The sequence below is a fragment of the Oncorhynchus masou genome, unplaced genomic scaffold, assembly GCF_036934945.1.
Source record: "Oncorhynchus masou masou isolate Uvic2021 unplaced genomic scaffold, UVic_Omas_1.1 unplaced_scaffold_893, whole genome shotgun sequence".
Taxonomy (NCBI): domain Eukaryota; kingdom Metazoa; phylum Chordata; class Actinopteri; order Salmoniformes; family Salmonidae; genus Oncorhynchus; species Oncorhynchus masou.
The window spans coordinates 53520-115704 of NW_027016860.1; the positions used below are offsets into that span (position 1 = coordinate 53520).

Genomic DNA, 62185 nt, shown 5'->3' on the forward strand with positions numbered 1-62185 from the left:
TCCTTTAGTCAGCGACCGGCTGAGCCTGGACGGCAGCTGGCTGTTGGTGATCAGGATCAGAGTGTGTCCGTCTCCAGTAAGCTGTTTAAAATCAAATCAAATCAAATTTTATTTGTCACATACACATGGTTAGCAGATGTTAATGCACGTGTAGCGAAATGCTTGTGCTGCCAGTTCCGACAATGCAGTAAAAACCAACAAGTATTCCAACTAACAATTCAAAAACGAATTTCTTATACACAGTGTAAGGGGATAAAGAATATGTACATAAAGATATGAATGAGTGATGGTGCAGAGCAGCATAGGCAAGATACAGTAGATGGTATCGAGTACAGTATATACATATGAGATGAGTATGTAAACAAAGAGCATAGTTAAAGTGGCTAGTGATACATGTATTACATAAGGATGCAGTAGATGATAGAGTACAGTATATACGTATACATATGAGATGAATAATGTAGGGTATGTAAACATTATATTAGGTAGCATTGTTTAAAGTGGCTAGTGATATATTTTACATCCTTTCCCATCAATTCCCATTATTAAAGTGGCTGGAGTTGAGTCAGTGTGTTGGCAGCAGCCACTCAATGTTAGTGGTTACTGTTTAACAGTCTGATGGCCTTGAGATAGAAGCTGTTTTTCAGTCTCTCGGTCCCAGCTTTGATGCACCTGTACTGACCTCGCCTTCTGGATGATAGCGGGGTGAACAGGCAGTGGCTCGGTGGGTGTTGTCCTTGATGATCTTTATGGCCTTCCTGTAACATCGGGTGGTGTAGGTGTCCTGGATGTCAGGTAGTTTGCCCCGGTGATACGTTGTGCAGACCTCACTACCCTCTGGAGAGCCTTACGGTTGTGGGCGGAGCAGTTACCGTACCAGGCGGTGATACAGCCCACCAGGATGCTCTCGATTGTGCATCTGTAAAAGTTTGTGTTTTTGGTGACAGGCCAAATTTCTTCAGCCTCCTGAGGTTGAAGAGGCGCTGCTGCGCCTTCTTCACGATGCTGTACGGTGCTGTACGATGGTGTACGGTGTTTCCTCCGACACATTGAAACCAAATTGATGAAACCAAAATATAACTTTTTGGTAAAACTCAACTCGTCGTGTTTGGAGGACAAAGAATGCTGAGTTGCATCCAAAGAACACCATACCTACTGTGAAGCATGGGGGTGGAAACATGCTTTGGGGCTGTTTTTTTGCAAAGGGACCAGGACGACTGATCCATGTAAAGGAAAGAATGAATGGGGCCATGTATCGTGAGATTTTGAGTGAAAACCTCCTTCCATCAGCAAGAGCATTGAAGATGAAGCGTGGTTGGGTCTTTCAGCATGACAATGATCCCAAACACACCACCCGGGCAACAAAGGAGTGGCTTCGTAAGAAGCATTTCAAGGTCAGTCTCCAGATCTCAACCCCATAGAAAATCTTTGGAGGAGTTGAAAGTCCATGTTGCCCAGCAACAGCCCCAAAACATCACTGCTCTGGAGGAGATCTGCATGGAGGAATGGGCCAAAATACCAGCAACAGTGTGTGAAAACCTTGTGAAGACTTACAGAAAACATTTGACCTCTGTCATTGCCAACAAAGGGTATATAAAAAAGTATTGAGATAAACTTTTGTTATTGACCAAATACTTATTGTCCACCATAATTTTCAAATAAATTCATTAAAAATCCTACATTTTGTCTGTCATAGTTGAAGTGTACCTATGATGAAAATGACAGGCCTCTCTCATCTTTTTAAGTGGGAGAACTTGCACAATTGGTGGCTGACTAAATACTTTTTTGCCCCACTATATCTATAATTCCATGTGTTAGCCAGTCAGTGAGATAGCCAGTCAGTGTTTGCCAAATAGTGTGATAGCCAGTCAGTGTTTGCTAAATAGTGAGATAGCCAGTCAGTGTTTGCCAAATAGTGTGATAGCCAGTCAGTGTTTACCAAATAGTGAGATAGCCAGTCAGTGTTTGCCAAATAGTGAGATAAATAGTGAGATAGCCAGTCAGTGTTTGCCAAATAGTGAGATAGCAAGTCAGTGTTTGCCAAATAGTGAGATAAATAGTGAGATAGCCAGACAGTGTTTGCCAAATAGTGAGATAAATAGTGAGATAGCCGGACAGTGTTTGCCAAATAGTGAGATAAATAGTGAGATAGCCAGTCAGTGTTTGCCAAATAGTGTGATAGCCAGACAGTGTTTGCCAAATAGTGAGATAAATAGTGAGATAGCCAGTCAGTGTTTGCCAAATAGTGAGATAGCCAGACAGTGTTTGCCAAATAGTGAGATAAATAGTGAGATAGCCAGTCAGTGTTTGCCAAATAGTTTGATAGCCAGTCAGTGTTTGCCAAATAGTGAGATAGCCAGTCAGTGTTTGCCAAATAGTGAGATAGCCAGACAGTGTTTGCCAAATAGTGAGATAAATAGTGAGAGAGCCAGTCAGTGTTTGCCAAATAGTTTGATAGCCAGTCAGTGCTTGCCAAAGAGTGTGATAGCCAGTCAGTGCTTGCCAAATAGTGGGCCACTATTTCCCTCCAGCTATTAACCACTTATAAATGCACTTACAAGTGCGTATAATATTGAACCCTTTTGTATCATCATGCAACCTTATTTTAAATGTTTGACAGTTAAACAATTATTATTTTCTCACTTTTTGATGCATTATTGCTCCGTCCCAGGAACAGAAATGGTTTTCAGACCAGTTGTTGTTACGTTTGAAGCCCTGATGATGCATTAATGCGATATAACAGTTTCTTAATGGTTAATAATATATTTATAAATAATTAAATAGTCGTTAATATTGTAATTATACACTTTTTGCAAATGGAACCTTTTTGTAAAGTGTTCCCCTTTAAGTTTGGAGGATTATGAGTGGTGCACATCTCATGTCTGTTTATGTGGAGGAGAGAGAGAGACAGAGAGATATAGAGAGCGATTTAACAAGCCTTTATTGTGCAATTCCGGAATCCACAGTTTAAATTCAATGTGACAGCCACAGAATCAAGAGAAAGACCACATGTCATCTGATTGCATGTCAGCATTTTCTCACCTAGGGAAGAGCAGAAAGACAGTGAAGATACTGTGTTTATCGTGATCATCATAGAGCCTAAAGACAGAATCCAGTTCCATGTAGATCACATCCCTTTCCTCCAGCTCTAGAATCACTGCAGTGGAAACATGCTGATGATCTGCTACATTCCTCTGACCTGCCCACATTATGTGGTACTTGCCATTCTTTTTCATGGAGACACCCACCCTTGTTGAGATGCGGTTGTCCATACCAGTGAATCTGATGTAGTAGACACCTCTCACTGGTGCTGTGAAGGCCCCTGTAACTGGGCTGGAGGCATTACCAATGTTCGTGATGACATTGTTGGACACTAGTGTGACAGCAGTAGTGAAGGGTCCCACTGGACGACCTAAAGCAGCAGAGAAGGCTACCTTCGGTCTGTCTGTGTTCTCTCTCTTCAGCTCCTCCACCTCCTGCTCACTAGAACTCAGTCTGGCCTCCAGTTCGAACCACTCTGCATCTTGGTCTTGGTTCTTCGCCTCAACGCGTGCCAGTCTAATCCGCAACTCTCCATTCTCTCTCTTCAGCTCCTCCACCTTCCCCTCCCTGGCATCCAGTCTCTCCCGCATGGTGGACAGCTCTGCTGCATGTGACACGTTCTCTCTCTTCAGTTCTTCCACGGTGTTCTTGTGGAACTCCACTCTCGGTTCCACCATCATGTCTCTCAGTTCAGCCCAGTCATCAGGTTGGGTGGTCTCTGTAGTGTCATTCTCTCTGACCTCTCCACTCTCTTGCTGAGCCCATGTTCCAGACAGATGGAACAGCAACACCAGCACCAGCACAGCTACAGCCCCCCTCATTCTGAAACAGCAGGCCTTTTCAGAGTATTTAGTCTATGAAACTCAGTCCCCCACTTTCTATACACATCAGAGGTGGCTGGTGGGGAGGAGAGATATTGGAGGACAGGCTCATTATAATGGCTGGACTCAAACACATGGAAACCATTTGTTTGATGTGTTTGGTTCCTGTCCATTTATTCCACTTCGGGCATTTCAATGAGCCTGTCCTATGATATCTCCTCCCACCAGTCAAAACTGATAAACATTGGTCTTGGTGGACTAATACATAGAAACTTTAACAGGTGTCCTCAACACATATAGAGAACATAACCAAGTCACTGTGTTTGATGTAACAGAGCCCAGGTAAAGATGAATGAAATCTGGGGTTGTTTAAGGCCAGAGTACATCTTCCTCCTCCTCCTTTTCTTCTCCTCCTCCTCCTCTTTCTTCTCCTCCTCCTCCTTCTCCTCCTCTTCTTCCTTCTTCTTCCTCCTCCTCCTGCTCCTCCTTCTCCTCCTCTTCTTCCTTCTTCTTCCTCCTCCTCCTGCTCCTCCTCCTCCTTTTCTTCTCCTCCTCCTCCTCTTTCTTCTCCTCCTTCTCCTCCTCTTCTTCCTTCTTCTTCTTCCTCCTCCTGCTCCTCCTCCTCCTCCTTTTCTTCTCCTCCTCCTCCTCCTCCTCTTTCTTCTCCTGCTCCTCCACCTCCTCCTCCTCCTCCTCCTCCTGCTCCTCCTTCTCCTCCTCTTCTTCCTTCTTCTTCCTCCTCCTGCTCCTCCTCCTTTTCTTCTCCTCCTCCTCCCTTTTCTTCTCCTGCTCCTCCTCCTCCTTCTCCTCCTCTTCCTCCTTCTTCTCCTGCTACTCTCTCCTTTTTCTTCTTCTCCTGCTCCTCCTCCTCCTTCTCCTCCTCCTCCTCCTCCTCCTGCTCCTCCTCCTCTTCCTCCTTCTTCTCCTGCTACTCTCTCCTTTTTCTTCTTTACCTGCTCCACCCCCTCCTCCTCCTCCTCCTCCTTGTGTGTTTGTCTGGCTCCTGTGCATGCCTGCATGCTTTCGTACATACACGTGTGTGTGTGTGCTTGTCAATGTGTGTGTACTGGCTGGCCCTGCTTGTGTGAGATACTTCTTGCTCCAGTAAGCGGGTGGCAGCTCTTGACTAAAAACGCCTCTTGCCAGTCTAACCAACCAGGAATCCAATCTTCACACACCTCCTCAGCTGTGTCTTTGAGAGCCCACGCCAATCCTCTGAACATCCACAACTTCCTTTTTCCATCAGAGTGTAGGAGAAAACCCTTTTTTGAGGCTTATCTGAGTCCCATTACCTCCAAACAGAGACACATAGACACTCCTGGCCGCTCCGCTATCCCAATAGCTTCTCTACTTGCACCTGATTGAATTTTCGAATTTTCTAATTTTGATTGTGATGGTAAAGATGGAAATGACAAATTGAACCACATATCTCAGATTTTTTTTGTGGTGAAAGTAGTGACCTCATTTTGACAACATAATGCATAATCTTTTGACCATTTTCTGAGCCTTAGGGTCAGTTTATACCTGGGCCTTAGGGTCAGTTTATACCTGGGCCTTAGGGTCAGTTTATACCTGGGCCTTAGGGTCAGTTTATACCTGGGCCTTAGGGTCAGTTTATACCTGGGCCTCAGGGTCAGTTTATACCTGGGCCTTAGGGTCAGTTTATACCTGGGCGACTCGGAAGAGTTAAGTACTGTCACATTTTGCAGACGGAAACACAAACGCTTCCTTAGCTGTGTCTTTTGAGACTGATGGAACACATCAAAACATTTAGCCAAACTATTATTTCTACCTGCAATACGTGCAAATGTTATTTATAATTTTGTTTCATGAAAAGAGAGATCCATGAGTTGCTAATATGACATAGGATAGTGCATTTTGGCTGCCGAAATAAAGTTTACTTGAAAACCAAGAGAACAGAAGAGAAATGCTAGTTATGAGTGAGTGAGAGCCCACTGAGTGGAGTGAGAGCCCACTGAATGGAGTGAGAGCCCACTGAGTGGAGTGAGAGCCCACTGAGTGGAGTGAGAGCCCACTGAGTGGAGTGAGAGCCCACTGAGTGGAGTGAGAGCCCACTGAATGGAGTGAGAGCCCACCTACCTACCTACCTACCTACCTACAGGTCATGGGAAATTGCTCTTTGCGTATTTTGTCCAGTAGGTTTCCTCAAGGAGACCAGCCCCCACTGGTATGTCAAAGATAATACATCAAATCACTACAGTAATTACTATAGTACAACAATCAGCAAAATCACTACAGTAATTACTATAGTACATACTACAATCAGCTAACTCATTACTATAGTACATACTACAATCAGCTAAATCATTACTATAGTACATACTACAATCAGCTAAATCACTACAGTAATTACTATAGTACATACTACAATCAGCAAAATCACTACAGTAATTACTATAGTACATACTACAATCAGCAAAATCACTACAGTAATTACTATAGTACATACTACAATCAGCTAAATCACTACAGTAATTACTATAGTACATACTACAACCAGCTAAATCACTACAGTAATTACTATAGTACATACTACAATGTTTTTCCTACAGTATTTAACTGTAAATGCTACAGTATACTACAGTCATGTCGGCAAAAAACAGTACAATGAAAACTACAGTAAAGTCTGCAAGGAATACTATTATATTTATACCATATTATAAACTCTGTGGTTCGAGCCCTGAATGCTGATTGGCTGACAGCCGTGGTATATCAGACCGTATGACAAAACATGTATTTTTACAGCTCCAACTACGTTGGTAACCAGTTCATAATAGCAACAATGAGGCACCTCGGGGGGTTGTGATATATGGTTAATATACCACGGCTACGGACTGTGTCCAGGCACTCTGCGTTGCGTCGTACCTAAGAACAGCCCTTAACCGTGGTATATTGGCCATATACCACACCCACATGTGCCTTATTGGTTAAGTATACTATAGTATTTGTTCATGTGGGACACACCCAATGCACCCACCTCCTACCAACACACACATTCTCTGATCCCTCCCCATTACTTCAGTCTATTATCATACCCCTGGTAGTTCATCCCTGAACCATGCCTCAGTATCCCTCTCTCTCACACACACACACACACACACACACACACACACACACACACACACACACACACACACACACACACACACACACACACACACACACACACACACACACACACACACCCCACTACATAAGCCAGGTTCTGCCCGGAATACCAAGAGAGACAACAGAGAGGGATAGAAGACCTGTCTTTGTGATGCTGTATGACTGTAGCCAGGCTGAAGACACAGTGCCATGCTGACCCCTGGTGGCAGCTACGGAGAACTGCAACACTAACAGGTTCCAGTCAACAGCAAGAGAGGAGTGTTTCACAAAGAATAGATGTTAGGAAGTGCTTCATTTGTAAATCGGGAGGTGCCGGAAGAAAAAGTGAGCGTGGGGGGGGGGGGGGGGGGTGACCTGGGGGCTCTGAGGCTTGAAAAAACTAACTTTATAGTAAAGCATTGGATGCATATCATAGCATTTGCGTAGTGGCATAGAGCAGTATAGTAGAGGCACATGCAGAACCCAGCTAGTGGATCTGGGCTGATTCCAGATGAGAGTCAGACTCGACCAACGTGATGATTCGAATGTATTGCCAGGGGCCCGGGCCGATTCCGGTGTGAGTTATCTGGCCCAAATATATTGCTAGGGGCTCGGTCCGATTCCGGTGTGAGTTATCTGGCTAAATGTATTGCTAGGGGCTCGGGCCGATTCCGGTGTGAGTAATCTGGCCAAATGTATTGCTAGGGGCTCGGGCCGATTCCGTTGTGAGTTATCTGGCCAAATGTATTGCTAGGGGCTCGGGCCGATTCCGGTGTGAGTTATCTGGCTAAATGTATTGCTAGGGGCTCGGGCCGATTCCGGTGTGAGTTATCTGGCCCAAATGTATTACTTGGGGCTCGGGCCGATTCCGGTGTGAGTTATCTGGCCAAATGTATTACTTGGGGCTCGGGCCGATTCCGGTGTGAGTTATCTGGCCCAAATGTATTACTTGGGGCTCGGGCCGATTCCGGTGTGAGTTATCTGGCCCAAATGTATTACTTGGGGCTCGGGCCGATTCAGGTGTGAGTTATCTGGCCCAAATGTATTACTTGGGGCTCGGGCCGATTCCGGTGTGAGTTATCTGGCCCAAATGTATTACTTGGGGCTCGGGCCGATTCCGGTGTGAGTTATCTGGCCCAAATGTATTACTTGGGGCTCGGGCCGATTCCGGTGTGAGTTATCTGGCCCAAATGTATTACTTGGGGCTCGGGCCGATTCCGGTGTGAGTTATCTGGCCCAAATGTATTACTTGGGGCTCGGGCAGATTCCGGTGTGAGTTATCTGGCCCAAATGTATTACTTGGGGCTCGGGCCGATTCCGGTGTGAGTTATCTGGCCCAAATGTATTACTTGGGGCTCGGGCCGATTCCGGTGTGAGTTATCTGGCCCAAATGTATTACTTGGGGCTCGGGCCGATTCCGGTGTGAGTTATCTGGCCCAAATGTATTACTTGGGGCTCGGGCCGATTCCGGTGTGAGTTATCTGGCCAAATGTATTGCTAGGGGCTCGGGCTGATACCGGTGTGAGTTATCTGGCCAAATGTATCACTTGGGGCTCGGGCCGATTCCGGTGTGAGTTATCTGGCCCAAATGTATTACTTGGGGCTCGGGCCGATTCCGGTGTGAGTTATCTGGCCCAAATGTATTGCTAGGGGCTCGGGCTGATTCCAGTGTGAGTTATCTGGCCCAAATGTATTACTAGGGGCTCGGGCTGATTCCGGTGTGTGTTATCTGGCCCAAATGTATTACTTGGGGCTCGGGCTGATTCCGGTGTGAGATATCTGGCCCAAATGTATTACTTGGGGCTCGGGCCGATTCCGGTGTGTGTTATCTGGCCAAATGTATTACTTCGGGCTCGGGCCAAATGTGGCTATTTATTTTTACATATTTTATCATTGTTTCTGGGATCAAAAAATAAATTTAACATTGAAATTAAATTATTTAAGAGTCTTCCCTGTTTAAGTAGTATTTTTGTATTTTGATATTTAAAAAACTTTGTGGATGGGGCCTCCCAAGTGGCGGTCTATGACGCTGCCTGTCTAAAAATGTCTTGCATAATCACCAAACATGAGCCCTTTTGGGGGATGCTCTGGATTGACGTGTACGACAGCGTGTTCCAGTTCCTGCCAACTTCACACAGCCGTTGAAGAGTAGTGGGACAACATTCCACAGGCCACAATCAACAGCCTGATCAACTCTATGTGAAGGAGATGTGTCACGCTGCATGAGGCAAATGGTCACACCAGATACTGACTGGTTTTCTGATCACACCAGATACTGACTGGTTTTCTGATCCACTACCTTTTTAAAGGTGTCTGTGACCAACAGATGCATATCTGTATTCCCAATCCTGTGAAATCCATAGATTAGGGCCTCATTTCTTTATTTCAATCCAAGATGGCGCAGCAGCAAGACGTGGTTGTTTTTGGCACGTTTTTGTCCCATGTAAATATTTATTTTTGTATTTCTACTTGCACATCCTCATCTATCACTCCAGTGTTAATTGCTAATTGTGATTACTTCACCACTATGGCCTATTTATTGCCTTACCTCCTTACTTCATTTGCACACACTGTATACAGATCTTCTATTGTGTTATTGACTATATGTTTGTTTATTCCATGTGTAACTCTGTGTGGTTGTTTGTGTCACACTGATTTGCTTTGTCTTGGCCAGGTCTCAGTTGTAAATGAGATCTTGTTCTCAACTGGCCTACCTGGTTAAATAAAGGTGTTCTCAACTGGCCTACCTGGTTAAATAAAGGTGTTCTCAACTGGCCTACCTGGTTAAATAAAGGTGTTCTCAACTGGCCTACCTGGTTAAATAAAGGTGTTCTCAACCGACCTACCTGGTTAAATAAAGGTGTTCTCAACCGACCTACCTGGTTAAATAAAGGTGTTCTCAAGACCTACCTGGTTAAATAAAGGTGTTCTCAACTGGCCTACCTGGTTTAAAGGTGCAACTGGCCTACCTGGTTAAATAAAGGTGTTCTCAACTGGCCTACCTGGTTAAATAAAGGTGTTCTCAACTGGCCTACCTGGTTAAATAAAGGTGTTCTCAACTGGCCTACCTGGTTAAATAAAGGTGTTCTCAACTAGCCTACCTGGTTAAATAAAGGTGTTCTCAACTGGCCTACCTGGTTAAATAAAGGTGTTCTCAACTGGCCTACCTGGTTAAAAAAAGGTGTTCTCAACTGGCCTACCTGGTTAAATAAAGGTGTTCTCAACTAACCTGGTTAAATAAAGGTGTTCTCAACTGGTATCTGGTTAAATAAAGGTGTTCTCAACAAGCCTACCTGGTTAAATAAAGGTGTAATTTTTATTCTTGAGTCAAGACATAGCCTTGGTGCAATGGAGACGTAACAAGAAGGTGGTTCTACCCACGGGTAATGTAAACTAGACATAACAAGAAGGTGGTTCTACCCACGGGTAATGTAAACTAGACATAACAAGAATGTGGTTCTACCCACGGGTAATGTAAACTAGACATAACAAGAAGGTGGTTCTACCCACGGGTAATGTAAACTAGACCTAACAAGGTGGTTCTACCCACGGGTAATGTAAACTAGATGTAACAAGAAGGTGGTTCTACCCACGGGTAATGTAAACTAGACCTAACAAGGTGGTTCTACCCACGGGTAATGTAAACTAGATGTAACAAGAAGGTGGTTCTACCCACGGGTAATGTAAACTAGATGTAACAAGGTGGTTCTACCCACGGGTAATGTAAACTAGACATAACAAGAAGGTGGTTCTACCCATATACTGGATATACTGAACAATTAACACCATATGTATTGAGGATATACTGAACACTCAACACCATATGTATTGAGGATATACTGAACACTCAACACCATATGTATTGAGGATATACTGAACACTCAACACCATATGTATTGAGGATATACTGAACACTCAACACCATATGTATTGAGGATATACTGAACACTCAACACCATATGTATTGAGGATATACTGAACACTCAACACCATATGTATTGAGGATATACTGAACACTCAACACCATATGTATTTGGACAGTGATGCTAAAATGTACAATTTGACTCTAAACTAGAATTTGGGATTTGGGATCAAATGTTTCATATGAGGCGATAGTACAGGTCACCTTTCCACAATTTAGAAAGGAAATCACTTTATATATATAGTCTCCCCAATTTGAAGAAGCCATAATGATTTGGACAAATTCACTTAAAGTGTATTAAAGTTATAGTAAATGAAACCTTTTATTTAAATACTAAATTATAAATTATATTATAATATATTATAATTATAAATTATATAGATAAAAATTTCACATTTTAGCTTCCCTCTCCAAATACACGTGGTTTTGGCTGTACCTTGGTATTGGTCGTTACAGTGCCTTGCAAAAGTAGTCAGACCCCTTGGAAACGCCTTTGACAGTGATTACAGCTGTGAGTCTTCTTGGGTGAGTCTTTTAGAGTCATTACAGCTGTGAGTCTTCTTGGGTGAGTCTTTTAGAGTCATTACAGCTGTGAGTCTTCTTGGGTGAGTCTTTTAGAGTCATTACAGCTGTGAGTCTTCTTGGGTAAGTATTTTAGAGTCATTACAGCTGTGAGTCTTTTAGAGTCATTACAGCTGTGAGTATTTTAGAGTCATTACAGCTGTGAGTCTTCTTGGGTAAGTATTTTAGAGTCATTACAGCTGTGAGTCTTCTTGGGTGAGTCTTTTAGAGTCATTACAGCTGTGAGTCTTCTTGGGTGAGTCTTTTAGAGTCATTACAGCTGTGAGTCTTCTTGGGTGAGTCTTTTAGAGTCATTACAGCTGTGAGTCTTCTTGGGTGAGTCTTTTAGAGTCATTACAGCTGTGAGTCTTCTTGGGTGAGTCTTTTAGAGTCATTACAGCTGTGAGTCTTCTTCTTTTAGAGTCATTACAGCTGTGAGTATTTTAGAGTCATTACAGCTGTGAGTCTTCTTGGGTAAGTATTTTAGAGTCATTACAGCTGTGAGTCTTTTAGAGTCATTACAGCTGTGAGTCTTTGAGAGCTTAACACATCAGGATTGTGAAAAATTAGCCCATTATTCTTTATATAATTCTTCAAGCTCTGTCAATATGTTGGGGATCATGTCTAGACAATAATTTAAAAGTCTTGCAATAGATTTCCAATCAGATGTAAGTCCTTGAACTTGTCAACTCAGGAACATCCACGGTCTTCTTGGTGAGCAGCTCCAGTGTAGACGTGTCATTGTGTTGTAGGTTGTTGTCCTGCTGAAAGGAGGATTCCTCTCCCAGTGTCTGGTGGGAAACAGGCTTTGCATTTAGGCCAGAAAGTATTTTCCTTTGCAGTGTTTTCAGTACTAACTCCAGTGCCTTGTTGCATTCAAGATGCACGATGGTTTCTCTTCTGTATATTTCTATTCTTCTTTTCACTGTAGTTTCAGTCATTATTGTGGCGTTACTACAATGATGTTTGAGTTTGAGTTTATTTTTATTTTTACAGGGACAGTGCACATTAATCAACGTTGCAGTAAAAGTGCCGGTTTTAGCCAGCCGGCTAATTTTCAACCGCAGTCCCTGGGCAGGTTATTAAAAACAATTACAATATAGACAATAGCAACATAGAACAAGCAAGACATAGCAACATAGGACAAGCAAGACATAGTATACAGACAGAGCAACATAGAACAAAAAGCAGCAAGACAAAATTCATAAAAGCGACAATACAAAATTCATAAAAGCAACAAAGTGTTTCCGCACCTCACAAGCTACAGACAACAGACAACATGGCGGCAACACAAAGCGGCAACACACAGCTAGGGACCATGTTCACAAATCTGATTGACCTTTAGCCATGTCTTCAAGCATTTTGTGAAAGTGTGATATGTGGTGCAGTTATGTGTGTCTGATGGCAGTGTATTCCAGACATGGGAAGCTCTCACAGAGAATGCAGATTTACTAAAGGTGCTTTTCCTTAGGGGAACTATACAGTCACCTCTCATGGCAGACCTTGTGGATCTGCTGCCGTATGTCTGGGTTTTCTGTTTAACAAAAATATTGAGTGGAGGGGGAGCCAGGCCATTAAGGATCTTGAATACAAGACATGCGTCGGTGTATTGCACAAGATTTTCCCAACTCAAGAGCTCATGCTTTCTAAGGATGTGACAATGATGATGGCTATTGGGCTTCCTATCAAGCACTTTGAGAGCCTGTTTGTAGACAGACTGAATAGGTTTTAATGTTGTACAGCAAGCTTGGGCCCAACTAGTCAAGCAGTATGTTAAGTGGGGAGTATCATAGAGTTGAAGTACAGTTTTGCTACCTCTGTAGTCAAACAATTTCGTATAAATCGGAAATGAGCTAGGTTGAATTTAGTTATTTGAATTACCTTTTTCACATGCTTTTTAAAAGAGAGGTTGGAATCAAGTATGATGCCAAGGTACTTAAAATCGGATACCACCTGGAGCTACTCCCCTGACACATAGACATCTGGCTCAGTAGCATCTGTTGCCCTCTTTGTGAAGAACATGCAAACAGTTTTTTTCACATTGAGATGCAAACACGAGTCACTGAGCCACTTTGTAACCTGGACCATTACAGTAGTGAGTTCTTGTGCAGCTTGTTGTTTGCTCTTTGCATGCACATACATCACTGTATCATCTGCATACATTTGAACTTCAGACCCAGTACAGACAGAAGGCAGATCATTAATGTACAGGCTGAACAGGAGGGGCCCCAGTATTGACCCTTGGGGCACGCCCACATCATAGCTACGAGTGGGCGACAGCTCATTGCTCACTCTGACACACTGAGTTCTGCCTTCAAGGTATGATTTCATCCATCTCAAGGCATCAGGGGAAAAGTTGAACTTGGACAATTTTGTGATGAGAATCTCATGGTTAACAGTATCAAAAGCCTTCCTTAGGTCCAGAAACACAGCCCCAACAGCACCCCCTTTGTCCATCTTGGACTTCACATTTTCCAGAAGAAAGCAGTTGGCCGTTTCTGTGGAGTGTTTCGCTCTGAAGCCAAACTGCATGGAGTGTAATGTGAAGGGGCTGTTGTTGAGGTGGGCAATCAGTTGTTCTGCTACACACTTTTCAACAACCTTTGACACCACAGGTAGTATACTAATGGCCCTGTAGTTACTCACGTCAGCAGGGTCGCCTGATTTAAAGATGGCCGTTATTATGGCCGACTTCCATACCCTTGGAAACACACCGAGACCAATAGATGTGTTGGTGACCTTAGTAATGGGGCCAATGAGTGACTCTTTGTAGTTTTTAAGAAAGGTAGAGTCCATCCCAAACACATCTTTGGCTTTAGAGTTCTTTAGTGAGCTAATCACCTTGTTCACCTTTGACTCAGAAACCTCCCTTATGATGAAGACAGGTTGAGTGTCATTCACTAGCACTGAGCCCAAGAAACCGGTGGAGGGGTTCTGTGTCAGTACCCTGACAGAGTCAATAAAGTAGGAATTGAAGTCTATTGCTATTTTGACTGCATCCTGTGTTAGATTGTTATTCACCATGATTTCTAGTCTTTTGCAGTGTTACTATGGTCTTTCCCTGTTAACGTTTTTAGATTCTCCCATATCAATTTAGAATTTCCCTTTGCTTCACCAATTATGTTAATAAAAAGTTTGCCTTGGCCTGTCTGATTTCTTTCATCACCTTATTTCTCAACATGGTAAACCTACGTCTGTCATGCTCTAATTTAGATTTTAGGGCTATTTTTAGAGCATAATCTCGTTCTTTCATCAATTTTCAGATTTCTCCATTTAGCCAAGGAAGAGTGCTCTTTTGGCCAGGTTTGGATTTGATTTTCTTTAGGAAGCCATTTATTGTAGTCTGGATTGTGGATAGAAAAACCTGACTATCAGCTTCCACATCTGTATAGGACAAGAGATCATTCCAGTTTATTCCTTAATTGCTTTTTCAAAATAGTTTAATTCACTCTTAGGGATTCTGAGTTGATCCGGCTTTCTAACAGTAGAGAGGTTAAACCTGCTCTTAGACTGCTTTCTGGCTATAAGTGTCAGATTATGATCATGATCAGATTATGTTGATCCATCCTCAGTGTTTCTACCATGACAGCCTGTAACTGTAAAATCACCAATGGCCTCATGGTAACACCCCTGAGCAGTTGCATTCATGTCCTGCAGTTCAGAAGGACGACTGTCTTTGATGTGTCTGGGTGGTTTAATACATATTCCACACCATGATTATTAACTTGACAATGATGCTAAAAGAGATATGCAATGTCTGATTGGTTATTGTGACCCATCTACCAATCACTGCCCTTCAATGTCTGATTGGTTATTGTGACCCATCTACCAATCACTGCCCTTCAATGTCTGATTGGTTATTGTGACCCATCTACCAATCACTGCCCTTCTTTATGAGGCTTTCCAAAAGCTCCCTGGTCTTTGAAGCTTGAAATTCAATACCTGACTGAGGGACCTTCCAGATGTTCTACGTATAGCCTACAGAGGTATGGGTAGTTATTCAACAATAATGTTAACCCCTATTGAGTCATATAACATATTATGTGATTTGTTAAGCCACATTTTACTTGTGAACTAATTTAGACATGCCTTTATAAAAAATCTACATTTACTTCCACTTTGACATTAGAGTACACCATTTTGAGTTGCTTGTTGACAGAAAAATATAAATTAAATCAATTTCAATCCAACTTTGTAACACAATAAAATGTGGCTAAATCCAAGGGGTATGAATACTTTTGCAAGGTACTTTATGTAGTTGAAATATTATATTTGAGAGGAGAAGAAGGTGCTTGACCAACGTGAGATTAGGTTTAACCAAATATCATAAAACCCTCTGAAAGGAATAGGTGCAACCCTTTCTCACGATTACATATTGAATGATTTATTTTCTATTTCTGCTTAAAAACATGACATTCCTTTTTATGTTTTCTTTCTTTTCTTACAGTGGCAAGAAATGGGACGATGACTGGATCAAGGCCGAGGACCGTGTTTCTCCAGTTTAACCTACTTTATTCACTAATGTCCTCTCCCTTCACATGTATCCCTGTCAATCATAAATGGTTGGTCAAATTCACCCTGATTTACCACTGAAACATTCATGGAGCGTCACCATGCCAAACATTTGATCTCAAGCAGGTTCAGGAGAATATGCATTTGTAACAGATGTATATGTGCTCTCCATGCGTTGTGTTTTCTCAAAATAAATCACTTCGGCCAGTGGTCCCAGTAGAGCATAATTTATTTCTGCTGTTGTTAAATGGGAAACAGCACGTTAGTTGTGCAGGGCTTAAAGGTATTGATGGCTGTCGATGGCAACATCTGTAGCATGAAGACAACTGTGTTAGCAGTGGCTTATGTGACCATTATGTCGGTGTATGCTAGCTAACACACTTATTTACAGCAATCATATGCCAAAGCACATCCCAGAAAGCCCCTCAATCCCTAACAGGTACCATATACCCACACATGTATGAATCAGTAACGTACAGCAAACTTGTACACATTGTAAAATAGAAAATAGAAGACAGTATTCAGAACTTGACCTACCCCTTGCATCACATTTTCATACTGGGGAGACCTGATGTTCGCGATCTCCCCCTATCTGCAAGCGGGGCCAATCACAACACACCTTATTGTCATCAGAGTTGAACTAACCAATAAGAATGCTTGAACATTAACTACACATTTCCTTAGAGGCAAGGGGAAACATAACCAACCCTGTTACACATTCAGATGTTCTTCATATAAAGTGAGCGACAAAAGTATTGCAACAGTGACACATTTTGTTGTTGTTTTGTATCTGTACTCCAGAACTTTGTATTTGAAATAATACAATGACTATGAGGTTAAAGGTCAGACTGTCAGCTTTAAATGATTCAATGACTATGAGGTTAAAGGTCAGACTATCAGCTTTAAATGAACCAATGACTATGAGGTTAAAGGTCAGACTATCAGCTTCAAATGAGCCAATGACTATGAGGTTAAAGGTCAGACTATCAGCTTCAAATGAGCCAATGACTATGAGGTTAAAGGTCAGAATATCAGCTTTAAATGATACGATGACTATGAGGTTAAAGGTCAGACGATCAGCTTTAATTTGAGGGTATTTTCATCCATATCTGGTGAACTGGTTATAAATTACAGTACGTTTTGTACAGAGCCCCACATTTTAGGGGACCAACAGTATTGTGATAAAGTCTCTTATGTGTATTAAAGTAGTCAGAAGTTGAGTATTGTTTTCTATTCTATTTCTCATTTTTACCTTCAGTCTATTTCTATAAAGGTACTGGATCATTTCTCTCCAAATGCCACCCTGTTCCCTTGAAAGTGCACTACTTTTGACCAGATGCCGAGGCACATAGTACCATGTTGATATATTAGATATGAGCAGTGGATTGGGCTGATCAACTTTAGTACTTAGTGAATGTCTCAGGTATGAGAGAAGAATCATCAGTGATGAGAATGTTGCATTTTGGCCGACTGACCTTGAACTTCACCATTCATATCCAAGTTTATTATAGGACTATAGGCTAGACTATATATTATAATAGATAGGACTATTGGCTTGACTATATATTATAATACATAGGACTACAGGCTAGGCTATATATTATAATACATAGGACTATAGGCTATATATTATAATACATAGGACTATAGACTAGACTATATATTATAATACATAGGACTATAGACTAGACTATATATTATAATACATAGGACTATAGGCTAGGCTATATATTATAATACATAGGACTATAGGCTAGGCTATATATTATAATACATAGGACTATAGGCTAGGCTATATATTATAATACATAGTCCTATAGACTATATATTATAATACATAGGACTATAGGCTAGACTATATATTATAATACATAGGACTATAGGCTAGACTATATATTATAATACATAGGACTATAGACTAGACTATATATTATAATGCATAGGACTATAGACTAGACTATATATTATAATACATAGGACTATAGGCTAGGCTATATATTATAATACATAGGACTATAGGCTAGACTATATATTATAATACATAGGACTATAGACTATAGACTATAATACATAGGACTATAGATTAGACTATATATTATAATACATAGGACTATAGGCTAGTCTATATATTATAATACATAGGACTATAGACTATATATTAGAATACATAGGACTATAGACTATATATTATAATACATAGGACTATAGGCTAGGCTATATATTATAATACATAGGACTATAGGCTAGGCTATATATTATAATACATAGTCCTATAGACTATATATTATAATACATAGGACTATAGGCTGGACTATACATTATAATACATATGACTATAGACTAGACTATATATTATAATACATAGGACTATAGGCTATATATTATAATACATAGGACTATAGACTATATATTATAATACATAGGACTATAGGCTAGACTATATATTATAATACATAGGACTATAGGCTAGGCTATATATTAGAATACATAGGACTATAGGCTAGTCTATATATTATAATACATAGGACTATAGGCTATATATTATAATACATAGGACTATAGGCTATATATTATAATACATAGGACTAAAGACTATATATTATAATACATAGGACTATAGGCTATATATTATAATACATAGGACTATAGACTATATATTATAATACATAGGACTATAGGCTAGACTATATATTATAATACATAGGACTATAGGCTAGACTATATATTATAATACATAGGACTATAGACTAGACTATATATTATAATGCATAGGACTATAGACTAGACTATATATTATAATACATAGGACTACAGGCTAGGCTATATATTATAATACATAGGACTATAGGCTATATATTATAATACATAGGACTATAGGCTAGACTATTTATTATAATACATAGGACTATAGACTAGACTATATATTATAATACATAGGACTATAGACTAGACTATATATTATAATACATAGGACTATAGGCTAGGCTATATATTATAATACATAGGACTATAGGCTAGGCTATATATTATAATACATAGGACTATAGGCTAGGCTATATATTATAATACATAGTCCTATAGACTATATATTATAATACATAGGACTATAGGCTAGACTATATATTATAATACATAGGACTATAGGCTAGACTATATATTATAATACATAGGACTATAGACTAGACTATATATTATAATACATAGGACTATAGGCTATATATTATAATACATAGGACTATAGGCTAGGCTATATATTATAATACATAGGACTATAGGCTAGACTATATATTATAATACATAGGACTATAGACTATAGACTATAATACATAGGACTATAGATTAGACTATATATTATAATACATAGGACTATAGGCTAGTCTATATATTATAATACATAGGACTATAGACTATATATTAGAATACATAGGACTATAGACTATATATTATAATACATAGGACTATAGGCTAGGCTATATATTATAATACATAGGACTATAGGCTAGGCTATATATTATAATACATAGTCCTATAGACTATATATTATAATACATAGGACTATAGGCTGGACTATACATTATAATACATATGACTATAGACTAGACTATATATTATAATACATAGGACTATAGGCTATATATTATAATACATAGGACTATAGACTATATATTATAATACATAGGACTATAGGCTAGACTATATATTATAATACATAGGACTATAGGCTAGGCTATATATTAGAATACATAGGACTATAGGCTAGTCTATATATTATAATACATAGGACTATAGGCTATATATTATAATACATAGGACTATAGGCTATATATTATAATACATATGACTAAAGACTATATATTATAATACATAGGACTATAGGCTATATATTATAATACATAGGACTATAGACTATATATTATAATACATAGGACTATAGGCTAGACTATATATTATAATACATAGGACTATAGGCTATATATTATAATGCATAGGACTATAGGCTAGACTATATATTATAATACATAGGACTATAGGCTATATAGTCCATTGAGGAAGTACAGTTCCCGCTCAGCCCAGTCAAAACTGTTCGCTGCTCTGGCCCCCCAATGGTGGAACAAACTCCCTCACGACGCCAGGACAGCGGAGTCAATCACCACCTTCCGGAGACACCTGAAACCCCACCTCTTCAAGGAATACCTAGGATAAGATAAGTAATCCTTCTCACCACCCCCCCCCTTAATGATTTAGATGCACTATTGTAAAGTGGCTGTTCCACTGGATGTCAGAAGGTGAATTCACCAATTTGTAAGTCGCTCTGGATAAGAGCGTCTGCTAAATGACTTAAATGTAATGTAAATGTATATTATAATAGATAGGACTATAGGCTAGGCTATATATTATAATACATAGGACTATAGGCTAGACTATATATTATAATACATAGGACTATAGACTATAGACTATAATACATAGGACTATAGATTAGACTATATATTATAATACATAGGACTATAGGCTAGTCTATATATTATAATACATAGGACTATAGACTATATATTATAATACATAGGACTATAGACTATATATTATAATACATAGGACTATAGACTAGGCTATATATTATAATACATAGGACTATAGGCTAGGCTATATATTATAATACATAGGACTATAGACTATATATTATAATACATAGGACTATAGGCTAGACTATATATTATAATACATAGGACTATAGACTATAGACTATAATACATAGGACTATAGATTAGACTATATATTATAATACATATGACTATAGGCTAGTCTATATATTATAATACATAGGACTATAGACTATATATTAGAATACATAGGACTATAGACTATATATTATAATACATAGGACTATAGACTAGACTATATATTATAATACATAGGACTATAGGCTAGGCTATATATTATAATACATAGGACTATAGACTAGGCTATATATTATAATACATAGGACTATAGACTATATATTATAATACATAGGACTATAGACTAGGCTATATATTATAATACATAGGACTATAGGCTATATATTATAATAGATAGGACTATAGGCTAGGCTATATATTATAATACATAGGACTATAGGCTAGACTATATATTATAATACATAGAACTATAGACTATAGACTATAATACATAGGACTATAGATTAGACTATATATTATAATACATAGGACTATAGGCTAGTCTATATATTATAATACATAGGACTATAGACTATATATTAGAATACATAGGACTATAGACTATATATTATAATACATAGGACTATAGACTAGGCTATATATTATAATACATAGGACTATAGGCTAGGCTATATATTATAATACATAGGACTATAGACTATATATTATAATACATAGGACTATAGGCTAGACTATATATTATAATACATAGGACTATAGACTATAGACTATAATACATAGGACTATAGATTAGACTATATATTATAATACATATGACTATAGGCTAGTCTATATATTATAATACATAGGACTATAGACTATATATTAGAATACATAGGACTATAGACTATATATTATAATACATAGGACTATAGACTAGACTATATATTATAATACATAGGACTATAGGCTAGGCTATATATTATAATACATAGGACTATAGACTAGGCTATATATATAATACATAGGACTATAGACTATATATTATAATACATAGGACTATAGACTAGGCTATATATTATAATACATAGGACTATAGGCTAGACTGTATATTATAATACATAGGACTATAGGCTAGACGATATATTATAATATATAGGACTATAGGCTATATATTATAATACATAGGACTATAGGCTAGACTATATATTATAATACATAGGACTACGTGTATATCAACATAGCTTACATACTGTATGTATGGATTATCCTTGATGTAGACCTACCCCTGATATAGACCTACCATTGATATAGGCCTACCCCTGATAAAGACCTACCCCTGATATAGGCCTACCCCTGATATAGACCTACCCCTGATATAGACCTACCCCTGATATAGACCTACCCCTGATATAGGCCTACCCCTGATATAGGCCTACCCCTGATATAGGCCTACCCCTGATATAGGCCTACCCCTGATATAGACCTACCCCTGGTATAGACCTACCATTGATATAGGCCTACCCCTGATATAGACCTACCCCTGATATATACCTACCATTGATATAGGCCTACCCCTGATATAGGCCTACCGCTGATATAGACCTACCCCTGATATAGGCCTACCCCTGATATAGGCCTACCCCTGATATAGACCTACCCCTGATATAGGCCTACCCCTGATATAGACCTACCCCTGATATAGGCATACCCCTGATATAGGCATACCCCTGATATAGACCTACCCCTGATATAGACCTACCCCTGATATAGGCATACCCCTGATATAGACCTACCCCTGATATAGACCTACCCCTGATTTAGGCATACCCCCGAGTCATACTGACCTGCATCATGTTTAGTGCATAGAGGCAGACCGTCTATCTGCTTGGTCTCTAGGCTAGTTGTCCACGGTAAATATTTAATGAAGGTGAAAGCCAAATAATTTCACAGCTTCTTTTTTTGAACAGGCAGTGAGAATTAATGTTCATCATTGTTGCTCATCAGGAATATGATGTGCCGAGGACCACGGCAATAGAGGTGTGGTTATAAGGCCTTGTGGGTAATGGGTATCGGGGTTGAAAGGCCACATATAGACTGTTGAATGGCTACTTCTGAACTTCTAGAAGCGTCAATATCGATGTAACAATGTTAATATAAGCATTTCTATACATTGTTGGATTCTGTATTTTACATTATAGCCATTAGCATATATATGATTAAATATTATCTGATGTTGGTTGTGTGAGGTGTCTGCATTTGTGCACTGGAGCATCATTATGAGATTAAACAACTGCTTGCTACTTGCCTGTTTGTGTGTGACAAGAACTGAGTAACATGGTGTGACCTGCATGTTGCAAAACTGTAGATAACAGCCCAGCAGATGCTTTGTCCTTGTGTTTGTATGTAACAATACTGAGCACATGGTGTGACTTGCTGTATCTTACAAAGTTGTGATGGGGAGGGGTGGTCATCACGAGGTTTAACTGAGATGGAAAGATACTGAACTACACAATAGCAGGAACTGAGCAACTGTTGTAACTAGGCTGCGATACCAGAACAGTAAGGATCTATACATCGACGGAGGGAGGACTCCAAGAGGCGGGGACCCGCCTGAGTGCCTGCGATAGGCTGGGCAAGTTTAAACCACGCCCAGTCTCTACTGTGATAGGCCAACAGATGGGTTCGCCTATGTCCATCACAGTATAAGAACACTGTTTACATACATAGAGTTCTCTGTTCTGCCCTGCGTGGTATTACAGTGAGCCCGTATATACGAAAGTTGCATTTGCCATTTATTACTTAGCTAATAAAAAATACATAGTAGAAAATCAGTGACTGATTGTTATATTTATCCTGATACCAGATTTGAATTTACGCAACTCTAACAACACACACTTGTTTTCTGCCATGAACCTTTATACACCCCTAGGAAACCTTTGTAAGAGGTCAACTCGGGTCATAGAGTCCCCCAAAAATAGATATATATTTTTTTTTGTGGCTCAGTCGTATGGCTTGGCACAAATTATCCTATGCATGAATTAAACATAATTCTGCAATCCCCCTGGTGGCCATGGGGTGCTCAGTAGCACCACCAACAGTTGGCTTTTCCCCCAAACGTTGATGATTTTTAAATCAAGAATAGATTAACATATCTGAACGTTATTTGACATGAAGGTTTAGTAAGGGGTCCTTATTAAATCAAAAGAACACATGTCAAATTTAAATAGTTACGACGAAAAACACCTTTCAAAAAGTGCACTACTTCAGACATTGAATTGGCATGTGCTGATGCAGTACAGCGTTATGTATGTCCTAATGAATGTACATATCATTCTACACATCAATTAGAATGATAATAGCAAAGATATTGATGAAAAAACGGTTAGGGTTAGTAAAAAAACTACAAAATGGTGTCGCATTTGTAGTTCACAACTTCCGGTTTCTGTAACAAGATTTTATCTGTTACATCAATTATTTAATAGAATCCGACAATGTTTACGACATTAAAATGAAAGTAATATTGCGCAAGAATAATTTGTGAATATTTTAAAAATGAAATCAGAAAATTCAGAAATGTAGTCTATTACGTCACGGGCATTGAGACGCACAAAACCAAAACAAGCCGACTGAACAACCAAACCGACGACGTGTCCGAACAATGCAGATATATATACGTGCATGTTCACAATTCTCCCACTATGTCAGGACTGCCTGCATAAAATTTATTTCATCTAATTTTAGTAATAATACGGTGTTGCTAATAGTATCGATAAGAGTATGTCACTTGCAACCGGCTTGTTCAGGATGGGACAACCCCCATTTCAATAGAAACATTTCCACGTTTGTATCTTAACACACAAGGCTATGCATTATTCTTCCCAGAAGATGTCATGGGTCAGAATAATAAAATACAATAATCACTTCAATCATTCTGTGTCCATACTTTTGATGATTCATTGCGAGTGTCTGTATATTCTAGGCAACATTTTTCAACTAACCGGTTTCATCTGCAGCTGATGGGAGTCAGTTATTGTACAAGTAAAGTAGCCATCTGAAAAACTACTTGAGAGTCTAGAAGTAACTGGTCAAAGTATTAAGTACTAGTTCAGCATTTGTACATCTCATTAATACATAAGGAATCGTTGACTTAAAATAGGGTGACCAGACGTCCCAGTTTACCGTGAGCTGTCACCGGCTGGAGATGTCCCCGTTTTTAATTGTGCGTTAAAAACAGACTGCAAAGTGAAATAATATTTTACGTGGCAAGAAAGACCGGGCATCAGAGTCAACCGGTTGACGTCTCAATCTTGTTGTGCTTGTTTTGTCCAGCAGAGGGGGCCGCTCGCGACAGCAGCTTCATTCACTCTTCTTCTTCTACTAACTCCTTGCTCGCGCCAGTTTTAGAGGAAACTGCTGTGGAAAACTCGGCCGTAAGTGGAACCACAAACGTCTTTTCAAGCCAGGTAAGTTACACTCGTTTGAGATACTAGCTAATGATATTATTTCACAACTTATTTTATAGTTAAATGTTCTGCGGTATATGGTTTTAAATAGGTTATGCTAGCTAACATTAGCTATGTCGACTAAGTTATCGAGCTCGGTTCGCCAGCTGCTGTCATGGTAACGAGGTTAAAAAACGTTCACATGTAAACATTCAATGGACGGGCTATTTTGAAAATATGATTATATTAAATTAATACACAATTCTGATACTATTTATTTGTAGATTACAATTGTAATGGTTTGGCATTATAAGTTGTGTGAACATATATTTAGACATTTTCATGGATAACATTAGCGTAATGTTTTCTGCTAAAGTGGAGAGGAGTAAGACTGGATAGGAAGAAGAGTGAGATAGAGGAGGAAAGGTTAAGATATGATTACAGAGCCTGCCAATTTATTATTCCAAACAATGTTTTTGAGATAAAATACAAAATGAGGCAAGCAATGGGAATCTGTTAACCAAAGTATTATATCTAATAGTGTTCTATTTATTAATAAAGATTGGAGAAGGAAAAATGAAGGGAGTAAAAAGAGTGAAGCAAGGAGAGTGTGGAAGAGTGAGGTGGAAAGGTGAAGAGAAGGAAAGGAAGAAAGATCAGGAAGTTGAGAGTAAGAAGAGTGACACAAGGAGAGTGAAGAAGAGCAGACAGAGGAGGAACAATGGCTCTTTCATCCAAAAATGTAACCTGCAAAACAAAGTCGTGTCATTCTCTGCCAACAACACAAATACCAACCTTGGAGGACTGAATAGAGTGGGGAGGGTCAATGTCCATACCAACCTTGGAGGACTGAATAGGCTGGGGAGGGTCAATGTCCATACCAACCTTGGAGGACTGAATAGGCTGGGGAGGGTCAATGTCCATACCAACCCTGGAGGACTGAATAGGCTGGGGAGGGTCAATGTCCATACCAACCCTGGAGGACTGAATAGGCTGGGGAGGGTCAATGTCCATACCAACCCTGGAGGACTGAATAGGCTGGGGAGGGTCAATGTCCATACCAACCTTGGAGGACTGAATAGGCTGGGAGGGTCAATGTCCATACCAACCCTGGAGGACTGAATAGGCTGGGGAGGGTCAATGTCCATACCAACCCTGGAGGACTGAATAGGCTGGGGAGGGTCAATGTCCAGACCAACCTTGGAGGACTGAATAGGCTGGGGAGGGTCAATGTCCATACCAACCTTGGAGGACTGAATAGAGTGGGGAGGGTCAATGTCCATACCAACCTTGGAGGACTGAATAGGCTGGGGAGGGTCAATGTCCATACCAACCTTGGAGGACTGAATAGAGTGGGGAGGGTCAATGTCCATACCAACCTTGGAGGACTGAATAGGCTGGGGAGGGTCAATGTCCATACCAACCTTGGAGGACTGAATAGGCTGGGGAGGGTCAATGTCCATACCAAAGTTAAAAATGCTCTGCAGCGGGAGGTGATTGGCTTTGGTTGTCCTGCCCACATCATTCATAACACGGCCAGAACAGCTTTGGGTATGGTTCCCCTTGAAGTTGAGTACCCGCTCACAAAGATATTTTCATATTTTCAGAGTAGAAAAGACTGAAGAGCTGCAATGTCTAAAGAGCTTTCTCAAAACCTCCCAATCATTCTTCACTACGGCTGTGAACTACTTGCAGGTATTGGGGAAAGCACACAGATAATCTAAAATATATATATTGTCTCCTTTTAAACAGGCAACCTCAGCGTGAAGAGATCCAGAAGGCAGCAGCCACACTGCAGGAAAAATGCCCCCATGTGACCATCAATGAGGATGCATTGTTTGACGAGGTTACTGGCCTGCAAGAGTTCCTAAAGGGGGGATCGCTTGAATAATGGAAAACATCGGAGACACCGCTTAGTCAGAGATGGAGTTACCCACTTCAAAGAGAACCACATCCCACACTCTAACCTGGCTAGATTAGCGTCTGTTGTCATGTGCTTACCTGGAAGTAATACACCAGTCGAGAGAGTGTTCTCCCAAATGAATGCTCTATGGACAGCAGCAAGAAATAGGTTCCCTGTTCCTACCATCAAGGCCATGCTTATTGTGAAGACAAACGCCAACCTCCCCTGCCAGGAGTTCATGGAGAAGCTGGCCAAAGACAGAGCAATCCTGAAGAAGATACATTGTTCTGAGAAATATACAGATTAGGTTGGAATAAGTGGTAACTACATAATCTCATCACCGTCTTATTTCTTCATTATGTTAAATATTTCACATAGACTATTTTCTGTTTTTTAAAGGTCACATGTTCTCTTCTGCTCTTATTCTACCCAGACTAGCAGGACCACTGATTGGCTGTTCAGATCAGTTCTACCCAGACTAGCAGGACCACTGATTGGCTGTTCAGATCAGTTCTACCCAGACTAGCAGGACCACTGAATGGCTGTTCAGATCAGTTCTACCCAGACTAGCAGGACCACTGAATGGCTGTTCAGATCAGTTCTACCTAGACTAGCAGGACCACTGAATGGCTGTTCAGATCAGTTCTACCCAGACTAGCAGGACCACTGATTGGCTGTTCAGATCAGTTCTACCCAGACTTGCAGGACCACTGATTGGCTGTTCAGATCAGTTCTACCCAGACTAGCAGGACCACTGATTGGCTGTTCAGATCAGTTCTACCCAGACTAGCAGGACCACTGATTGGCTGTTCAGATCAGTTCTGTCTTGTCTATAGTTTTTCTATAATATAGTTGTTTTCTCTGTCACAGTGGGCCTGTTAGACTAAATACATGAAACCGGAATTATCCCCTTTATTTCATAGATAATAACATTGGATATTTTAATGATATATTGATATTATATATAATAGATAATAACAGTGGATATTTTAATGATATATTGATATTATATATAATAGATAATAACAGTGGATATTTTAATGATATATTGATATTATATATAATAGATAACAACATTGGATATTTTAATGATATATTGATATTATATATAATAGATAATAACAGTGGATATTTTAATGATATATTGATATTATATATAATAGATAATAACAGTGGATATTTTAATGATATATTGATATTATATATAATAGATAATAACAGTGGATATTTTAATGATATATTGATATTATATATAATAGATAATAACAGTGGATATTTTAATGATATATTGATATTATATATAATAGATAATAACAGTGGATATTTTAATGATATATTGATATTATATATAATAGATAACAACATTGGATATTTTAATGATATATTGATATTATATATAATAGATAATAACAGTGGATATTTTAATGATATATTGATATTATATATAATAGATAATAACAGTGGATATTTTAATCATATATTGATATTATATATAATAGATAATAACAGATATTTTAATGATATATTGATATTATATATAATAGATAACATAGATATTTTAATGATATATTGATATTATATATAATAGATTAATAACATTGGATATTTTAATGATATATTGATATTATATATAATAGATTAATAACATTGGATATTTAATCATATATTGATATTATATATAATAGATAATAACATTGGATATTGTAATGATATATTGACCTCCGACCTGTAAATGTCCCGGTTTTAATTTCAGAAATCTGGTCACCTTAACTTAAAATCCCATGACTAATGTACTGATGTAGCTCCATGGGAGGAGTGAAACCCGCAGGCTCACCGTGGAATGAGTTGGAAACATGCTAGTGTATGTTTACATTTACTTTGTTTACAAACATTGGAGTAGAACAAAAACATCTATTTTGGGATCTGATGGGGTACGGCAGTTGAACTATATTCATGAGGCATTTATAAATGATATTCTTCAAGCATCCATAAGTGGATGTATCAACTGCAGATTGGCCATTTAAAGGGGTCATGTGACCTGGTCATGTGACCTGGTCATGTGACCGGGCAAAAGCAGTAACAGACGAGCACCCTTCTCAAATCTGTACCCCATGATCACATTGTCAACCAGGAAGAAACATAAACCTTTATTTTCCATAAAATGTTCAAACTATTTTTCCTTAGGAAGGCAGACAAAGCACATCTACAAAACAAATGGAATCCCTTTCCACCCAATGCAAACTGCACCCACCCAAACGAACACCGTCAGTCTGGGACAGATTCCTCGTCATCAGAGCTGTAGTGGATGCTGTCATCTAGGTCCTCTTCCACGAGGTCATACAATATCAATTACAGGGTGCCAACATCAATACATATTAATGAACGTTCCCCTACTACTAATACAATGACGTATTCCTTAAATACAATATCAATTACAGGGTGCCAACATCAATACATATTAATGAACGTTACCCTACTTTGCCTGCTTAGGTCAGGTGCCACATGTGAAGCCAGGTCTTGCACATTCTCCGATCCCCTCTTTAGGCTTTCCCAGTGCTGCTGGACTTCCTTTAGGACAATTACCTCTTCCTCCTTCAGCTGTCTCAGGAGCATCACCCGGTCAAAGGCTATTTTCTTTGTGAGTAGGTCAGCTGTAAATTCACAAGAATGCAATGTGGATTTGTAACTTTAATGGCAGTGTGGTCTGTGTTTGAGCAACTGAACAAACACAGATAACAAAACAGAAACATAGTTATTGTGACACACAAACATACTACTTACTTTGTCCATGCAGCTCACAAGGCCACTCTGCTCCCAGGGCCACTCAGCTCCCTGGGCCACGCAGCTCCCAGGGCCACTCAGCTCCCAGGGCCACTCCGCTCCCAGGGCCACTCAGCTCTCAGGGCCACTCAGCTCTCAGGGCCACTCAGCTCCCAAGGCCACTCAGCTCCCAGGGCCACGCAGCTCCCAGGGCCACTCAGCTCCCAAGGCCACGCAGCTCCCAAGGCCACGCAGCTCCCAGGGCCACGCAGCTCCCAGGGCCACTCTGCTCCCAGGGCCACGCAGCTCCCAGGGCCACTCAGCTCCCAAGGCCACGCAGCTCCCAAGGCCACGCTGCTCCCAGGGCCACGCAGCTCCCAGGGCCACTCTGCTCCCAGGGCCACGCAGCTCCCAGGGCCACTCAGCTCCCAGGGCCACGCAGCTCCCAGGGCCACTCAGCTCCCAGGACCACTCAGCTCCCAAGGTCATTGGAGTACACCCTCTAAGGGTCATTGGAGTACACCCTCTAAGGGTTAGCGCTCAGGGTCATTGGAGTCACGCCCTCTAAGGGTCGTTGGAGTACACCCTCTAAGGGTCATTGGAGTACACCCTCTAAGGGTCATTGGAGTACACCCTCTAAGGGTTAGCGCTCAGGGTCATTGGAGTACGCCCTCTAAGGGTCGTTGGAGTACGCCCTCTAAGGGTCATTGGAGTACACCCTCTAAGGGTTAGCGCTCAGGGTCATTGGAGTACGCCCTCTAAGGGTTAGAACTCAGGGTCATTGGAGTACGCCCTCTAAGGGTTAGAGCTCAGGGTCATTGGAGTGCACCCTCTAAGGGTTAGAGCTCAGGGTCATTGGAGTACGCCCTCTAATGGTCATTGGAGTACGCCCTCTAAGGGTCATTGGAGTACACCCTCTAAGGGTCGTTGGAGTACGCCCTCTAAGGGTTAGCGCTCAGGGTCATTGGAGTACACCCTCTAAGGGTTAGAGCTCAGGGTCATTGGAGTACACCCTCTAAGGGTTAGAGCTCAGGGTCATTGGAGTACGCCCTCTAAGGGTCGATGGAGTACGCCCTCTAAGGGTTAGCTCTCAGGGTCATTGGAGTACACCCTCTAAGGGTTAGCGCTCAGGGTTATTGGAGTACGCCCTCTAAGGGTTAGCGCTCAGGGTCATTGGAGTACGCCCTCTAAGGGTTAGCTCTCAGGGTCATTGGAGTACACCCTCTAAGGGTTAGCTCTCAGGGTCATTGGAGTATGCCCTCTAAGGGTTAGCTCTCAGGGTCATTGGAGTACGCAAGCCTCTCCACTAGGTCAAGGTGACAGTCCAGGAGAGTTACATTTAGGATGATTTATTTGATGTATTCTTTACCTGTATTAGCCCATTGCTGAACTTCCATTGTCCAGTTGTACAGAGTCTCATCTCCTTCTTAAACTTTTCGAGAGTCTGGGTCTCCTCCTTGATTTTAGCTGTTGTCTGAGATGGTTAACATGTTCCCCCCACGGCCTGGATGGTTAACATGTCTGTTCCCCCCACGGCCTGGATGGTTAACATGTCTGTCCCCCCATGGCCTGGATGGTTAACATGTCTGTTCCCCCCACGGCCTGGATGGTTAACATGTCTGTTCCCCCCACGGCCTGGATGGTTAACATGTCTGTTCCCCCCACAGCCTGGATGGTTAACATGTCTGTTCCCCACAGCCTGGATGGTTAACATGTCTGTTTCCCCACAGCCTGGATGGTTAACATGTCTGTTCACAGCCTGGATGGTTAACATGTCTGTTCCCCCCCACGGCCTGGATGGTTAACATGTCTGTTCACAGCCTGGATGGTTAACATGTCTGTTCCCCCCACAGCCTGAATGGTTAACATGTCTGTTCCCCCCCACGGCCTGGATGGTTAACATGTCTGTTTCCCCCCCACGGCCTGGATGGTTAACATGTCTGTTCACTCCCACATTCTGGATGGTTAACGTGTCTGATACCCCACGGGTTAACATGTCTGTTCACCCCCACAGCCTGGATGGTTAACATGTCTGTTCCCCCCACAGCCTGGATGGTTAACATGTCTGTTCACAGCCTGGATGGTTAACATGTCTGTTCCCCCCCACGGCCTGGATGGTTAACATGTCTGTTCACGGCCTGGATGGTTAACATGTCTGTACCCCCCACGGCCTGGATGGTTAACATGTCTGTACCCCCCACGGCCTGGATGGTTAACATGTCTGTTCACAGCCTGGATGGTTAACATGTCTGTTCCCCCCCACGGCCTGGATGGTTAACATGTCTGTTCCCCCCCACGGCCTGGATGGTTAACATGTCTGTTCCCCCCACGGCCTGGATGGTTAACATGTCTGTTCCCCCCCATGGCCTGGATGGTTAACATGTCTGTTCCCCCCACAGCCTGGATGGTTAACATGTCTGTTTCCCCCCACAGCCTGGATGGTTAACATGTCTGTTCCCCCCACAGCCTGGATGGTTAACATGTCTGTTCCCCCCACAGCCTGGATGGTTAACATGTCTGTTCCCCCCCACGGCCTGGATGGTTAACATGTCTGTTCACGGCCTGGATGGTTAACATGTCTGTTCCCCCCACAGCCTGGATGGTTAACATGTCTGTTTCCCCCCACAGCCTGGATGGTTAACATGTCTGTTCCCCCCACAGCCTGGATGGTTAACATGTCTGGTCCCCCCCACAGCCTGGATGGTTAACATGTCTGTTTCCCCCCACAGCCTGGATGGTTAACATGTCTGTTCCCCCCCACAGCCTGGATGGTTAACATGTCTGTCCCCCCCATGGCCTGGATGGTTAACATGTCTGTTCCCCCCACAGCCTGGATGGTTAACATGTCTGTTCCCCCCACAGCCTGGATGGTTAACATGTCTGTTACCCCCCACAGCCTGGATGGTTAACATGTCTGTTTCCCCCCACGGCCTGGATGGTTAACATGTCTGTTCCCCCCACAGCCTGGATGGTTAACAGGTCTGTTCCCCCACAGCCTGGATGGTTAACATGTCTGTTCCCCCACAGCCTGGATGGTTAACATGTCTGTTCCCCCCACAGCCTGGATGGTTAACATGTCAGTTCCCCCACAGCCTGGATGGTTAACATGTCTGTTCCCCCACAGCCTGGATGGTTAACATGTCTGTTCCCCCCACAGCCTGGATGGTTAACATGTCTGTTCCCCACAGCCTGGATGGTTAACATGTCTGTTCCCCCACAGCCTGGATGGTTAACATGTCTGGTCCCCCCACGGCCTGGATTGTTAACATGTTTCCCCCCACGGCCTGGATGGTTAACATGTCTGTTCCCCCCACGGCCTGGATGGTTAACATGTCTGTTCCCCCCACGGCCTGGATGGTTAACATGTCTGTTCCCCCCACAGCCTGGATGGTTAACATGTCTGTTCCCCCCACGGCCTGGATGGTTAACATGTCTGTTCCCCCCACAGCCTGGATGGTTAACATGTCTGTCCCCCCCACGGCCTGGATGGTTAACATGTCTGTGCCCCCCACGGCCTTGATGGTTAACATGTCTGTTCACAGCCTGGATGGTTAACATGTCTGTTTCCCCCCACAGCCTGGATGGTTAACATGTCTGTTCACAGCCTGGATGGTTAACATGTCTGTTTCCCCCCACAGCCTGAATGGTTAACATGTCTGTTCCCCCCAGATAAGTATTAACATAGCTGAATAGAACTCCTTATTCCAGATAAGTAGTAACATAGCTGAATAGAACTCCTTATTCCAGATAAGTAGTAACATAGCTGAATAGAACTCCTTATTCCAGATGAGTAGTAACATAGCTGAATAGAACTCCTTATTCCAGATAAGTAGTAACATAGCTGAATAGAACTCCTTATTCCAGATAAGTAGTAACATAGCTGAATAGAACTCCTTATTCCAGATAATTAGTAACATAGCTGAATAGAACTCCTTATTCCAGATAAGTAGTAACATAGCTGAATAGAACTCCTTATTCCAGATAAGTAGTAACATAGCTGAATAGAACTCCTTATTCCAGATAAGTAGTAACATAGCTGAATAGAACTCCTTATTCCAGATAAGTAGTAACATAGCTGAATAGAACTCCTTATTCCAGATAAGTAGTAACATAGCTGAATAGAACTCCTTATTCCAGATAAGTAGTAACATAGCTGAATAGAACTCCTTATTCCAGATAAGTAGTAACATAGCTGAATAGAACTCCTTATTCCAGATAAGTAGTAACATAGCTGAATAGAACTCCTTATTCCAGATAAGTAGTAACATAGCTGAATAGAACTCCTTATTCCAGATAAGTAGTAACATAGCTGAATAGAACTCCTTATTCCAGATAAGTAGTAACATAGCTGAATAGAACTCCTTATTCCAGATAAGTAGTAACATAGCTGAATAGAACTCCTTATTCCAGATAAGTAGTAACATAGCTGAATAGAACTCCTTATTCCAGATAAGTAGTAACATAGCTGAATAGAACTCCTTATTCCAGATAAGTAGTAACATAGCTGAATAGAACTCCTTATTCCAGATAAGTAGTAACATAGCTGAATAGAACTCCTTATTCCAGATAAGTAGTAACATAGCTGAATAGAACTCATTATTCCAGATAAGTAGTAACATAGCTGAATAGAACTCCTTATTCCAGATAAGTAGTAACATAGCTGAATAGAACTCCTTATTCCAGATAAGTAGTAACATAGCTGAATAGAACTCCTTATTCCAGATAAGTAGTAACATAGCTGAATAGAACTCCTTATTCCAGATAAGTAGTAACATAGCTGAATAGAACTCCTTATTCCAGATAAGTAGTAACATAGCTGAATAGAACTCCTTATTCCAGATAAGTAGTAACATAGCTGAATAGAACTCCTTATTCCAGATAAGTAGTAACATAGCTGAATAGAACTCCTTATTCCAGATAATTAGTAACATAGCTGAATAGAACTCCTTATTCCAGATAAGTAGTAACATAGCTGAATAGAACTCCTTATTCCAGATAAGTAGAAACATAGCTGAATAGAACTCCTTATTCCAGATAAGGAGTAACATAGCTGAATAGAACTCCTTATTCCAGATAAGGAGTAACATAGCTGAATAGAACTCCTTATTCCAGATAAGGAGTAACATAGCTGAATAGAACTCCTTATTCCAGATAAGGAGTAACATAGCTGAATAGAACTCCTTATTCCAGATAAGTAGTGACATAGCTGAATAGAACTCCTTATTCCAGATAAGTAGTGACATAGCTGAATAGAACTCCTTATTCCAGATAAGTAGTGACATAGCTGAATAGAACTCCTTATTCCAGATAAGTAGTGACATAGCTGAATAGAACTCCTTATTCCAGATAAGTAGTGACATAGCTGAATAGAACTCCTTATTCCAGATAAGTAGTGACATAGCTGAATAGAACTCCTTATTCCAGATAAGTAGTGACATAGCTGAATAGAACTCCTTATTCCAGATAAGTAGTGACATAGCTGAATAGAACTCCTTATTCCAGATAAGTAGTGACATAGCTGAATAGAACTCCTTATTCCAGATAAGTAGTAACATAGCTGAATAGAACTCCTTATTCCAGATAAGTAGTAACATAGCTGAATAGAACTCCTTATTCCAGATAAGTAGTAACATAGCTGAATAGAACTCCTTATTCCAGATAAGTAGTAACATAGCTGAATAGAACTCCTTATTCCAGATAAGTAGTAACATAGCTGAATAGAACTCCTTATTCCAGATAAGTAGTAACATAGCTGAATAGAACTCCTTATTCCAGATAAGTAGTAACATAGCTGAATAGAACTCCTTATTCCAGATAAGTAGTAACATAGCTGAATAGAACTCCTTATTCCAGATAAGTAGTAACATAGCTGAATAGAACTCCTTATTCCAGATAAGTAGTAACATAGCTGAATAGAACTCCTTATTCCAGATAAGTAGTAACATAGCTGAATAGAACTCCTTATTCCAGATAAGTAGTAACATAGCTGAATAGAACTCCTTATTCCAGATAAGTAGTAACATAGCTGAATAGAACTCCTTATTCCAGATAAGTAGTAACATAGCTGAATAGAACTCCTTATTCCAGATAAGTAGTAACATAGCTGAATAGAACTCCTTATTCCAGATAAGTAGTAACATAGCTGAATAGAACTCCTTATTCCAGATAAGTAGTAACATAGCTGAATAGAACTCCTTATTCCAGATAAGTAGTAACATAGCTGAATAGAACTCCTTATTCCAGATAAGTAGTAACATAGCTGAATAGAACTCCTTATTCCAGATAAGTAGTAACATAGCTGAATAGAACTCCTTATTCCAGATAAGTAGTAACATAGCTGAATAGAACTCCTTATTCCAGATAATTAGTAACATAGCTGAATAGAACTCCTTATTCCAGATAATTAGTAACATAGCTGAATAGAACTCCTTATTCCAGATAAGTAGTAACATAGCTGAATAGAACTCCTTATTCCAGATAAGTAGTAACATAGCTGAATAGAAATCCTTATTCCAGATAAGTAGTAACATAGCTGAATAGAACTCTTAATTTGAGGAACGTAAATATCTCTCCAGCATCATGTTGAGGGTATAATTTGAGGAACGTAAATATCTCTCCAGCATCATGTTGAGGGTATAATTTGAGGAACGTAAATATCTCTCCAGCATCATGTTGAGGGGTGGGTATAATTTAAGGAACGTAAATATCTCTCCAGCATCATGTTGAGGGTGGGTATAATTTAAGGAACGTAAATATCTCTCCAGCATCATGTTGAGGGTATAATTTAAGGAACGTAAATATCTCTCCAGCATCATGTTGAAGGGTGGGTATAATTTGAGGAACGTAAATATCTCTCCAGCATCATGTTGAAGGGTGGGTATAATTTGAGGAACGTAAATATCTCTCCAGCATCATGTTGAGGGGTGGGTATAATTTAAGGAACGTAAATATCTCTCCAGCATCATGTTGAGGGTATAATTTGAGGAACGTAAATATCTCTCCAGCATCATGTTGAGGGTATAATTTGAGGAACGTAAATATCTCTCCAGCATCATGTTGAGGGGTGGGTATAATTTAAGGAACGTAAATATCTCTCCAGCATCATGTTGAGGGTATAATTTGAGGAACGTAAATATCTCTCCAGCATCATGTTGAGGGTATAATTTGAGGAACGTAAATATCTCTCCAGCATCATGTTGAGGGTATAATTTGAGGAACGTAAATATCTCTCCAGCATCATGTTGAGGGTTGGGTATAATCTGAGGAACGTTCCAGCAGGAATCCGTTCCAAAAACGTCATAAATAACAAGGTTGTCAACAAACAACACATACAGAGTCATATAACAGTAGAATGAGATACGGGGTAGGGAGTGAGCTATGTAATTACGTTTTTCACTCACCACGTTTATTCGGACAAATGTCTCTCTTCATGCTGGTTGCCTCCACCATTTCTCGTTCGTTGGTTTAGTAATTATTTCCGGTGTTCCTGCATTTGCCGGTGAACTCTGTTGCGCCTCAATTAGGGAATCGCTGTGGTTGAAATGTAACTAATGACCGCAAGCCCCAGTATTTTATTAGGTAGGTGGCTTGTACACAATTGTTATACAGTACTGTATATACTGTATTGAAACAGGCAGGGTCTTGAACCCTCAACCTTCTAGCCCGAGGACCGGCGCGCAAAAGCTTGGGTCCTATCCTGCTCTTATAAACACAGGGTCCTTACACTACTCCCTCCTTTCAAAGAGTGCTTCCTCGCGCTAGCTTACGTCTGTTTATTGGACATATATATTAGTGTCTAATAAAAAATAGCAACTTATGTAAAGCATCCCATCTGTGTTAGTGTGTGTGTATGGTGTTGTTTCTCTTGATGTCCACTAGGTGTCAGCACAGCTTCAATAATGTCACACCAGGATCACATCATGTTTTCATGTGTAACAAATCAAATTGTATTTGTCACATGCGCCGAATACTACATGTTTAAACATTAGAGTGAAATGCTGAAATGAAGCCCTAAACCAACAATTTAGTTGTAAGAAAAATGTGTTAAGTAAAAAACAAGAAATATAAGTAACAAATAATTAAAGATCAGCAGTAAAATAAAAAATAGCGAGGCGATATACAGGGGGAACCAGTACAGCGTCAATGTGGAGGCTATATACAGGGGTACCAGTACAGAGTCAATGTGGAGGCTATATACAGGGGGAACCAGTACAGAGTCAATGTGGAGGCTATATACAGGGGGTACCAGTACAGAGTCAATGTGGAGGCTATATACAGGGGGTACCTGTACAGAGTCAATGTGGAGGCTATATACAGGGGGTACCAGTACAGAGTCAATGTGGAGGCTATATACAGGGGGAACCAGTACAGAGTCAATGTAGAGGCTATATACAGGGGGTACCAGTACAGAGTCAATGTGGAGGCTATATACAGGGGGAACCAGTACAGAGTCAATGTGGAGGCTATATACAGGGGGAACCAGTACAGAGTCAATGTGGAGGCTATATACAGGGGGAACCAGTACAGAGTCAATGTGGAGGCTATATACAGGGGGTACCACTACAGAGTCAATGTGGAGGCTATATACAGGGGGTACCAGTACAGAGTCAATGTGGAGGCTATATACAGGGGTACCAGTACAGGGTCAATGTGGAGGCTATATACAGGGGTACCAGTACAGAGTCAATGTAGAGGCTATATACAGGGGGTACCAGTACATAGTCAATGTGGAGGCTATATACAGGGGGTACCAGTACATAGTCAATGTGGAGGCTATATACAGGGGGTACCAGTACAGAGTCAATGTGGAGGCTATATACAGGGGGTACCAGTACATAGTCAATGTGGAGGCTATATACAGGGGGTACCGGTACAGAGTCAATGTGGAGGCTATATACAGGGGGTACCAGTACATAGTCAATGTGGAGGCTATATACAGGGGGTACCGGTACAGAGTCAATGTGGAGGCTATATACAGGGGGTACCAGTACATAGTCAATGTGGAGGCTATATACAGGGGGTACCGGTACAGAGTCAATGTGGAGGCTATATACAGGGTACTACGGTGCAGTGTCAATGTGGAGGCTATATACAGGGGGTACTGGTACAGAGTCAATGTAGAGGCTATATACAGGGGGAACCAGTACAGAGTCAATGTGGAGGCTATATACAGGGGGAACCAGTACAGAGTCAATGTGGAGGCTATATACAGGAGGAACCAGTACAGAGTCAATGTGGAGGCTATATACAGGGGTACCAGTACAGAGTCAATGTGGAGGCTATATACAGGGGGTACCGGTACAGAGTCAATGTGGAGGCTATATACAGGGGTACCAGTACAGAGTCAATGTGGAGGCTATATACAGGGGGAACCAGTACAGAGTCAATGTAGAGGCTATATACAGGGGTACCAGTACAGAGTCAATGTGGAGGCTATATACAGGGGGAACCAGTACAGAGTCAATGTGGAGGCTATATACAGGGGGAACCAGTACAGAGTCAATGTGGAGGCTATATACAGGGGGAACCAGTACAGAGTCAATGTGGAGGCTATATACAGGGGGTACCACTACAGAGTCAATGTGGAGGCTATATACAGGGGGTACCACTACAGAGTCAATGTGGAGGCTATATACAGGGGGTACCAGTACAGAGTCAATGTGGAGGCTATATACAGGGGGTACCGGTACAGAGTCAATGTGGAGGCTATATACAGGGTACTACGGTGCAGTGTCAATGTGGAGGCTATATACAGGGGGTACTGGTACAGAGTCAATGTAGAGGCTATATACAGGGGGAACCAGTACAGAGTCAATGTGGAGGCTATATACAGGGGGAACCAGTACAGAGTCAATGTGGAGGCTATATACAGGGGAACCAGTACAGAGTCAATGTGGAGGCTATATACAGGGGGTACCAGTACAGAGTCAATGTGGAGGCTATATACAGGGGGTACCGGTACAGAGTCAATGTGGAGGCTATATACAGGGGGTACCAGTACAGAGTCAATGTGGAGGCTATATACAGGGGGAACCAGTACAGAGTCAATGTAGAGGCTATATACAGGGGGTACCAGTACAGAGTCAATGTGGAGGCTATATACAGGGGGAACCAGTACAGAGTCAATGTGGATGCTATATACAGGGGGAACCAGTACAGAGTCAATGTGGAGGCTATATACAGGGGGAACCAGTACAGAGTCAATGTGGAGGCTATATACAGGGGGTACCACTACAGAGTCAATGTGGAGGCTATATACAGGGGGTACCACTACAGAGTCAATGTGGAGGCTATATACAGGGGGTACCAGTACAGAGTCAATGTGGAGGCTATATACAGGGGGTACCAGTACAGGGTCAATGTGGAGGCTATATACAGGGGGTACCAGTACAGAGTCAATGTGGAGGCTATATACAGGGGGTACCAGTACAGAGTCAATGTGGAGGCTATATACAGGGGGTACCGGTACAGAGTCAATGTGGAGGCTATATACAGGGGGAACCAGTACAGAGTCAATGTGGAGGCTATATACAGGGGGTACCAGTACAGAGTCAATGTGGAGGCTATATACAGGGGTACCAGTACAGAGTCAATGTGGAGGCTATATACAGGGTACTACGGTGCAGTGTCAATGTGGAGGCTATATACAGGGGGTACCGGTACAGAGTCAATGTGGAGGCTATATACAGGGGGTACCGGTACAGAGTCAATGTGGAGGCTATATACAAGCGGTACCAGTACAGAGTCAATGTGGAGGTTATATACAGGGGGTACCAGTACAGAGTCAATGTGGAGGCTATATACAGGGGGTACCGGTACAGAGTCAATGTGGAGGCTATATACAGGGGGTACCGGTACAGAGTCAATGTGGAGCCTATATACAGGGGGTACCAGTACATAGTCAATGTGGAGGCTATATACAGGGGGTACCGGTACAGAGTCAATGTGGAGGCTATATACAGGGGGTACCGGTACAGAGTCAATGTGGAGGCTATATACAGGGGGTACCGGTACAGAGTCAATGTGGAGGCTATATACAGGGGGTACCAGTACATAGTCAATGTGGAGGCTATATACAGGGGGTACCGGTACAGAGTCAATGTGGAGGCTATATACAGGGGGTACCGGTACAGAGTCAATGTGGAGGCTATATACAGGGGGTACCAGTACATAGTCAATGTGGAGGCTATATACAGGGGGTACTGGTACAGAGTCAATGTGTGGGGGTTACGGTACAGAGACAATGTGGAGGCTATATACAGGGTACTACGGTGCAGTGTCAATGTGGAGGCTATATACAGGGGGAACCAGTACATAGTCAATGTGGAGGCTATATACAGGGGTACTGGTACAGAGTCAATGTAGAGGCTATATACAGGGGGAACCAGTACAGAGTCAATGTGGAGGCTATATACAGGGGGAACCAGTACAGAGTCAATGTGGAGGCTATATACAGGGGGTACCAGTACATAGTCAATGTGGAGGCTATATACAGGGGGTACCAGTACATAGTCAATGTGGAGGCTATATACAGGGAGTACCGGTACAGAGTCAATGTGGAGGCTATATACAGGGGGTACCGGTACAGAGTCAATGTGGAGGCTATATACAGGGGGTACCGGTACAGAGTCAATGTGGAGGCTATATACAGGGGGTACCAGTACATAGTCAATGTGGAGGCTATATACAGGGGGTACTGGTACAGAGTCAATGTGGAGGCTATATACAGGGGGTACCGGTACAGAGTCAATGTGAAGACTATATACAGGGGGTACCAGTACATAGTCAATGTGGAGGCTATATACAGGGGGTACCGGTACAGAGTCAATGTGGAGGCTATATACAGGGGGTACTGGTACAGAGTCAATGTGGAGGCTATATACAGGGTATTACGGTACAGAAACAATGTGGAGGCTATATACAGGGTGTACCGGTACAGAGTCAATGTGGAGGCTATATACAGGGTATTACGGTACAGAGTCAATGTGTGGGGGCTATATACAGGGGGAACCAGTACAGAGTCAATGTGGAGGCTATATACAGGGGGTACTGGTACAGAGTCAATGTAGAGGCTATATACAGGGGGTACCGGTACAGAGTCAATGTGTGGGGGCACCGGTTAGTCGAGGTAATTGAGTCCAGTGGTGTAAATTACTTAACAGAAATGTATTTAAAACTTCACTACATTCTGTTTATATCTGTACTTTTACTCTCTGTTTCTTTATAACTTTTAATTTTACTTCACTACATTTCTAAAGAAAATAATGTATGTTTTACTCCAGACAGTTTCCCTGGCACCCAAAAGTACTTGTTTCATTTCAAATGCTAAGCCGGACAGGAAAATGGTCCATATCACACACTTATCAAGAGAACATCCCTGGTCATCCCTACTGCCTCTGATCTGGAGGACTCACTAACCAGAGAACATCCCTGGTCATCCCTACTGCCTCTGATCTGGAGGACTCACTAAACAGAGAACATCCCTGGTCATCCCTACTGCCTCGGATCTGGAGGACTCACTAAACAGAGAACATCCCTGGTCATCCCTACTGCCTCTGATCTGGAGGACTCACTAAACAGAGAACATCCCTGGTCATCCCTACTGCCTCTGATCTGGAGGACTCACTAAACAGAGAACATCCCTGGTCATCCCTACTGCCTCGGATCTGGAGGACTCACTAAACAGAGAACATCCCTGGTCATCCTTACTGCCTCTGATCTGTAGGACTCACTAAACAGAGCACATCCCTGGTCATCCTTACTGGCTCTGATCTGGAGGACTCACTAAACAGAGAACATCCCTGGTCATCTCTACTGCCTCTGATCTGGAGGACTCACTAAACACATGCTTTGTTTGTAAATTATGTCTGAGTGTTCCCATGGCTATTTCTTAAATAAAAAAACTAACGAACCCCACCTCAACATTGTATAATTTTATAATCCAATTTCTCGTTCGGTCTAACGTACTTCCGGTTCCCACCTCAACATTGTTCTGTCAAGGCAGCAAAAGCAAGTTGGCGTGAAAGGAATTTAACTCACAACCTCTCCTTTGGGAATTCACCACCATAACTACTACTACAACTATTTGTAAACTATCTTAACATGTGGCTTTCTTCAGGGGGACCAAGACTAGGAACACCTTTGAATGGTCTACAAAGAATGGCCCCAGGTAAAAGTTGGCTTTTGCAGAGTATGGTTGTGTTGTTACTCCACAGCATAGTATGTTATCACAACTCTATTCAAATTACATTTGAAACAAGGTGTCACTTCATTCTTGCTATTTGATGGGAACTAGCCCCTTTTCCCCTATATACCTCTGGTTTGCTCTTTCAGGCCCACAAAGACAACAAGAAGTTTCTCCATTAACTGTTTCTCTGGGATTTGATCTCTCTGGTTTGGGGAGCAACCACCATAACCACTCCACCAGACAGACAGACAGAGATGTTAAGGTCTACACCTGTTGTATTAAGCACGTGATGAATACAATTTTATTTTATTTGACAGCATGGCGTCAGAATTGTAGGTAGAGTAATCTGATCCTAGATCTGTGGTTAGGGACAACTTCTATTTAAAGTTTCATTCATGTCTGCAGCCAGGGAATGTAATAGATGTATCACAGTGTTTAGTATTACACCATTACAACACATGGAGCACTGCCATCTAGTGGACAAATGGAGCACTGCCATCTAGTGGACAGATCAGGATACAACACATGGAGCACTGCCATCTAGTGGACACATGGAACACTGCCATCTAGTGGACACATGGAACACTGCCATCTAGTGGACACATGGAACACTGCCATCTAGTGGACAGATCAGGATACAACACATGGAGCACTGCCATCTAGTGGACAAATGGAGCACTGCCATCTAGTGGACACATGGAACACTGCCATCTAGTGGACAGATCAGGATACAACACATGGAGCACTGCCATCTAGTGGACAGGTCATGGAAGCTTTATTTGGCAAGTTGGCACCATAAACTGGTGTTGCTCAAGATAAACACACAATAACATTCAAGTAAAATGCAATTTACAATTTTACATAAACAATTAGAATATAAAACACATTGAAGCCTTCACATCATTCATCATGGACACAACACTACAACTTTCCTTCTGTTAGTAGTAATGACGTCTTTACAACTGATACTGTCAGCTGGTTCCAGTCAGTGGTGTCTGTATGTTCTCATGATAAACTAACTCTAACTGTGTTGTGGAAACTTCGCACCTCTCTGTTGCTGAAGCTGTTGATGGAGGTCAAGGCTGCAGTGTCTAAAGATAAGTCCGTTGGTGTGAAAAAGGAAGGAGGGAGAGAGAAGATAAGAGAAAGGAGAAGTTAAGAGATGGACTGACAGGGTTGTGGTTATTCACCGCTGCTGAAGAGAGCATATTTTTCCTTCCACCATGACGTTCTGATGAACAGGGTCACTAGGTAAAGAGAGAGGAGAGAGAGATGAGTGAGGGTCAGGGGAGCAGATCCAGTCTACTATAGTGAAGACCTCCAACACCATGACGTTCTGATGAACAGGGTCACTAGGTAAAGAGAGAGGAGAGAGAGATGAGTGGGGGACAGAGGAGCTGATCCAGTCTACTACAGTGAAGACTTCCAACACCACAGGAACAGTTATAGACCCCAACAGGTCTCAGTGTTTAATGTGTAGTTAGATACAGTTATACACTTGTGTGTGTGTGTGTGTTGTTTTCCTGTGAGGCTCAGTTGGTAGAGAATGGCCCTTACAGTGCCAGGGTTGTAGGTTCAAATCCCACGGGGGACCAGTACAGGACAAAGTACAATAATGTATCAACTCACTACTGTAAGTTGCTCTGGACAAGAGTTAAATGACCTAAAAATGATGAAATGTGTGACAGAGGAACAGAGGTGTTTAACAATGGGTGATGTTGTTCACAAACAGCTACAACCTCAAACAGACACAGATCTACTGCAGATCTACTGCTCTGATATGTCTATGTGTGGGGTGGAGACAGCCTCTATTTTTACGAATGCTTTGAGTTGTAAGAATATTTGGCTTGGTGACTTTGGGTATTTTGAGCATCATGTTATACTGTTTAAATGTCAGCCACCAGACCAGAGCATCATGTTATACTGTTTAAATGTCAGCCACCAGACCAGAGCATCATGTTATACTGTTTAAATGTCAGCAACCAGACCAGAGCATCATGTTATACTGTTTAAATGTCAGCAACCAGACCAGAGCATCATGTTATACTGTTTAAATGTCAGCCACCAGACCAGAGCATCATGACCTTGTATAGCCCACGTTATTTACTGATTTCTCTGATCTATTGTCCTTGTGAACTGTGATAAAAATCATTGTGTTGGGCGATTTAAATGTTGACAAAAAGACTGACTCCAATGCCATTGAATTTCTGAATCATTTTAGCTCTATGGACTTTATCCAACATGTTACTGGGCCCACCCATAACCACAGTCATACTCTGGGCCTGGTTATTACCAAGGGGCTTTCTACTGGGCCCACCCATAACCACAGCCATACTCTGGACCTGGTTATTACCAAGGGGCTTTCTACTGGGCTCACCCATAACCACAGCCATACTCTGGACCTGGTTATTACCAAGGGGCTTTCTATTGACATATCCTCTATAGTTGATGTTGCTTTATCTGATCACCACTGTGGATTTATACCTTGTTGCCCACAGGGTAGTTCTGAACGCATTATTAAGTACTGTTCAGTTTATATAGGTTACCCCTTATCAGTTATCAGATAGCACAGCATTGATTTTCAATGCTACGCAGACCATACACGATTTTCAATTTCTGTGACACCAGAGGATTTAGGCTCCATGGAGAAATTATTAGACTGTATTAGTGATTTAAATACTTGGTTGGCTCACAATTTCCTCCAGTAAATCAAGACTTGACCGAGGTACTTATTGTTGAACCAAAGCACTGCTATACAGTATTACAGTACCTATGGTGTTATAGTGTTATACAGTATTACAGTACCTGTGGTGTTGAATACTCATTATACATGGCTGTATGTTAGAGTCTTATACAGTACTACAGTCTTCACTGCAGAGTCGACTCGATCAGCTCCTGGAGACTTCTCTAGAGGAGAAGAGACAATGGTTTAAAGACATAAAGACACTGTGTGTGTGTGTGTGTGTGTGTGTGTGTGTGTGTGTGTGTGTGTGTGTGTGTGTGTGTGTGTGTGTGTGTGTGTGTGTGTGTGTGTGTGTGTGTGTACCTCTCCTTCTCCTGGATTCTGGTTCCTGTATGATTCTAACGTCAGCATACGTAACATCTCTGGGTTCAGCTGCTACATCTTTGTTCCTCTTGCAGAACAGGACCAGTAGAATGATCAGAGAGATGGAGAGAGCAGCCACCAACCCAGAGACAGACAGAGGGAGGAGGAGAGTGGGGGGGGGGGAGTTGGGGAGGGCTTTGGGAGGAGAGGAGGATGGGGTGGGTGGGCGGGGGGTGGTAGCTTGAAAAACACCAGAGGAAACAACACAGTAAATAGTTAGAAACTGTGATCTGATCTTAGATGAAGAACCACCCAGTTTATAATGCAGGTTTCATCACCTCTTAACAGTGTAAAGAAGAACCCCCCAGTTTATAATGCAGGTTTCAGCACCTCTTAACAGTGTAAAGAAGAACCACCCAGTTTATAATGCAGGTTTCAGCACCTCTTAACAGTGTAAAGAAGAACCACCCAGTTTATAATGCAGGTTTCAGCACCTCTTAACAGTGTAAAGAAGAACCATATAACCTGAATGTCAAGGTTTCTCATATTCTCACCTGTCACTGTCATCCAGCTCTCTGGTGATTCTCCTTCAGAGTTGGTACACTTGTAGAGTCCTTCATCTGACTTGGCTACTGCAGGGATGGTCATCTCTCCTGTAGTCTCAGTCCTGATGAGGGATCCATCTTTGTAGAAACCAGCTGTGAGGTCAGAGGGAGTTCCCTGATATCTGCAGCGCAGAGTCACATAATCTCCCTCAGTCACAGGAAGGGCAGGGCTCTCCAGGATCACAGCACCAACTGTATATAATATATAAACATCATATATAAACAGGGCTCTCCAGGGTCACAGCTCCAGCTGTATATAATATATAAACATCATATATAAACAGGGCTCTCCAGGATCACAGCACCAACTGTATATAATATATAAACATCATATATAAACAGAGCTCTCCAGGATCACAGCTCCAGCTGTATATAATATATAAACATCATATATAAACAGGTCTCTCCAGGATCACAGCTCCAGCTATATATAATATATAAACATCATATATAAACATAACATCAGCTCTCTGAAACCAGATGAGGCACTCACAACTATAATGTCAGTAGATGGTGTTTGTGGACATACCAGGTACTGTGATGTTGACAGCATTGCTGTGTTCTCCAGACCCAGACTCACACCAGTACACTCCACTGTCTGATGGTGTTAGTGACACGTTGCATGAAGACCCCTGTTGTTTTCCCCAGTCAGTATTACACTCTGAAAGGATTCCTCTCGATGCGTTCCTCATCACTCTCCATCCAGCAGAGTTCCCCTGAACCTCACAGCTCAGAGAGACAGACTCAAATTTAAAGAACTGAGATCTGTCAGGACTGACGCTCAGAGACGCTGGAGGAGAGAGATCTAAGAGAGAGAGAAAGAAAGGGAGAGATAAAGAAGGAGAGATAGAGTTGCATTGTCTCATGTACACTTTAAAATACAGGCCCTTAAGAGTGATGAAGCCTGGAACAGTGATGCTGAAACACAGCAGAAAGAGGCTATTCTCCAGCTGTTTAACCTGGTGATGAGGGTAGGCTGAGACCTGGAGACAAGGCTTTATAAAACCTAGACACAAAAAATAGTGACAAGTTTGATATATATATTTATTTTATTTCACTTTATTTATTAACCAACCATTTATTATCTGTCTTTGCTCTCTTTTTTATGTTTATTTCACCTTTATTTAACCAGGTGGCTAGTTGAGAACACCTTTATTTAACCAGGTACGCCAGTTGAGAACACCTTTATTTAACCAGGTAGGCCAGTTGAGAACACCTTTATTTAACCAGGTGGCCAGTTGAGAACACCTTTATTTAACCAGGTAGGCCAGTTGAGAACACCTTTATTTAACCAGGTGGCTAGTTGAGAACAAGTTCTCATTTACAACTGCGACATGGCCAAGATAAAGCAAAGCAGTTCGACACAAACAACAACACAGAGTTACACATGGATTAAACAAACATACAGTCAATAATACATTAGAAAAAAAGTATATATACAGTGTGTGCAAATGAGGTTAGATAAGGGAGGTAAAGGCAATAAAATAGGCCATAGTGTCGAAGTAATTGCAATATAGCAATTAAACACTGGAATGATAGATGTGCAGAAGATGAATGTGCAAGTAGAGACATTGGGTTGCAAAGGAGCAAAATAAATAAATAAATACAGTATGGGGATGAGGTAGTTGGATGGGCTATTTACAGATGGGCTATGTGCAGGTGCAGTGTGTCACGAATATTACCGAAGGTGACTCCCCTTCTTGTTCGGGTGGCGCTCGGCGCCGTCGTCGCCGGTCTGTTAGCTATCACCGTTGTTCTGTGTTCCTTTGGTTTTGTCTGATTGGTATCACCTGTTTCTTGTTTGGTTGTTTGGGTGGGGATATATATAGTTTGTTCAGCCCGCTTCTGTTTCGTTCGTCTGTTCTGTGTTTGAGTGTATTTTGTTTGTATTTTGGGTTTTGCGCTGTCCGTTATTATTTCTGATCATTCGTTTTCCTACTTTTGTTCATGTTATTTTTCCTGGACATTAAAGCATGTTTTTTCCCACATCTTTTGCTCTCTGCGCCTGACTCCACACCTCCTCACTCATTTGTCGTAACACAGTGATCTGTGAGCTGCCCTGACAGCTGGAGCTTGAATTTAGTGAGGGAGATAAGAGAGCGATTTTTGCAGTTTGTTCCAGTCATTGGCAGCAGAGAACTGTAAGGAAAGGCGGCCAAAGGGGGAACAAGTCAGAACCGTCCAGAGTAGTGATGCTGATACGGCCAGGTACCTTCTTTACTAAGACAATAAGGACTGGAGACCGATATGAAGGGTTGGTGTAGACTGATATGAAGTCACAACCAATGAAGAGACAGGAATACATTATACTATTATAGAACAGGTGATGAATATAGAGAAATGTTACTTTTGTAGAACAGGTGATGAATATAGAGAAATGTTGCTATTATAGAACAGGTGATGAATATAGAGAAATGTTACTATTATAGAACAGGTGATGAATATAGAGAAATGTTACTATTATAGAACAGGTGATGAATATAGAGAAATGTTACTATTATAGAACAGGTGATGAATATAGATAAATGTTACTATTATAGAACAGGTGATGAATATAGAGAAATGTACTCACCTCCACCTTGTCCGAGGCTACAGTATACCAGTGTACTCAACAGCACTGAAACACACAGAGAGAACTATCACTGTGGTACATGATATAAACACTGAACCACACAGAGAGAACTATCACTATGGTACATGATGGAAACACTGAAACACTGAAACACACAGAGATAACTATCACTATGGTACATAATATTAACACTGAAACACACAGAGATAACTATCACTATGGTACATAATATAAACACTGAACCACACAGAGAGAACTATCACTATGGTACATGATGGAAACACTCAAACACACAGATAACTATCAATGTGGTACATGATGTAAACACTGAAAAACACAGAGAGAGCTATCACTATGGTACATGATGGAAACACTGAAACACACAGAGAGAACTATCACTATGGTACATGATGTAAACACTGAAACACACAGAGAGAACTATCACAATGGTACATGATGTAAACACTGAAACACACAGAGATAAATATCACGATGGTACATGATGGAAACACTCAAACACACAGAGAGGACTATTACTATGGTACATGATGGAAACACTGAAACACACAGAGAGAACTATCACTATGGTGCATGATGGAAACACTTAAACACACAGAGAGAACTCTCTCTATGGTACATGATGTAAACACCGAAATACACAGAGAGAACTATCACTATAGTACATGATGTAAACAATGAAACAGAGAGAGAGATATATCACTATGGTACATGATGTAAAGACTGAAACACACAGATAGACTTATCACTATGGTACATGATGGAAACACTGAAACACACAGAGAGAACTATCGATATTGTCCATGATGTAATTACTGAAAGGCACAGAGAGAACTATCACTATGGTACATGATGGAAACAATGAAACACACAGAGAGAACTATCACTTTGGTACATGGTGTAAACACTGAAACACAAAGAGAGAACTATCACCATGGTACATAATGTAAACACTGAAATACACAGAGATAACTATCACAATGGTACATGGTGTAAACAATGAAACACACAGAGATAACTATCACTATGGTAAATGATGTAAACACTGAAACACTCAGAGAGAACTATCACCATTTTACATGATGTAAACATTGAAACACACAGGGATAACTATCACTATGGTCCAAGATGTAAACACAGAAACACACAGAGAGAACTATCACTATGGTACTTGGTGTAAACACTGAAACACACAGAGAGAGCTATCACTATGGTACATGATGTAAACACTGAAACACACAGAGAGAACTATAACAATAGTACATGATGTAAACACTGAAACACACAGAGAGAACTATCACAATGGTACATGATGTAAACACTGAAATACACAGAGATAACTATCACTATGGTACATGATGTACACACTGAAACACACAGAGAGAACTATCACGATGGTACATGATGGAAACACTCAAACACACAGAGAGGACTATTACTATGGTACATGATGTAAACACTGAACCACACAGAGAGAACTATCACTATGGTACATTATGTAAACACTTAAACACACAGAGAGAACTCTCTCTATGGTACATGATGTAAACACTGAAACACTCAGAGAGAACTATCACCATTTTACATGATGTAAACATTGAAACACACAGGGATAACTATCACTATGGTCCATGATGTAAACACAGAAACACACAGAGAGAACTATCACTATGGTACTTGGTGTAAACACTGAAACACACAGAGAGTACTATTACTATGGTACATGATGGAAACACTGAAACACACAGAGAGAACTTTCACCATGATACATGGTGTAAACACCGAAATACACAGAGAGAACTATGACTATGGTACATGATGTAATCACCGAAACACACAGTGAACTATCACTATGGTACATGATGTACACACTGAAACACACAGAGAGAACTATCACGGTGGTACATGATGTAAACACTGAACCACACAGAGAGAACTATCACTATGGTACATTATGTAAACACTGAAACACACAGAGGTAACTATCGCAATGGTACATGATGTAATCACTGAAACACACACAGAGAACTATCACTATGGTACATGATGGAAACACTGAAACACACAGAGATAACTATCACTATGGTCCATGATGTAAACACAGAAACACACAGAGAGAACTATCACTATGGTACTTGGTGTAAACACTGAAACACACAGAGAGAGCTATCACTATGGTACATGATGGAAACACTGAAACACACAGAGAGAACTATCACCATGGTGCATGGTGTAAACACTGATACACACAGAGAGAGATATCAGTATGGTACATGATGTAATCACTGAAACACACACAGAGAACTATCACTATGGTACATGATGGAAACAATGAAACACACAGAGATAACTATCACTTTTGTACATGATGTAAACACTGAAACACAAAGAGAGAACTATCACTATGGTACATAATGTAAACACTGAAATACACAGAGATAACTATCACAATGGTACATGATGTAAACAATGAAACACACAGAGAGAACTATCACTATGGTACATGATGTAAACACTGATACACACAGAGAGAGCTATCACTATGGTACATGATGTAATCACTGAAACACACACAGAGAACTATCACTATGGTACATGATGTAAACACTGAAACACACAGAGAGAACTATCACCATGGTGCATGGTGTAGACACTGAAATACACAGAGATAACTATCACTATGGTACTTGGTGTAAACACTGAAACACACAGAGAGAGATATCACCATGGTGCATGGTGTAAACACTGAAATACACAGAGATAACTATTACTATGGTACATGATGTACACACTGAAACACACAGAGAGAACTATCACGGTGGTACATGATGTAAACACTGAACCACACAGAGAGAACTATCACTATGGTACATGATGTAAACACTGATACACACAGAGAGAGATATCACTATGGTACATGATGTAATCACTGAAACACACACAGAGAACTATCACTATGGTACATGATGTAAACACTGAAACACACAGAGAGAACTATCACCATGGTGCATGGTGTAGACACTGAAATACACAGAGATAACTATCACTATGGTACATGATGTACACACTGAAACACACAGAGAGAACTATCACGGTGGTACATGATGTAAACACTGAACCACACAGAGAGAACTATCACTATGGTACATTATGTAAACACTTAAACACACAGAGAGAACTCTCTCTATGGTACATGATGTAAACACTGAAACACTCAGAGAGAACTATCACCATTTTACATGATGTAAACATTGAAACACACAGGGATAACTATCACTATGGTCCATGATGTAAACACAGAAACACACAGAGAGAACTATCACTATGGTACTTGGTGTAAACACTGAAACACACAGAGAGTATTATTACTATGGTACATGATGGAAACACTGAAACACACAGAGAGAACTTTCACCATGATACATGGTGTAAACACCGAAATACACAGAGAAAACTATGACTATGGTACATGATGTAATCACCGAAACACACAGTGAACTATCACTATAGTACATGATGTACACACTGAAACACACAGAGAGAACTATCACGGTGGTACATGATGTAAACACTGAACCACACAGAGAGAACTATCACTATGGTACATTATGTAAACACTGAAACACACAGAGGTAACTATCGCAATGGTACATGATGTAATCACTGAAACACACACAGAGAACTATCACTATGGTACATGATGGAAACACTGAAACACACAGAGATAACTATCACTATGGTACTTGGTTTAAACACTGAAACACACAGAGAGAGCTATCACTATGGTACATGATGGAAACACTGAAACACACAGAGAGAACTATCACCATGGTGCATGGTGTAAACACTGAAATACACAGAGATAACTATTACTATGGTACATGATGTACACACTGAAACACACAGAGAGAACTATCACGGTGGTACATGATGTAAACACTGAACCACACAGAGAGAACTATCACTATGGTACATGATGTAAACACTGATACACACAGAGAGAGATATCACTATGGTACATAATGTAAACACTGAAATACACAGAGATAACTATCACAATGGTACATGATGTAAACAATTAAACACACAGAGAGAACTATCACTATGGTACATGATGTAAACACTGATACACACAGAGAGAGCTATCACTATGGTACTTGATGTAATCACTTAAACACACAGAGAGAACTATCACTATGGTACATGATGTAAACACTGATACACACAGAGAGAGCTATCACTATGGTACTTGATGTAATCACTGAAACACACACAGAGAACTATCACTATGGTACATGATGTAAACACTGAAACACACAGAGAGAACTATCACCATGGTGCATGGTGTAGACACTGAAATACACAGAGATAACTATCACTATGGTACATGATGTACACACTGAAACACACAGAGAGAACTATCACGGTGGTACATGATGTAAACACTGAACCACACAGAGAGAACTATCACTATGGTACATTATGTAAACACTTAAACACACAGAGAGAACTCTCTCTATGGTACATGATGTAAACACTGAAACACTCAGAGAGAACTATCACCATTTTACATGATGTAAACATTGAAACACACAGCGATAAATATCACTATGGTCCATGATGTAAACAATGAAACACACAGAGAGAACTATCACTATGGTACATGATGTAAACACTGATACACACAGAGAGAACTATCACTATGGTACATGATGGAAACACTGAAACACACAGAGAGAGCTATCACTATGGTACATGATGGAAACACTAAAACACACAGAGAGAACTATCACCATGGTACATGATGGAAACACTGAAACACACAGAGAGAACTTTCACCATGATACATGGTGTAAACACCCAAATACACAGAGAGAACTATGACTATGGTACATGATGTAAACAATGAAACAGAGAGAGAGATATATCACTATGGTACATGATGTAAAGACTGAAACACACAGAGAGACTTATCACTACGGTACACGATGGAAACACTGAAACACACAGAGAGAACTATCACTATGGTACATGATGGAAACACTGAAACACACAGAGAGAGCTATCACTATGGTACATGATGTAATCACTGAAACACAGAGATAACTATCGCAATGGTACATGGTGTAAACAATGAAACACACAGAGAGAACTATCACTATGGTACATGATGTAAACACTGATACACACAGAGAGAACTATCACTATGGTACATGATGGAAACACTGAAACACACAGAGAGAGCTATCACTATGGTACATGATGGAAACACTAAAACACACAGAGAGAACTATCACCATGGTACATGATGGAAACACTGAAACACACAGAGAGAACTTTCACCATGATACATGGTGTAAACACCCAAATACACAGAGAGAACTATGACTATGGTACATGATGTAAACAATGAAACAGAGAGAGAGATATATCACTATGGTACATGATGTAAAGACTGAAACACACAGAGAGACTTATCACTACGGTACACGATGGAAACACTGAAACACACAGAGAGAACTATCACTATGGTACATGATGTAAACACTGATACACACAGAGAGAACTATCACTATGGTACATGATGGAAACACTGAAACACACAGAGAGAGCTATCACTATGGTACATGATGGAAACACTAAAACACACAGAGAGAACTATCACCATGGTACATGATGGAAACACTGAAACACACAGAGAGAACTTTCACCATGATACATGGTGTAAACACCCAAATACACAGAGAGAACTATGACTATGGTACATGATGTAAACAATGAAACAGAGAGAGAGATATATCACTATGGTACATGATGTAAAGACTGAAACACACAGAGAGACTTATCACTACGGTACACGATGGAAACACTGAAACACACAGAGAGAACTATCACTATGGTACATGATGGAAACACTGAAACACACAGAGAGAGCTATCACTATGGTACATGATGTAATCACTGAAACACAGAGATAACTATCGCAATGGTACATGGTGTAAACAATGAAACACACAGAGAGAACTATCACTATGGTACATGATGGAAACACTGAAACACACAGAGAGAGCTATCACTATGGTACATGATGGAAACACTGAAACACACAGAGAGAACTATCACCATGGTACATGATGGAAACACTGAAACACACAGAGAGAACTATCACCATGGTGCATGGTGTAAACACTGAAATACACAGAGATAACTATCACTATGGTACATGATGTACACACTGAAACACACACAGAGAACTATCACTATGGTACATGATGGAAACACTGAAACACACAGAGATAACTATCACTATGGTGCATGATGGAAACACTTAAACACACAGAGAGAACTCTCTCTATGGTACATGATGTAAACACTGAAACACTCAGAGAGAACTATCACCATTTTACATGATGTAAACATTGAAACACACAGGGATAACTATCACTATGGTCCATGATGTAAACACAGAAACACACAGAGAGAACTATCACTATGGTACTTGGTGTAAACACTGAAACACACAGAGAGTACTATTACTATGGTACATGATGGAAACACTGAAACACACAGAGAGAACTTTCACCATGATACATTGTGTAAACACCGAAATACACAGAGAGAACTATGACTATGGTACATGATGTAAACAATGAAACAGAGAGAGAGATATATCACTATGGTACATGATGTAAAGACTGAAACACACAGAGAGACTTATCACTACGGTACACGATGGAAACACTGAAACACACAGAGAGAACTATCACTATGGTACATGATGGAAACACTGAAACACACAGAGAGAACTATCACTATGGTACATGATGTAAACACTGAAACACACAGAGAGAACTATCACCATTGTACATGATGTAAAGGCTGAAACACACAGAGAGAACTATCACTATGGTACATGATGGAAACACTGAAACACACAGAGAGAACTATCGCTATTGTCCATGATGTAATTACTGAAAGGCACAGAGAGAACTATCACCATTGTACATGATGTAAAGGCTGAAACACACAGAGAGAACTATCACTATGGTACATGATGGAAACAATGAAACACACAGAGAGAACTCTCACTATGGTACTTGGTGTAAACACTGAAACACACAGAGAGTACTATCACCATGGTGCATGGTGTAAACACTGAAATACACAGAGATAACTATCACTATGGTACATGATGTACACACTGAAACACACAGAGAGAACTATCACGGTGGTACATGATGTAAACACTGAACCACACAGAGAGAACTATCACTATGGTACATGATGTAATCACTGAAACACACACAGAGAACTATCACTATGGTACATGATGGAAACACTGAAACACACAGAGATAACTATCACTATGGTGCATGATGGAAACACTTAAACACACAGAGAGAACTCTCTCTATGGTACATGATGTAAACACTGAAACACTCAGAGAGAACTATCACCATTTTACATGATGTAAACATTGAAACACACAGGGATAACTATCGCTATGGTCCATGATGTAAACACTGAAACACAAAGAGAGTACTATTACTATGGTACATGATGTAATTACTGAAAGGCACAGAGAGAACTATCACCATTGTACATGATGTAAAGGCTGAAACACACAGAGAGAACTATCACTATGGTACATGATGGAAACACTGAAACACAAAGAGAGAACTATCACTATGGTACATGATGGAAACACAGGGCTGGACCACAGATATTAATTTCCTAGTAGTCAGAGTTGTTGTTGTTGTTGTTGTTGTTGTTGTTGTTGTTGTTGTTGTTGTTGTCTGCAGTGGAAAGTGTCAAGGGATTCGTCTGAAGTCAGTCAGCTGTTCAGTCAGTTTGGGAGACTCAGGTACAAACTAATATGACCCCACTATGGAAAGAGGAGACTCAGGTACAAACTAATATGACCCCACTATGGAAAGGGGAGACTCAGCTACAAACTAATATGACCCCACTATGGAAAGAGGAGACTCTCAGCTACAAACTAATATGACCCCACTATGGAAAGGGGAGACTCTCAGCTACAAACTAATATGACCCCACTATGGAAAGGGGAGACTCTCAGCTACAAACTAATATGACCCCACTATGGAAAGAGGAGACTCAGCTACAAACTACATGACCCCACTATGGAAAGAGGAGACTCTCAGATACAAACTAATATTACCCCACTATGGAAAGAGGAGACTCTCAGCTACAAACTAATATGACCCCACTATGGAAAGGGGAGACTCAGATACAAACTAATATGACCCCACTATGGAAAGGGGAGACTCTCAGCTACAAACTAACATGACCCCACTATGGAAAGGGGAGACTCTCAGCTACAAACTAATATGACCCCACTATGGAAAGAGGAGACTCTCAGCTCCAAACTAATATGACCCCACTATGGAAAGGGGAGACTCAGCTACAAACTAATATGACCCCACTATGGAAAGGGGAGACTCAGCTACAAACTAATATGACCCCACTATGGAAAGGGGAGACTCTCAGCTACAAACTAATATGACCCCACTATGGAAAGAGGAGACTCAGCTACAAACTACATGACCCCACTATGGAAAGAGGAGACTCTCAGATACAAACTAATATGACCCCACTATGGAAAGAGGAGACTCTCAGATACAAACTAATATGACCCCACTATGGAAAGGGGAGACTCTCAGCTACAAACTAATATGACCCCACTATGGAAAGAGGAGACTCTCAGATACAAACTAATATGACCCCACTATGGAAAGAGGAGACTCAGCTACAAACTAATATGACCCCACTATGGAAAGAGGAGACTCAGCTACAAACTACATGACCCCACTATGGAAAGAGGAGACTCTCAGATACAAACTAATATGACCCCACTATGGAAAGAGGAGACTCTCAGATACAAACTAATATGACCCCACTATGGAAAGGGGAGACTCAGCTACAAACTAATATGACCCCACTATGGAAAGAGGAGACTCAGGTACAAACTAATATGACCCCACTACGGAAAGAGGAGACTCTCAGCTACAAACTAATATGACCCCACTATGGAAAGAGGAGACTCTCAGCTACAAACTAATCTGACCCTACTATGGAAAGGGGACTCAGCTACAAACTAATATGACCCCACTATGGAAGGGGGAGACTCAGCTACAAACTAATATGACCCCACTATGGAAAGAGAAGACTCAGCTACAAACTAATATGACCCCACGATGGAAAGAGGAGACTCAGCTACAAACTAATATTACCCTACTATGGAAACAGGAGACTCAGCTACAAACTAATATTACCCTACTATGGAAACAGGAGACTCAGCTACAAACTAATATGACCCCACTATGGAAATAGGAGACTCAGCTACAAACTAATATGACCCCACTATGGAAAGAGGAGACTCAGATACAAACTAATATGACCCCACGATGGAAAGAGGAGACTCAGCTACAAACTAATATGACCCCACGATGGAAAGAGGAGACTCAGCTACAAACTAATATGACCCTACTATGGAAAGAGGAGACTCAGCTACAAACTAATATGACCCCACTATGGAAAGGGGAGACTCTCAGCTACAAACTAACATGACCCCACTATGGAAAGAGGAGACTCAGCTACAAACTAACATGACCCCACTATGGAAACAGGAGACTCAGCTACAAACTAACATGATCCCACTATGGAAAGGGGAGACTCTCAGCTACAAACTAACATGACCCCACTATGGAAAGAGGAGACTCTCAGCTACAAACTAACATGACCCCACTATGGAAACAGGAGACTCAGCTACAAACTAATATGACCCCACTATGGAAGGGGGAGACTCAGCTACAAACTAATATGACCCCACGATGGAAGGGGGAGACTCAGCTACAAACTAATATGACCCCACTATGGAAAGAGGAGACTCTCAGCTACAAACTAATATGACCCCACGATGGAAGGGGGAGACTCAGCTACAAACTAATATGACCCCACGATGGAAGGGGGAGACTCAGCTACAAACTAATATGACCCCACTATGGAAAGAGGAGACTCAGCTACAAACTAATATGACCCCACTATGGAAAGGGGAGACTCTCAGCTACAAACTAATATGACCCCACTATGGAAAGGGGAGACTCTACGACCACCACAAGTGTCAAGGGACTCGTCTGAAGGTAAATTATTATATTTCCTTAGGATAGACTCTCCAAAACCATATAGATATTAAACCATAAAGATATTAAACGACATAGATATTAAACCATACAGACATTAAACTATATAGATATTAAACTATTTAGGTATTAAACCATACAGATATGAAAATATATAGATATTAAACTATATAGATATGAAACTATATTGATACTAAACTATACAGATATTAAACTATATAGATATTAAACTATATTGATATTAAACTATATAGATATTAAACTATATAGATATTAAACTATATAGATATTAAACCATATAGATATTAAACTATATAGATATTAAACTATACAGATATTAAACTATATAGATATTAAACTATATAGATATTAAACTACATAGATTTTAAACCATATAGATATGAAACTATATTGATACTAAACTATACAGATATTAAACTATATAGATATTAAACTATATTGATATTAAACTATATAATTTTTAAACTATATAGATATAAAACCATAAAGATTTTACATAGATTTTAAACCATATAGATATGAAACTATATTGATACTAAACTATACAGATATTAAACTATATAGATATTAAACTATATTGATATTAAACTATATAATTTTTAAACTATATAGATATAAAACCATAAAGATTTTAAACCACATATATATATTAAACCATTTAGATAATATTCAACTCACAGAGTTGAAAACAGGTTCGTTCCATCTCCATGTGTCGATCACTAACTGTATCTAAACTCTAATGACTTGTAGCCTGTCCATCCCGCCACCCACCTCTCCTCACCCATCTACACTTCCTCTTGAGAATATATACAGAGAGAGAGAGAGAGAGAGAGAGAGAGAGAGAGAGAGAGAGAGAGAGAGAGAGCGCGACAGAGAGATAGAGAAAGAGATGGAGACAAAGAGACACAGCTGCATGTGAGCTCACACATTTTCAGGATGTTTTTACAAAAAGATAGATTAGAGTTACTTTAATAAACTTACATTTTTCCACAAGGATATATATAGGATAATACCCTCCATAATATAACATTCACTCCAAATGAAAACTCCATATCTACAACCTGATTTTGGACAAAACTACCTGGAATTATTCCTACAACCAAAGATTCTTATTTCCAAGATTTACAGCAAATGGTCTACAGCAAACAACCAACAGAAACCTGAAACACCATACAACCTGGAACTCAGTGAGTCATGTTTATTCTGAAGTCCAACCTGGAACTGAGTGAGTCATGTTTAGTTTGTAGTCCAACCTGGAACTCAGTGAGTCATGTTTAGTCTGAAGTCCAACCTGGAACTGAGTGAGTCATGTTTAGTATGGAGTCCAACCTGGAACTCAGTGAGTCATGTTTAGTCTGAAGTCCAACCTGGAACTGAGTGAGTCATGTTTAGTATGGAGTCCAACCTGGAACTTAGTGAGTCATGTTTAGTCTGAAGTCCAACCTGGAACTCAGTGAGTCATGTTCAGTCTGAAGTCCAACCTGGAACTGAGTGAGTCATGTTTAGTATGAAGTCCAACCTGGAACTCAGTGAGTCATGTTTAGTCTGAAGTCCAACCTGGAACTGAGTGAGTCATGTTTAGTCTGAAGTCCAACCTGGAACTGAGTGAGTCATGTTTAGTATGAAGTCCAACCTGGAACTGAGTGAGTCATGTTTAGTCTGAAGTCCAACCTGGAACTGAGTGAGTCATGTTTAGTATGAAGTCCAACCTGGAACTGAGTGAGTCATGTTTAGTATGAAGTCCAACCTGGAACTGAGTGAGTCATGTTTAGTATGAAGTCCAACCTGGAACTGAGTGAGCCAAGACGAAAATACATTACAATGATATATTTTACTTTATAAGGACTGAATGCTGCGTTAAGGCTACCAAGCCTGTTAGGACAGCTAGCAAGCTTGTTAGGACAGCTACCAAGCTTGCAAGGACAGCTACCAAGCTTGCTAGGACAGCTACCAAGCTTGTTAGGAAAGCTACCAAGCTTGTTAGGACAGCTACCAAGCTTGTTAGGACAGCTACCAAGCTTGCTAGGACAGCTACCAAGCTTGCTACAGTGGTTCTTCCTGTAAAAGTTGTGTCAAACTACAGCACACCTTGCTGCCTCAGAATTCTGTAGCATGTTATTTAATTATTTAATTAATAATTATTTAATTATTTAGTATGTTTTAAGTTCGTCGGCGTAGCGCAGTAGCGCCTCTTCAACCTCAGGAGGCTGAAGAAATTCGGCTTGTCACCAAAAGCACTCAGAAACTTCTACAGATGCACAATCGAGAGCATCCAGTCGGGCTGTATCACCGCCTGGTACGGCAACTGCTCCGCCCACGACCATAAGGCTATCCAGAGGTATAGTGAGATCTGCACAACGCATCAACGGAGGCAAACTACCTGCCCTCCAGGACACCTACACCACCCGATGTCACAGGAAGGCCATAAAGTTCATCAAGGACAGCAACCACCCGAGCCACTGCCTGTTCACCCCGCTATCATCCAGAAGGCGAGGTCAGTACAGGTGCATCAATGCGGGGACCAAGAGACTGAAAAACAGCTTCTATCTCAAGGCCATCAGACTATTAAAGCATTAGACCTCACACTAAAGGCTTCAGTCATACAAAAGGTAAACTTAAATCCGAACTGGTTGGAGATTATAAGAGTACATGGCCATAAAGGCCAGATTCATTTTCAAGCTGTTCAAACATTTATAGATGACCAGCAGGGTCAAATAATATAAACAGTGGTTTTAGAGGGTGCAACCTTAGGAGTAAATGTCAGTTGGCTTTTCATAGCTGAGCATTCAGAGGTCAAGAGGTCAAGAGAGAGAGAGAGAGAGAGAGAGAGAGAAAGAGAGCT

The 62185-nt window shown here is 40.9% G+C and overlaps 2 protein-coding genes and 1 long non-coding RNA gene across 5 annotated transcripts; 1 reads left to right on the forward strand and 2 right to left on the reverse strand.

The window, feature by feature from the left end:
* Positions 1-3038: 3038 nt before the first annotated feature.
* On the reverse strand, positions 3039-3863 carry LOC135539266 (complement C1q-like protein 2). The gene is made up of 2 exons (XM_064965090.1): positions 3600-3863; positions 3039-3515 (listed from the first exon to the last, which is right to left on the reverse strand). The coding sequence occupies exons 1-2, from the start codon at positions 3861-3863 to the stop codon at positions 3039-3041; spliced, it is 741 nt and encodes a 246-aa protein (XP_064821162.1).
* A 21135-nt stretch (positions 3864-24998) lies between these two features.
* Positions 24999-42647, forward strand: LOC135539270 (uncharacterized). Its single transcript, XR_010455592.1, has 3 exons — positions 24999-25090; positions 26822-27292; positions 42014-42647. It is a non-coding gene; the product is annotated as an uncharacterized LOC135539270 (long non-coding RNA).
* Positions 42648-43669: 1022 nt separating this feature from the next.
* LOC135539269 (low affinity immunoglobulin gamma Fc region receptor III-A-like) lies at positions 43670-60101 on the reverse strand. 3 transcript variants are annotated; one of them, XM_064965104.1, is made up of 7 exons: positions 60022-60101; positions 49142-49186; positions 47099-47374; positions 46519-46761; positions 45965-46204; positions 45724-45825; positions 43670-44009 (listed from the first exon to the last, which is right to left on the reverse strand). In XM_064965104.1, the coding sequence occupies exons 1-6, from the start codon at positions 60050-60052 to the stop codon at positions 45743-45745; spliced, it is 918 nt and encodes a 305-aa protein (XP_064821176.1). In that variant the 5' UTR covers positions 60053-60101; the 3' UTR covers positions 43670-44009; positions 45724-45742. The 3 variants fall into 3 exon arrangements, with proteins under 3 accessions (XP_064821176.1, XP_064821174.1, XP_064821175.1); XM_064965102.1 differs by having other exon boundaries at positions 43670-44165; XM_064965103.1 differs by lacking the exon at positions 43670-44009 and adding an exon at positions 44243-44270.
* Between the last annotated feature and the right edge of the window lie 2084 nt (positions 60102-62185).

What these genes read in the sequence shown, in the direction of transcription:
- LOC135539266 (XM_064965090.1), bottom strand. Translation starts at nt 3,863, where the DNA reads ATGAGGGGGGCTGTAGCTGTGCTGGTGCTGGTGTTGCTGTTCCATCTG. An exon ending in TGGATGCCAGGGAGGGGAAG is followed by an intron (nt 3,516 to 3,599) that starts GTGGAGGAGCTG and finishes CAAGATGCAGAG; the next exon opens with TGGTTCGAACTGGAGGCCAG.
- LOC135539269 (XM_064965104.1), bottom strand. Translation starts at nt 60,052, where the DNA reads ATGGAGATGGAACGAACCTGTTTTCAACTCT. An exon ending in TAGCCTCGGACAAGGTGGAG is followed by an intron (nt 47,375 to 49,141) that starts GTGAGTACATTT and finishes TCTCTCTCTTAG; the next exon opens with ATCTCTCTCCTCCAGCGTCT. An exon ending in AGAATCCAGGAGAAGGAGAG is followed by an intron (nt 45,826 to 45,964) that starts GTACACACACAC and finishes CTTCTCCTCTAG; the next exon opens with AGAAGTCTCCAGGAGCTGAT.